The sequence below is a fragment of the Phodopus roborovskii genome, unplaced genomic scaffold (assembly GCF_943737965.1).
Source record: "Phodopus roborovskii unplaced genomic scaffold, PHOROB, whole genome shotgun sequence".
In the NCBI taxonomy this organism is placed as follows: Eukaryota; Metazoa; Chordata; class Mammalia; order Rodentia; family Cricetidae; genus Phodopus; species Phodopus roborovskii.
In genome coordinates this window covers 2,558,377-2,630,304 of record NW_026126511.1, presented here as the reverse complement: position 1 = coordinate 2,630,304, position 71,928 = coordinate 2,558,377, and the positions used below count along the sequence as shown (strand labels likewise).

Genomic DNA, 71,928 nt, shown 5'->3' with positions numbered 1-71,928 from the left:
TTTACCCTGGAGTCTCCCAGCAGTGCTAGCTGAGGAAGCCGCACCATAACCCTTAAAGATAATGGTACTGAGGTCACATAAGGAGGTTCAAATATGGAGACTGGGGAGATTGAGGACTGAGGCAGACCTTGCTCAAAAACAGAAAAGAAAGAGAGAAGAACAAAGCAAGACCAGAATCAATACTTCGGTGGATAAAAACTATGCCATTGTCTGTTGGAGGGATGGGGCAATGAGCCAAGGGCTTGCTGGGGTTGGTGACAGCTGCCTGGTTTTTATGTGTGGTTGCTGGGGTTCAAACTCCAGCCCTTATAGGCCAAGTGCTTTATCCCCTGAGTTACTGCAGAAGTTTTGGAGACAGGGTTTCTCTGTGTAGCTGTGTACACCAGGCTGGCCTCTAACTCACAGGGATCACCTGCCTCTGCCTCCCAGTGCTGGGATTAAAGGCGTGGGCCACCACCCAGCCACCGCAGAACTCTTGAATTAAACCTCTTTGGGAATTTGGGTCATTTTCAAATACTTATCACCTGAAAAGCAACATAGTAAGAGGAACGGACTGTGAGGGAGGCAGACGGAAGCTTAACCAACTACCTGCATATTTCTAGGCAAGGTAGGTTTCCTCTGCAGATGCCAATCCTTTCTATAAGCCCTGTGTTACCCATCTCTAATGACACAAACCAGCTAGGGTGCTCATGACAGCAGGCCCAGAAAACAGTGGCTGTAATCCAAGGGTGGGCACGAGATTTTCAAACACGGGGTTATTTTGATAAATGATGCTTCAAATGGCAAATTTCCAGGAGTGAGGGGCTGCTGGGTCAAAGGACGGAACACTCAGCACGTGCGTATTCTGAAGTTTGCATTGAGCCCCGGGCTTTGCTATGTTTTTCTCAAACGAAGAACCAAGGATCAAAGGAATTAGGCTGGCCGCAGGCTCGGAGCTCACAAACCGTAGAGAACAGATTAAACCCATTATGTCTAACTTTTGGCGGGGACGGTTTCCGTTACATTTGACACACTGAGACCTGAACCCCTTGCACTGCAGGAGAGAGGAGTAAAGCCCTTTGCAATAAACCAAGAGTGTGGACCACTTGTCTCCAATTCTGCTGCTATGACAGAATAACACATATTCAGTAACTCATAGTTTATTTTCGGTGTTCCTAGAGGCCAAGAAGCACAATGGCGAGGTGCCAGCGAGGTAGGAGGGCCTTCTTAACGCATCACGACCTGGCAGTGGCGAGGGTATACGGCGCTCGTCTCCCTTACGGACTTAGTTTCAATTTTATCTTGTGTGTGAGGGTTTTTTTTCTTTTTTTAACCCGTGTGTATGTCTGTGAGGCATGCTTGTGCCCGGTGACTGTGGGGGTCTGAAGAGACAGGGGAACCCCTGAAGCCGGAGTTACAGATGCTGAACTCAAACCTGGGTCCTCTGGAAGAGTAGCCACTGCAGTTAGGCTGAGCCATTTCTCCTTGTGTTCCTAGGACTCAGCGCTGCCATGGGCATCCACGCCCTCATCTAACCCCAAGTTCCTCCCAAAGGCCCCACCCGGAGTGTCATCCGTGTACTGACTTGAGACTCAAGGTTGCAACCTATGAACTTTGCGGACACAGCCGCCTGTGGCCCCTCCCTCATCGTCCTGCGGTCCTCGCCCTACTTCAGGGATCTTTATGGACATACAATAAGGAAAGGAGTATTCTGAAAAGCCATCAGTTCCGGGGACCTAGAAGGCTCGGGACTCTTCCCAGCCCTGTCCTCTCCGCTTTCCCGATATCTATTTATCTCGTATCTGTAAGGTGAGAACTCAGGGTGGTACCTGAGGCCGCTTCTAGTCTAAAGTCCCTCGTTAAGTAAGTGATGTGGTTGGGTGTCAAAAGTCAGGACTGAAGCCTGCTTCCCATCATCCCTCGGGGGAGTGAAGCCTTGCAAGCACCCCTGTATCCTTCACACTTCCTCTCAGAACACCCACACACGCCAAAGGAGCCGCTCGTGGAGGCTATCAGCTCCTAGATGCTGGTTAGAAGGTAGTGACGGAAAATTAAAGTTGGATCTACATAAAAGGGATTTACTTGTTAACTTGTTTATTTTTCAGACAGTCTCTAGCTGAGGCAGGCGTTTAACTCTCTAAGTAGCCGAGGATGACCTTGGACTCTGGTTTAGGACGTCGGGTTTCTTGCTCTAGCCCCTGGGTACTGGGATTATAGGTATGTACCACCACAGCAGCTTTAGGCAGGGCTGGGGTGGAGGCCAGGGCTCTGTGCAAGATAGGCAAGCACTCCACCAGCCAAGAACCCTACCAGTTCCAGGTCCTCAGGAGGGCTCCACACGTGTGCTGTGGCATGCACTCACAGTGTGGCCTTTGTGCTTATGCACACACATACATACACACTAGTAAATAACGTTAAAATAGCAATGAGTCACGTTGAGGCCTAAGCACGCGTGCCCCTTGAGCACAGCCTCCCTCTCTTCCCAGACATCTTCTGAGAATCTCACAAACGTGTCTTAAAAGGTATAACAACAACAACAACAATAATAATAATAGTCAGGAAGTAGCGTTATACACCTTTAGTCCCAGGACTCTGGAGGCAGAAGCAGGGGGAATCTCTGTGAGTTAGAGGCCAGCCTGTTCTACAGAGCGAGTTCCAGGACAGCCAGAGCTACATGGAGAAACCCTGCGTCCAAAACCAAACCAAAACAAAGCAGTAACGTGGGTTAGGAAGATGACTCAGCAGCTGCTTGTTGCTTTTCAAGAGAACCCAAGTTTGGTTCCCAGAACCCACATGAGGTAGCTATGGCTGCCTGTCAACTCCAACTCCAGGGGATCTAACAGTCTCTTCTGGCTTTAGTGGACACCCACGCAACACGTGGAGTTCATTTAAACATAATAGAGACATAATCAATAAAGTACCTCTTTTTAAGAGATTGTATTCTGTGTGTGTGTGTGTGTGATGGATATTTACATGCATGGGAGTAGAGGAGGGAGGGGGTCAGACACCCTGGAGATGTAGATGGTTATGAGCTGCCAGACATCTTTACTGGGAACAGAACTCAGGTCCTCTGCAAAAGCAACAACAGCTCTTAACTGTGGAACCGTCTCTCCAGCCCTATAGAAACAAATCTTAAAAACGTCTTAACTTCCCATGCAGCCCTTGTGACCTAGGGCTTTTACCTCGCCAGTTCTTATCCTGTGCAGCACCCAACTCAACCACCCTATGGTCTCAGCTCTCGTCTACTGAAGAGTTAGCTCCTTAGCAACCCTTTGAGAGTAACTTCAGAAGCCACCCACCTCACACACATGGCGACTGTCGGTGCTTAGGTGGCTGCTCTCTACCGACAGCTTCTAAGGGAGAGGCAAGTCACTGTCTTCAGCTGTGTACCTGCTGCTGAGCCCACAAGCCTCCAGTGGACGGTTACAAAGCCATGGTGATGCCATGGTGACACGGTTCAGCCCTGGCTAAACTCAGTGGGCACAAAATAAATCAGAAAGATGAATGTGACAAACGGATTTGTGGGGAGGAGGGGCAACCGACAGGGGTAGAAGGGAGACCAGAGAGTAATCAGAATGCAGTGTGTGTGTGTGTGTATATGTGTATATGTATTGTGTATATGTGTTCATGTATATATATATGTGTGTGTATGCATACATGTGCGTATGTGTATATATGTATGTGCATGTATATATGTGTGTATGTGTATATATGTATGTATATATGTGTACATATACATATGTATGTATGTGTATATATGCGTGTATGTGTATATATGTATGTGTGTATATATGTGTGTATATACGTGTATGTGTGTGTATATATATGTATGCATATATATGTGTATGTATATATGTGTGTATGTGTATATATGTATGTATATATGTGTGCATGTATATATGTGTGCATATGCATGTGTATGTATGTGTTTATATGTGTGCATATATGTGTATGCATATATGTGTGTGTATGTGTATATATATGGATGTACATACATATATGTGTGAAATTGTCAAACACAGAAGATAAGCTGAATTCTACACACGCATATAAAATAGTTTTCTACACAGATGGGTTTTTGAGGTTTCATATCAGGGCCTGTGTTTCCGGACAGCTGCTTACAATGACAGGCGTTTCCCTCCAACTTCACGCTGTGGACCAGTTACAACCCGATACCCCTGCTATTGCTGTCCCCTCCCCCCTCCTGATACCCTGGGAGCACAAAGCGGCTTTTACATTTGTGGTTCCCAGCCTTGGATCCCCTGTCCGTCAGAGTCTGCACACATACGAGTCATCATATATGACAAAGCCTTTGGCTAGTGGCAGCTGGTTGCAGAGGGGAGGCATTCTGTCAAATATGCAGGTCACAGAACACCCCTCCCCCAAAGAGAATTTTCCAGTCCCAAATGTCCCGAGTAGTCATGTTGAGGAACCATGCTTTCCAGATAAGGGAAGCAAAAACAGGGTGTAGGCCTCTCTCGCCAATCCTGAAAGCTGTTGTTGACAAAGGGCAGAGGAAGTCTAACAAAGGGACACAGGCCAGTCTTGCAACGGTGCCCATCCATATCAACAGCTCCTGGGAATGTAACGTGCTTGCACGGTGTGTGTGTACGCACGCGTGCGTGCACGGTGTGTGTGCACACAGAGAACAAACCAGTCTTGCCTCCAAAATGTTACCATGATGTACGTTCCCACCTCAGGACTGGCTTCATGTCAATCATCTTAAAGAAAGCCTGCTTCCCTGACAAAACTAGTTTCTCCAGCTCGCCCTCATCAGAGTTCTGTTTGCACAGCCTTAGCTTCCAGGCCTTATCCCTCATACCATCATGAACTCAGCAGCAAGAGGACAGCTTGCACAGAACCTGAGTGGTAGGCGAAGGGGAGAATGGCATTGGGGCCTAAGAGAAGTTACCAGAATTGCGCTGGAGGCAGGCCAGGCTGTAAGGAGGAAATGGAACTGAGAGGGACACCAACTCCACCCCAGAACCACCATGACGTAACGTTTCCACGGCTTTACCCTCAGCACTGGCTTGAAGCAAAGTGAAGAGAGAGGTCAAGGGATTGGTCAAAGCCCCAGGAATTACAGAGGAAAAGGGGTTCTGGGTAAAAAAAAAAAAATCCTTGTCACGCACGCGCACGGTCCATTCTCGGGGTGAGGTGTGCTTAGGACTCATCAGAGCCACAGACAAACAGGAGACTCCAGGTCCCTCTCCCCCTCCAGATGTGGGGTGGTACCCACTTGTGTAAGAGTTGGAAAATTATAAGCAGTTTGCTGCCCCAGGATGTTTATGGATAAGGCTTTGCATCCTGATCTCATGGGACAGGGAGTTGGGTTATGCTGGGAGGCTGGAAGAGTGTGATGATTTTAACTCTCTGGAGGACCAGCCATTGGGAAAGGGAGAGCAAGAATTTCGTGAGATTGGGGGCTTTAAAAGCCACTCTGGAGCCCTCTGCCCTTTCACCCAGCTGGAGTTCAGTGTGCACAATGTTATATTAAGAACTACTGGCCTTTGCTAGTCTCGCGAATGTGACATTACATGGCGAGGGTCTTGTTTCTCATACAAAATGAGAAAAACAACATCGGAGCCAGGTGCGTGTAGTGCTCAGCTGTAATCGGGCACTCGTGAGATGGAGTGTAGTATGTGACATGGAAGACCAGGAGTGAGCTTGGGGCCACACCAGGCTGCAATGAGATCCTGTCTCCAAACAAAAACAACATTTCTATTACTGGATCTTGAAAAAGCTGGCCATGGCCTGGCAAGAGCATTTCTTACAGCAGCTGGCTTCTTTGCTTTGACCTAAAATTACGTGTGCAGTCCCGGTCCAAGCCCATCCCTTTGAGGAAGCGCTCTCCTGTGGACATGCTAAGATGAAGACAGACTGCTTTCTGGTAGTGTTGAAACCTGCCCATGTTATGGGAACCTTAACATTAAGCACTCTGAGATCACAGCCTGGTGACCTCCGTGATCACAAGAGGAGAAGCAAGCTCTTAATCAGGTTTTCAGTGTGAAAGGGTGTGTGCTCCTCAAAGCCTTGTCCAGTCCAGTTGGAGGAAGCGGACCCTGGACAGAAGCTTTGAGAGTCTGAAGATGTTTCCACTTGCCCTTACTGCTCGTGGCTCAAGATGTGAGCTCCCAGCTTGCTCCTCCAGTTACTCTGCCGGCTGCTCTCCTCCCACGATGGACTTTATCCCTCAGGCACTTAAGCCCAAAGAAACTTTCTTCGTAAATGACCTTGGCCATGGTATTTTATTATGCTGGCCTGAGTTTGATTCCTAGATGGTAGGAGAGAACGGACTCCTACAAGTTGTCCTCTGGTCTCCATATGTGCGTGGAGGCTTGGGTACGCTCATATACACAAGATGAATAAATGTAAAAACATTAAAAAGTTATGGTTTTGTTTGTGTTGTTTTGTTTTGAGTCAGCTTGGCAGTAAAGATCTATAAGCAACTGACTGTCACGTGGTGAGCTCGCTCTCTTCATTTTTGAGACGGGGTCTCGTATAGCCTAGGCTGACCTCCACCTACATAGCTAAGGGTGAGCCTGAACGCCTGAGTCTCCTGCTTCTGCCTTCCACAGTGCTGGAGACCGAACCCTGAACCCTGGGCCGTGTGCGCGTGAGGCAGGCAACATTCTGCCAACTAAGCCACACCCCCAGCCTTGCGCTGTTCTTAAAATGTCACATAACGGAAATATGAACTCTCTTTGACTGAAGAGAGCACTATTCTTACTGTGAAAAGTATTTTCGCAGGGAGGGAAGGCCAGCACGCTCTCACAACACGTCTACCATGGGACTCGGGTGTCACCTGACCTTTGAACTCCATGAGCTAGCTCTGTGAACCAGAGATAGGGTTTGGCTATCAAGAAATCTGGTTCAGATCCCATCTCTGCTACCTGCTGGCTGGAGGACACTTGCAACTCATTGAACTCCCGGTCCCAGCGGGTGTGAAGAGTCCCCCAGGTCTTTTTAAAGCCGTCTGGGTGCTTCTGATATGCAACCAGTGTGGAGAAATGTCTGTGATGGATTTCTCCATGCTTTTTGCTCTGAGCCCACAAAGTGGGTTGGGTATTCTTAATTAAAATTTATGTTCCAGGCACTTGCTTGGCGTTTCCCTCATTTCACAATCAGAAAAAGCCTATGGATCAGCACCACTCAAACTCTAGGTCAGTGGGAGGACAGAGATGCCGAGCCTCCTGCTGGCCTCAGGCCGCTCTATCAATGGGTACTTCCCAGTGGAAGTTCCAAGAACCAACCAGGCAATGCCCTGCACTTGAGCCAATAGATATAAAACAATTAGAGGGGAAATGTATTCTGACAACTTCCCAGGTACTTTGGAGTTCTGTATGTGTGTACATATTACAGGATGCAAGAAATTCAAAATCAAAGCCTGACCCCCCAGCTCTGGATTCCCTGAATCAGCTTTGCACAGGGCCCCCATGTGGCGAGATGGGCATGGTCAGTGCAACCTCCTCCATACCCCCTGCAATGAGGCCTGTGGCTTTCCTGCTAGGGTGTGAGGCTCGGATACGGCAGGGTACTCTGGAGTTTGACTCTGATTGCTTCTGTACTCTTGGGCAGTCAGTCTGAATCACAGGAAGGTGTGTAAGCCTAGCAGATGTGAGCAAAGCCTCCTCGAAGGCCTGATCGATTCCCTGGGCAGTGCCGAAATCATCTGGGGACTTGCTGAGGCCCTGTTGGGATGGCCTCACAGGTGGGTCTCTTAGAGGCTATAGCCCAGGGACCATACTTTCTAAGCACTGGACCAGACAAGCAAATGCCATTGTCTCTGAGCCTTGTGAAGCTGACTTTTGGGTATCCTGTGAGGCTGCTTATGAAGGGACTAAACCCTTATCCAGCCCCCTGCTTTAGCAGCCATGACAGGCTGCAGAAAGGACCCAACAAGACATAGGCCTCTGATTCAGCACATGTCTGGTTTTACAGCATCCGTCCCAGTCACTAGGAGGGCAGACACTGGGCTCTGGATAGACTTTACAGTAATAGTGGAGTAACAGTGGCATGCAGAACATAGCAACCGCCCTGGGTGGGCCTACACACCATAACAACCAGTTGACCAATCAACTCAGAACAGGTCGTCCAAGCCCGGAAGTGCACCAATCCTGAGACCATGGTGGACTCCTAGACACTCCCCCTTGCTCCTCCCAATAATTTCCCTGCCTCAAGGTTTCTCTAGGTCCTTCTCACCACAATCACTGTGTTAGACGGAGGAAGACTGTTAACTCCTTAAACAATAAAAGGCTCTCTGCTCTTGCATCTGGACCGGTCTCTTGGTGATTTGGGGGTTCAGAATTTGGGCACGACACCGTTTTTTTGTCACGTTAAGGGACTGAGGTCCATGGGGAATGGTAGGAAGAAGTACGTTTCAGTAGACAAGGGCAACGTAGTACCCCAGACTGGTCAGGACTGACCTAGGAATGGCAGTCTCGCAGTGAATCCAAGTCCAGGGAGAAAGCTAAGGCTCTAACGATGAGGGTCACAGGGGTAGGGAGCCTGCCAACCATGCATGGGGCTGTGTGTCCAATCCCCACTGAAAGAAAGATCTGACGTCATCACATCTTACACAAAACAATGCTTACAAGAAGGGACACCAGCGCCTGAGACACCTTCAGGCAGAACGTGACGCACTGGTGTTCTTCAGTTCATAGCCTGAGCTTGAGGAGAGTTGCTAAAGCCAAATGCAGGGGCCCCGGGGCCTAGGGCACCCTGGGAAGATCTCACTGTGCCATGGAAAACTAAAAGTAAGCTTTCATGAGGCTTCCTGATGCGTGAGATTGTTCTTGAGAAACAGTGGAGGTGGGAGACACCCCCCGCCCGAAGCGTGCTCGCACTGTGGACAGTGCTCAAGTTTCTGGCTAGTGTACAGGCAGCCACCGCGTTGTATCTGCTGGTTCTATTTCTACCCTGGAAGTGATAGGGGAGGCACCCACACCCTTGAGTGTGTGCACGCGTGCGTGCATGCTCACACATGCAGACATCATTTTCCCAGGTGCTGTCTACCTTTTTTCCTAGTCTCTCACTGGCCTGGGGCTCACAGATTGGGTTTGGCTGCCATCAGAGAATGCCAGGGACCCCGGTCTCCTCACTTGAGGTGATTACAAACAGGCTTAAAAAAAAAAAAAATAGTTCTGGGCATTGACCACGTGTCTTTGTGCACTTCATCAACTCAGCTCTCTTCCCAGCACAGATTTGTGGTTTGCTTTTTGTTTGTTGTTTTTTGAGAGAGTCTCACAATGTGGCTCAGGCTGGCCTCAAACTTGCAATACGTTTCCTGCCTCAGCGTCCACCCCACACCCCAAGTTCTGGGATTAGAGGTGTGAACCAATTGGAAAGTGCACCTTATTCTTTTGCACTGTGCTGAAGAGCCTTCAAGAAGACAGAGCTGAGGTCAGGCACAGTTAGCCATTTCCCTGCAGGCCCAGCTCTGAGCCTCCCTCATTAGTCATGCAGATTCCCTTGACCAGCTCTGAGTCAACGAGGACACACAGCTTTAAATGAGAAGGGGCTATGACCTAGCCTGGGAAGCGTGTGTGTATTCATATAAATTATATATTTATATAAACATGCATTATATATGCACACATGTACATATGTATGTTACTACCCTGTCTCTTCTTAATAAAAGATCGTTCCAATGAGCTGCTCTTCAGCTGGTAAATCCATCACCCTTCCCAGAGCAGCTTCATTTCATTAGGCCACTGAGTGTGCTGAGAAATCTGGCACACAGGTCAAAGGGGGCTGTTTTTCCTCTCTCGCAGCCTCTAATGAAAAGAACGCCTCACTCTGCAGGTCTCGAAGCCTCCATTAGCAAGCGCGGCGGCAATGCAGCTCTGTCTTGCATGCGTTTCCTCCTTGATGCAGTTTTAATTAACCCGGAGCTTCTATGCGCTCAGCTAAGGTTCACGGTTAGGTGGGGAGCAGCGGAGTGACGAGCAGGCACAACGCAGAACAGGAACTGAAAAGGCATGGATGTGACAGCTGGCAGTTCAAGATGAAGGCCAGGAAAGCCGCCCAAGGCTGGTAACGGCCTCAGCATTATAACCCAACTAAGAGGGGCTGGGAGGTCATGGAAACGACAGGGGATTTTGGTAGTTCACAGCCTACCTCATTTTAGACTTCCTGAAAGCAAGCATTCTTGCTGGCTCAAACAACGTCCTAAGAAGAAACCCGGTTGCTCGGGTTGGATGTCATTTGCGTGAAAAGCCAACAGGAATGGGCTCACAGCTTCGCATCCACTGTTGGCAGATTTCTCTGTTGGGCTCTGTGTTGGGAGGGACAAGAAACCGAGGAGCTGATGGTTGACCATCCAGTTCTGGCCGCTAGCTGGGGAACCGCTCAGCTTTCTGGGCTGGTTCCTGAATTCCTCCAAGTAACAGTCTCCGGAGCTCTGTTCTCATAGGTATCCTGCTAGCTTCCAGACTCCTGGCTTCAATCTCATCGCTCCAGGTGTCTTCAAGAAAGGACCAGAGACTGGGGACTACCAACACCCAGGCGGAGACACAGGCAGGCAGACAGGCAGATCCTGGCCCGATTCTGCACAGCGTGGACTCTGTCCCTGTGTGTTGGTGGCCTTGCTGCAGAATGCAGGGCCATGAGACCTCTCTCCTGGGTTCCCACCACTTACTGCCCTTCCCTTCGTCCTTCTCCACCATTCTCCAGCCATCAGCTTCTCTTTCCAGAGGCCTGAGCTCAGACTCCACGAGAAGTCTTGGGGAGGGTTGCACAGAGCAAACGATGGAGGTTGATGTGGGCTTGTGGCACCTTTCCAGCGACTCCAGACTCTAAGGAAGGGGCCTGCAGAAGATGAGAGAGTTTCCATCCTGGGCAGGGTGGAAGGACAGGCCACAGGGCTATCTGAAATGCGATGGTGGCATCTCAAGGCCTTCAGTAAGACAGGACAATAGACCTCATGGGCCACCCAGAGTGGCGCAGTTCTCAGGAATGTTTCCATCTACCTGGCCCCACAGGTTGGAGACAAAAGCAAGCATGTGGGCTAGCAAGAGCTGTCCTTGTCACCTAGGAAGCGCTCTGTTCTTGTGAGTTTCCATGCTCATAGGTTGTGTTCTGTCCACAATGGAAAGTCCTTAGTGGAAACATCTGTGGCTGGGGACCTGGGAATTATAGGGTGGTGGATCTATGCGCTCAGCATCTTCTACCTCAGCCTTGACATGAGTCCGAGCACATACTGCCTATAAAGCATTGTGGGAAATAAGATTAACGCCAGGGAGGTGGACCCCGGGGGCTCGCTGGTCAGGCAGCCTGGTCTAATCAGTATCAGACCAGCCAGAGATGCTACCTAAAAGGGTAGTGTCTGGGAAGCAGTACCCAGTGTTGTTCATCACTGAAGGAAGTCAGGACAGGAACTCAAACAGGGCGGGAACCTGGGAGCGGGAACCGATGCAGAGGCTGTGAGGGGTGTTGTTTGCTGGCTTGCTCTTCATGGCCTGTTCAGCCTGCTTCCTTGTAGCACCCAGGACCACCAGCCCAGGGGTGGCACATCCCTGTCCTGGCACCTCCCCTGGCCTGATCTTAGGGGGGCGATTTCTCAATTGAGTTACCCTCCTTCCTCTCGGATGACCCTAACTTTCGATAAGTTGATATACAACCTAGCCATCACAAACCTCATGCATGCAAGTGTGTATGCATTCACCACACACACACACACACATGCATGCACGCACGCACGCACGCGCGCGCACACACACACACACACACACACAGAGAGAGAGAGAGAGAGAGAGAGAGAGAGAGAGAGAGAGAAGAGACTCTACTCCCAAGTCAGAAAAACCTGTCTACACTCAGGATAGAAAGATGCGATCAGTGGGCAGATAAGCCCCTCCTACACTGGAATGTGCTGAGCACAGGGACTGCCTGCCTGAGGAGGAGCCTGTCACACCAGGAGCCTTTCCCTGTGTGGAGCCAGGCCCATCTCTTCCCAGGAAACTGCAGACCACATTGACAGGGCTTCCGGATGATTCCTCTGTGCAGAGGTGGCTCATGAGGGTGTCATATTTAATCACCAGAAGGGCGCACGTGTTAGGGAGGAGTGGAGGAAACGTCTCTTCCTCTCGTCCTCTAACGTGCAGTGGTCCATGTGAGTGTTGGGAATAGGAAGCTTCCCCTCCTCTCAGTCAAAGGAATTACACGTCTTTGTCGTGACTTTATTGGTGTGTGTGTGTGTGTGTGTGTGTGTGTGTGAATGCACACGCACCATGGGGCACACATGGAAATCGGAGAACACTCAGTCAGGAGTCAGCTCTCTCCTTCCCCCGACGGAGTCCTGGGGATTGAACTCAGGTCCTTGGGCTTGGTGGCGGGTGCCTTTACCTACTGGGCCACCTTGTCAGCTCGTTTGCCTCTCTTGTTCCCTTCACTTGCCTGGAGCCTCGGGAGGACTCAGATGCTCAGATGGGAATCTGTTAGCGTAGCAAGCCTGGTGCTGATGCTGCTGCTGCTGCTGAGGAAAGAGAGCTAGCTTCCCCTTCAAATGACCTTGCTTCATTCCCCCTATAGCCCAGGGTCTCATCCTTGCCTTTGCCTCTTCCCTCGGAACCTCGGTGCAGCCCTCCACGCTGGTCCTGACTCACCACACAAAGTTGCTATAATGGAAAACAAGAGCCAGCCCAAATGTCAGATATGACTCAGAGCAGAGCGCTGGGCAGTCTGGGAGCAGCTGCTCGCTCTCCAGGGTGACAGCCAACAGAGGACAGGAAGGCCCTGCAGGAGGGGCGCAAGCATCACAAGCAGATGTTCTCTCCTGGAAACCCAGTCCAGTCCTCTCTGCTAAGGTGTTCCTTCAAGCCTGTGCCACCCCAAATCCCTTCAAAAGGTTCTTAAGCTGGGCATGTTGGCGCACGCCTTTAATCCCAGAACTCTGCTGGCGGAGGCAGGTGGGTCTCTGTGAGTTTGAAGCCATCCTGGTCCATATAGCAAGTTTTAGGGTAGCCAGGGTTACATAGTGAGACCCTGTCTCAGAAGGAGGGAGGGAGGAAGACTCTTAGATCAACCGATTGTAGATTATACCCCTCTCCGGGTGTGGAACCTGGCGGCTCATCCTGGGCTACATGAGTTCCTGTCTCTAAAAGGAGTGAGGGCTGGGGCTGGGGAAGACATCTTTACGTGAGAACCTGAACAAACTGAGCATGGTGGCTTGTACTTGTAACCCCAGGGTCTGGAAGACAGACACAGGCTGATCCCAGGGCTTTCCTCTCACTCAGCGCAGCCTGGCCACTCAGTCCCAGTGAGAGACTTGTGTCTGACAAAAAAGCCATGGGCCCCGATGGATGACAGTTACTCCTGTCTCTGCCTTCATGTGGGATCCAGGAGTGCACCATCTACGGACACACACACATACACACACACACACACACACACACACACACACGAGAGAGAGAGAGAGAGAGAGAGAGAGAGAGAGAGAGAACAGTCCATCAAACCCTGTCCCTTAGAGCTCACTCACTGCAGTTGTTTTTAAGACATACCCATGACTAAACACCAACAGGGCCCCAATGTACCGAACATTCGTTCAGACGTGCACTGTGCCGTGCCTTTAGTGGAAGCTTCCTGGTGGCCAGGTCTCTATGGGGCTGGTGTAGGACAGACTGTACCTGAGTGTCAGGTATGAATCTAGGAACACAAAGCACTCAGATGTCACCTGGAGGAGGTCTGAAGCCTGCTACTCCCTGTCTTCCGGCAAACATCCGGTAACAGACAAACACAGGGCAGTCCAGCGTGACCTTGGAGATTGGCCAGCGTCTGTGAGTCAGCTTTGAAGGCAGGTTTGCCTGTGGACTCAAGCAGTCGACTACCTTATCCCTGTGGACAGCCTGACTTTGTGCACGTAGGTCACCGTGAACTCTGAGTGCATGACAACAGTTATTCAAACAAGGAGCCCTGTGCAGACTTACTGTGTCTGATTGTGGTTCAAACATGAGCAGATATCCCAGACCAAGGTGTGATGAAAGTACTCAGGGATGCGTTCTGTAACCAAAATCAATGTGGTCTTGCTTTGCGAGTTTTCTCGATGACCTGGCATCCTCGCCGGTTATCAGTTCAGGAGGTAAAGAGTGTGTGTGTGTGTGTGTGTGTGTGTGTGTGTGTGTGTGTGAGAGAGAGAGAGAGAGAGACAGAGAGAGAGAGAGAGACTGTATGTGTGTGTGTCATGGTTAATCAGGCTGCCCTCTAGCCTACTTTATAGCCTTGGACTGGCCTTGAACTCACTATGTGGCCCAGGCCTGTCCTTCATTCATAATTCATTAATCCTGCCTTAGCTTTTTGAGTGCCAGGATTACAGATGTGCTCTATCCAGGAACATCTGTATCTGTATTTTTGTCTCTTGACACTGGAAAAGAGCTCTCTCTCTCTCCCCCTCCCTCCCTCCCTCCCTCCCTAAGAACAAGGACATTTTCTTAACTGTAGCAGAAGTTAGGGGATTTTATGATAGTGATGGTATGCTGATTTTCCACTGATTTACTTATAATTATTTTCCCTTGATTCAGAATCTGGCCTTGTATTTATTTAACAGTTTCCCTTTATTTTCCCTTCATTAGGACCAGTTCCTCAGTCTGATCATTCTTTTTCCTTCAGTGCTCCTGGCATTTTGGAGAATATAGGCCGTAGCTTTGTAGCTTTGTGTCTCCCGGTTTCCGCTCCGCCTCTCATGATTGCAATCTGCTTTCCTCTTGATCAGAAACTGGGTTGCTCACTTGTGGCATGATTTCCGACCAAATGATACCACTGCCTTGGGGGGGGCCTGACATCAGGAGGCAATAGGCCTGTCCCACTCTGCTGATTGCTCAGTTAATCGGGTACCCCCGGGTCTCCCCACTACAGAGTTGCCAGGAGGACTTTTAACAATCATCAGGGGAACGAGAGTCAAGCGAGGAAAGAAGGGGGGGGGGGGACAGGGCTGTCTGAAGGTAATCTACGTTGGGACGTAGCTCAGTGTCAGAGTGCTTCCTGAGCACGCAAAGGGCCCTGGGTTCAAGTCCACCATCAGAACACAGCTGATAAGTAATAAAAAGAACGCAACCAGCGATGCCTGTGCTTTTGTTTGTTTATCGAAACAGGATTCCCTGGGTAAAGGCTCTAGCTGTCCTAGAACTCACTCTGTAGACCAGGCTGGCCTTGAACTCACAGAGATCCACCTGCCTCTATAGACATGAGCCACCACCACCAGGAACCAGCAATTCTTAATCTAATATACTGATGCAATCTCAGGAGGCTGAGGCAGGAGGGTTGCCATGAGATAGACCATGTGTCCAGAAAAGGGGGGAGGGCGCTGGGTGTGTGTCTTAGTGACTCTTCTATTGCTATGTATGGGTTTGAATAACAATACCCTGTCCCCAGGCCTATAACTATTGAGGTGTGGCCTGGTTGGAGGAAGTGTGTCACTGGAATGGGCCTTGAGGTCTCAGTTGCTCAAACCATGCTGAGTGTGGCTTTCCCTTCCTGCTGCCTGTGGATCCAGATGTAGAACTCCCAGCTGCCTCTCCAGCACCGTGTCTGCCTGCACACCGCCATGCTTCCCGCCATGATGACAACGGACTAAACTTCTGAATTGCAAGCCGTCCCCAAGCCATCTCACTGGACCACTTTTGTCTGTCCGTCCGTCCGTCCGTCCGTCCGTCCATCCATCTATCTATCTATCTATCTATCTATCTATCTATCTATCTATCTATCTATCTATCTATCTATCTATGTATCTCTCCATCGGGATAAGGTCTTGCCATGTAGTCCAGGCTAGCCTGGGACTCCTACCTCAGCCTCTAGAATGCTGGGATTGCAGAAGTATGTCACCATCCACAGGGTTGTTTGTTTTCAAAGCCAGCATCCAAATCACAGGAAGATCTCTGGTGTTAAGAGGCCATATGGCAGGGTAACCAGAGACAAGAACACTGGCCATGCCTGATCCTCAGAGAGAAGCCATGGTCTCCCAAGCTAAACCCAACTCCTCTCTCAGGTCAAAACATCCAAAGAAAAGAGTTTCTATCGTGGCTCCTCAAGACTGTTCTAAGAAGACATGTTGACGGGCCATGCACTTTAATCTCAACACTTGGGAGGCAGAGGCAAGCAGATCTTTGTGAGTTTGAGACCAGCCTGGGTCTACATGATGAGTTTCAGGACAGCCAGAGCTACATAGTGAGACCCTGTCTCAAAACAACAGCAAAAACATTGTTCTAAGGGCACAGTGTAACACCTAACTGCATTCCACTTACTTTGTATTCATGCCTCTTACTTTCCTTTCATCAAAGTCGTCTCTATTTGCAGTGGAGACAATTACAGAAAAGCCACAACTGGTCACAATGTAGACAACAACTGATCCTGTACCCAGGATCATCCAATGGATACATCAACAGCAATGGGTACATCAGCGGCACTACTGCCATACCTAAGGCTCAGGGAACATAGAGGTGCAGGCATGGAAACACTTTAGGAACCAGACTCTGCCATGAGCGTGTGCCTTCTAGAAATAACTTCACTGGTGATATGTCATCAACACAGCAACACTAATGAGTGTGCTAATGTGGGAGGGGTCCCAAGCCTAGACAAAGAACTGCAGGAGACGAATGACTTCTGAAAGAGGGGGAATTAGTCTTCCCAGGGATGGGCACCCTAACTGGTTAACTAAAACCAAGCGGTCTGCTCCGAAATCACCCGTGTATAAGCAACAGTAAATGGATGCAGCACGTTATATTTACATATTTATGCATATGTAATAATAACAGATGGAAAAGAGGTCGTGGATTTTAGAGTAAGCCAAGGGGGCTGTCGTGGTTTCAGTAGGAATGGTCCCTATAGGGTCAAAGATCTGAATGATTGGCCATTAGGGAGTGGGGCCACTTAACAGGGGTTAGGAGGTGTGGCCTTGCTGGAGGAAGCTCGTCACAGGGATGGGGGGGGTAGGGGAGGGGGAGTGGACTTTTAAGCCAGGCAGGACCGTGTCTCTTTCTCTTCCTGATGCCTGCTGGTCTGATGTGGAACTCCCAGCTGCCTCTCCAGCACTGTGTCTGCCTGTGTGCAGCCATGCTTCCCGCCATGACGATAATGGACTAAACCTCCGGATGCAAGCCAGCCTCAGTTAAATGCTTTCCTTTATAAGGGTTGCTGTGGTCATACATAGTGTCTGTCTCTTTACGGCAAAGTAACCCAGACTAAGACAGAGGCACACAGGAGGGGCTGAAGGGAGGGGGTTGCGGGGAGGAAAGGGAAGGGGAGAAATGAAGTAATTATCTTCTAATTAAAACATTATCGTAAGGGAAACAAAGATAACTGTTCTAACCCAGGAAGCAAGGGCTAGCTGACGTCAGCAGGATAAGAAACCTGAACAGTGTTCTCTGGAAGGAAGTGGTCCTAGGACAGTGTGTGATCTGAGGCACCGGGTAAAAATCATGGGCTACCTGCTGTCCTATCCAGGATGACGTCATGGTCCTCACATCCCCTCATCATTGCCCTTGACACTTTTACTGTCATTATTTCTACACCCCTGCCTGTGGCTGTCTGGAGAGTCACCAACCGCGATGCTGAGGTGACCTCTGCTCCAGTAGACAAGCAGCTGCATCCCTCCAGCGCTGATTGGCTCACTCAGGCTCCTCCCCTCTCTGCAGCATCCTGGTTTCCCTGGTTGTTAGGCAGTTTGCAGCAAAGCCACATCCCCCGCTGGTGTCTGGCTCTCTACTTCCCATGGCCTACCCGCCCTGCTCCAGCTGGCTGGCTTCGGTCCGAGGAGACTGGTCTGCCTGACTGACCAAGAGACCCCTTGTTCTGTTGGCTTCCTGCTGACTTCAGCTAATGGGAGACAGGAGGAGAAGACCCTCAGAGGTGGAATCCCTTCCACGTTGCCTCAAGTCAGCCACTTGACTTCACTGAAGAATCACCTACAGCATCGGCTGTTCTCCGTCTGTGAACACACCTGACTCCATTATGTATCAGCCAGGGGTCTATAGAGAAACAACTGATAGGGATTTATTAGGACGGCTCACAGACAGACCGTGGTCCGGCTAGCCCAACAATGGCTGTCTCCCAACAGAAAGTCCGAGAATCCGATAGTTATTTGGTCCACAAGGATGGTTTCTTTCTTTTTTTTTTTTTTTATTTAATTTTATATAACAACACAAGGATGGTTTCTAAAAGACATTTCTGGAACTCTGAAATATTTTCCTAGGTTGGCATCTTGTGGAAGGTTTTGGAAAAAACTTTTAAGGTATTGAAACCAACAGAATATTTTTGGTAGGTAATGTATAATATAACAGTATATTATACATTATATAACACAATAGCGGTCACTCACTATTCTCTAACCTCTTCCTCGACTTACTTTTGTTAGCATTTATCAACAGCCACCATTGTTTCTGTATTTGCCAGTTCATCGGGCCCACGTCAATGCCTGGAAACACAGCGATATATGGTGAATGAAAAAATGGATGGACGAGATTATTAGTGAAATGACGCAGAACCCGACCTGGGAAACACATTACCATCGAGAGCCTCATCCCTCAGTATCCCCAACTCAGGAAATCCCATTGCTGTCCTGTGCCCCTTGAGGAACAATGCAACCCTTGCTGGAATCCCTGGACTAGCCAAGTACACTTCTACCCATCTCAAGATTGAGACTTCTAGAAATACAAATCCTTAGTGTCTAATAACGCCTTCTGATGTGCAAAAATTAAAAATTCCTGATGGGTCTGACATTTACAAAAAAAAAAAAAGCTGTTACCCACAAGTGTACTCGTCTGCCATCTAGTGGCCACAATGGGACACTCCCAGGTGAACATTTGAGGGTGACCTCAGGCAAAACTTAGGGGCAACTGGGGTTGCTCTGGTCATTCATTGTCCAGGCCCTGGGGCTGCCCAGTCTCTTAGACTCCATTTATACAGAAACGGGAAGCCACCAGAGTGACTATTTGTTTGGTGGCATCTGCAGGGGACAGATGAAAAATGCCTAAGGCCACTTCTCCACCACCCAGCCACGCAATCCCCACTACTCACTCAATCATGGTCGCATCCCAAGGAGTTGGCCCGAGGGCTCATCAAATGCCTTAAAATCTATCAAAGCAGGCAAGGGTGCATCCGTTTTTCACAGCCATGTACTAAACCACATTTGGTATAAAGTAGGTTCTTGCTAAGTATTTGTTGGTGAGGAAATAAAACAACGCAAAACCGCTGTACAGAGTACCTACTATGTGCAAAATCGATCTACTTTCTATATTCATTTCATTCCTTCAAGCAGCCAGGCCATCCCTGTCCAGGGAACCAGACCCTCTCAGTCCTGGACAGATGGGGGATGGATGGTCCTTGTAATTCAAAGTTTTGCAGCATCTCTGTGAGGGCAACACTAGCAAGTAACCCACATTTCTAATGAGGAAACTGAGCTTCAGAACAGTAACCACTTGCTCCCCATGTTAGTTACTGTCCTGACAAGACAAACTTCTGGGGGGGGGAGGGTTAGGGCTCACAGTTCTGGCAGAGGTCACAACGCACCAGAAGCAAATGGGCCTTAGTGGGTTCTGCAGTGTAAACTGTGGCCAAGCTTCCATACTGTCCCTGGAGCGTAGGCATGGCTCCTTCTGGCCGAAGGTCTTGTGGGTTCTTATCTGGCCTCACGACTGTGAAGGTACAAAGGGGAACCGGAAGTGTCTTCTAGTCCTTTCTGAAGAAATTTGTTAAGCAACTAACTGAATAACGATGGTGGAGAAAGAACATTCCTCTGTGGGAGCCGACACGGACCCTCACACTCATTGCTTAGCTGCCACACGCCTCAGCCTCCTCGGGGGCAGCTTTGAGGACTAAAGCACCCAGAGCCCTTAGGATGAGCCATCCTAAAAGTCCCACTATCTTTCTTTCGTCTCCCATATCCAGCCCATCAGAGACTCCTTCGGCCTTATCCACTTCCAGAGCGTCCCCAGCAGCCACCTTACTGGTCTGAATCGCCCTTCCGTATGTCACGAGGGATCCTGATTTGATGCTTGACCTCTGTCTGTCTGTCTGCTGGTTTTTCAGCTGGGGAGGGATCCCACCTCAGCACCGGCCAGTGTGTGGAACTTTTCGAAGAGAAGCTAGTGTCTTCACCATGACGTATAACGCTGTGGCCGAACATACCCCCTCTGTCCAACCCCTGCTCTATCTCCACTTCCCTTGCTCTCGGCCCTGGGTGGTGACCTCTTGCAACTTCTCAAAGACCCTACACATGTCCTCTTTAGGCATTCCAAGAGTTGTCCCCTCTGGCCCGCTTCTGCTGCTAACGGCTCCCCTTGGGGAGAAGTAAACACCCCCCACCTCCTCCTCCCTCCTCCTGGGACCAAGAGTGATTGCACTCAGGTTGATTTTGAGGAACCAAAGAGTTTAGTAGGTTCTCCCCCAGAGCAATGGGTTCAGGGTTGGCAGGAGCACACAGGAGGTTGGCATCTGGCACACCTCATGACTCTCCAGCGCCTGCCTAGATGGGGTCCTCTCCCCCAACCGGTCCCTACATCCTTAGCCTTTCCCCGAGACCCAGAGGCCTTGTGCAATTAGGACGGAATTGCATACAGCTGGTCGGGAGGGGCAGCTGGACAGTCAGGTGCGGGCCTCACGACCCTCCCACGCCCTCTTTCAGGAGGGACCATTAACAGTCAAGATGCTGAGCTGTTGTTGTGAACAGGCTCAGACAAACTCCCGAAGATGGCAGTGGCTTGGCTCAGAGCATAGTCCTGTACAACGGCTCCCGCCACCCCCTGAGGGTGGCTCACGTGGTTCCTGACCGTCCAAGCTGGTTTTAACTCCCCATGTAGCTGGTGATATCCTAAAATAATCTGGACTCTTGACCCCCCTCCCCCATGCCTCCACCTCCAAGCACTGGGATTACAGGCATGAGCTACCGTTTGTGGTTTTACTGTGAAGGGGATTCAACCTGTTAAGATCACGAAATGCCCACTCGCCACGCTCGATCTCCCCCACCCCTCCCCAAACCCTCTGCATTCGCTGCAGCCTCTCAAGACAATGATGAGCACCTGTGGTGGCCTGTGGCGGTGTCTCCCTCACGCAGCTGCAAGCCAAGCCTCTCCCAGCCCCGGGCCCAAGATGAGCTTGCTGCGTTACGACTTTGTGTTTATTTAGTGTCTTTGGGCCCGATGACCCCTGGTACAGGGCTAAGTCACATAGCATTGAACTTATACCACACTCCTTCTGGAAACAGAAGCAAGGAATTCCCTTTGCCTTTTGGAACTGCAGGCTGTGTCCCTTTAGGACACCCATGGACGGCTCCAACTATCCCAACAAAGCTTCCCTGAAGGGCGATTAATCTGAGCTCCTTCCTACCCACCGGTGACATCTTTATTGTCCATACAGAATCCAGGGCAGGCACACACCCTACCAGCTGAGCTACAGTCTCGAGGCCAGCTGGGAGGCTTTGAACCCTCATCACCTTCCCAGTACCGTGCCCGGCCCACGGCTTCCTTGCTGATCAGATTCTTGTCTTGATCTTTTAATCATTTGAGTGCCTACGCTGCGTTGGTTCGGGGTGGGTAATCTGTAAGCAATGTTTTAACAAACAGAACCAAGAGTGAACTCAACTGGCCACTCCCAGCAGCCCAGAGGGACCTCACTCAATTTTACACCCAATGGCATCGTCTCTGTAGTCTGCTAGGGCACAGAGCTAACGAGGCACCACATTGACAATTCTTATCCCCTGCCACAGCCCTCGGAGGGCAACTGCCCATCCTTGAGTACTTGTGTTTGTGAGTGTGTGTGTGTGTGTGTGAATGTGTGCATGTGTCTGTGTGTGTATGTGTATGTGTGAATGTGTCTGTGTGTGTGTGTGGTTTCCCACATTCCACAGCCTCTCCAGTCCTTCAAACACACAGACAAGATATCCTCAAGTTGGTTGCGTTTTGGTCAGGATACTCCACTTACTAGGGGAAGCCGCCTCTGTGCTCTACGTGTGTCCGATGGCCCCGCTTTGCTCTAGGGTGCATGGACTGTGCTGTATAGACTTTTCCTTTTCTGACCTGGAGCTTCCATTTACAGTATTCCATCTTTCTTGTGAGCTCTTTGGGGACGATGAACAATTGGACTCTCTTTCTCTCCCTTGCTCTCTCTCTCTTCCTCGCTCACCTCTCTTTTTAGTCTCTGGCTGGCTTTCACACCACTCTCTTCTAGAGCCTGTGTGTTTCTTAGTAACTAATTACTGAATACACAAGGGTTGTGTCTTTATTTGCCACAGGGCCTACCCTGAAATCTGCCATGGTTTATAAACTGAACCAAAACCCACGTAAAACTTTCCATGTCTTACTGATGGTCAGTTATGTTGGAGCTAAAATTGAGGCTGAACCTGGGGGCTGCTGAACTTAGGGCCCACTATCCTCAGGCATGGTAGCTCACACCTTTCATCGCAGATGGCAGAGAGGCTGTCTGTGAGTTCAAGGCCAGATTGGCCTATGAATTCCAGAACAGCCAAGGCTATATAGTGAGACCCTGAATAAGATAACAACAACAACAACCAACAAAAACCAAAAAACGCCCCCAAACGAAAACCAACCAACCGAACAAACAAACAAAACCAAACTGGGCCATGGCAGTGCAGGCCTTTAATCCCAGCACTTGGGAGAACGAGGCAGGAGAATCTACGAGTTCAAAGCCAGCCTCCTGGTCTACAGCACAATCCAGGACAGTCACGGGTACACAGAGATACCCTGTCACGAAAAACCCAAAGCCAAAACAAAGTAGAACAAAATAGCGGAAGTTACTCTGCTCACAGGCACAATGTGGGAGAGAGACTGTTGGCTCCCTCTGCTGGTCATCATGTAGATCCTCAGCCAGGTTCTGAACCGCCTGGCCTCTCAGCTTTGGTAACAGGGAGGAAGAATGCTCATGGCTTATCTGGCTCAGCGCTAAGCTGGGCTAGGTCCTCCCTACCCCTGGACCTCGCCCCAGCACACAGACCTGTCTTGGGTTCCAACCAAGCAGACAGCTTTTAGGGGACCCTTGTTCATCTCAGGACACCCAGCCCTAGGGATGTTCCAGGGCACCACACTGTTAATGTTCCGTTTGAGCCTTTAAACCATGGAGCCTAGACATCTCCTTAGAAAAGCCCGATGTTAAATCAAACATCTGAAATTGTCAGTCCCCTGCAGAACGCTAGAAGGGCCAGGTGTAAGCCTCTTGGTGCCGGCTTGCAGCAGTCCCTGGCAGCCCTTGAGGCCCGGCCGCATTGGTAGCCGCCTTTGGTCAGGGTTGAGACAGAAGCCTTGACACCCAGGACTCTCCAGAAAGCTGCCAGAGGGCAGGGCCACAGGGAGCAGGTGAGTGGGAGCAGACGCTGTAGGGGAATGGCCTTTGTGATTCTTCACTCTGGTGGCCTGCAGGAGGAGAGTAGGGGGTAGTGTGCAGTGAATGCGGGAAAGGTGTCTTCAGACTCGTGCAGGGGGAGGCTGTGCAGTAGTGTGGATGTGACTTACGCCCTGGTTCTGTACCCCCCACCCCATGACCCTTTGTACTTCCCGTTATTTCACCACGATTTAAACATTAAACAAATGAAGTGCCCTGCTGCTCTGCTGGTAGGCCGGGGATCTGAGCACACTGGTCCTACAGCACTGACTGTTGTCCACCTGCCGTCTCACTCACCCAGACTCGCCCCTCCCCGCGTCCCTGCCCCTACCCCACCCTCCTCCACCGCCTTCTTCCTGGTGAGTTCAGAGCTTACCTCCATGACTTCTCCTGGCAGTGCGGATGTCTCCAATCAGGCTTGTTGGGAGGAAGTAAAGGTGTCTGCAGGGCAGCTTCGCAAGAGCCCCAGCGTCCCTCGGAACAAGTCTGAGGCCAGCCTAGATTCACAAGGCCCTCTCTCAAAACAGACAGCTGGCTAGGGAACCGTCTGCTTGTCCACGGGACCAGCTCAGGTGTTGGCTATAACTGCTGGTAACTCCAGCTCCAGTACACCTGACGTGTCTTGGCCCCTAAGGTTACTCATACACACATGACAGACACACACACACACATACACACACACTTACACGCATGCGCACACACACAGAAAACAGAAAACACACACATATGTATATATGACAGACAGACACACACAGCAGACACACTGACACACAGCAGACACACACATTGCAGAGAAACACACAGACACACATAGCAGACACACAGTCACCAATAAAAAAAAGAGGTATCCATAAAAGAAAAGAGTCAAAGTGTATTTATTTATTTTGGTTTTTCGAGACAGGGCTTCTCTGTATTGCTTCGGAGCCTGGCCTGGAACTCGCTCTTAGATCAGGCTGGCCTAGAACTCACAGAGATCCTCCTGCCTCTGCCTCCCAAGTGAGTGTTGGGATTAAAGGTGTGCGCCACCAATGGGCCAGTTAAGAGTTCAGGGTTAAAACAAACAAGCCAGGCCGCGGTGGCGCACACCTTCAATCCCAGCCCTCACTTGGGAGGCAGAAGCAGGCGGATCTCTGTGAGTCCCTGGTCTACAAAGCGAGTTCCAATACAGCCATGGCTACACAGAGAAACCCTGTCTCAAAAAACAAAACAAATGCACCCAATATCTGTAGGATGAATTAATTAGGCAATAAGTGTTTATAATATTTTAGAAGGAACCTCCACTTTAAGTAGAGAACAGTTAACAATTCAAGAAAAACACAAGGAGATGTACACATATGTGCACATAGAAAGATGTTAGTAGTAAAAGATAGATTTTTTTTTTTTTTTAAATTTCCCTGGGAAAAAACCGGACCAGGAAGAAACAAACTGGTGTCTGGTGTTTCATGTCCCTGGGCTTTCCCCATGTGGATCTTAACGAGCATGTATTTAATAGTATGACCAGACAGCACAGTACGGTTTCCTACCCTACCCAAAGACACACAAGTACCTTCTTAAGAACAAGAATTTATTTCACAGCAGTGACATTTCACAAGTCATGCCTGGACTTCTCTTGGTGATCTTTTGAGTTATACATAATTTAAAAGAAGCGGGCAAAGAAAACTAAAACAAACAAACAAACAAACAAAAACACCCATGTAAAGTTATGGGCTTAAACTAGCTGACGTATAATATTAGAAAAAGAAAAACGCCCTCTGTAAATTCAACATTATTTTCATAAAAGTGTTAGAAAAAAACAGTGTAGTTACCTTTTCAAAATTAAGTTAGTCTGAACTAAGTTTACTTCTGTGGCAGAAATGCAAGACATGGCCCAGTGTTTGGAAAAGAAAGAAGCGTGTGCTTTGAACAAAGGTGGCCAGTGGCGGCAGGGCAGTGTACACCGTTAATCCCAGCACTCACTCGGGAGGCAGAGGCATGTGGGCCTGAGTTTGAGGTCAGCCTGGAGTGCAGAGTGAGTTACAGGACAGCCAGGGCTACACCAAGAAACCCTGTCTTGAATCACCGCCCCTCCCCCCAAAAAAAAAGATTAAAAGGCTCCCGCTAGAGTTCCAGATTCATAGCCGGCAGCTTGGAAAACAGCTTTGTTACTGTTTTGGTTCACAATTCTGAGGTCTCCTCCATCAAGGCTATGCAATAGAGTGTCCTGACCCTGGGGGCGAAGGTCGGGGTGCCTGCTGGATTCAGTGCATCTCCACTTGCCTCCTGACCTTCACATACTCGTCTGTGAGACAGGCTCCGAGGTGGCGTACGGGTTGTCCTTTCCTACGTTCTTTTTCTTTTCATCCTCATCGAACTGCGCTTCAATCTCGGCTGGGTTGACGTAGGTGTAGAATCGAGCCATGATGGCAAATATCACGCAGACCACGAGAAGCAGGGAGGCGAACAGAATGTACTCAGCCCACTTGGGAGGATGGCAAGTGGACAGAGAAAAGGAACAGAGAACCAAAGGGCACATTAACATAATATCGCACAGGCATGCCCTTGCTATTTCCAGGCAGACGACAGCTTGGAGTGAACTGCTAGGAAATGAGGGACACCCAACAGAGACACACTGGCTTTTCTCAAACACTCAAGGAACAGGTGACATTCTCTACTAACACAGGGTTTGTATGGAAACACAAGACTTGGGAAGATGAGAGAAATTTTCTGGGTTTTTTTTTTTTTTTTTGAGGCAGGGGGTTTCTTTGTATAGTTCTGGCTGTCCTGACTTTCACTCTGAAGACCAGGCTGGCCTCAAACTCACAGACAGATCCCTGCCTGCCTCTGCTTCTTGAGTGCTGGCATTAATGGCGTGCACCATCACCACCCAGAACATTTCTAATATTTAAGGTTCATGGCTGGTGCCAGAAGAATGAGAAACTGCAAAGACCAAGCAGTGCCCTACCCTTGCAGGACAAAGAGTGCAGAACACGGGCAGGAGAGATGGCCTCATGGTCCTGAGCATCTGCCAGAGGCCTCTGGCTGGGTTCTCAGAACACCCACAAACCTCAAAACTCCAGCCCAGGGGCCCAGTGCTCTCTGGCTGCATGGGCACCTGTAGGTACATGGTGCACATGTGTACACTCAGCTTCTCCCATATATGCATATACGCATGCACATACATGTATACACACATGTATGTAGTTATACAGTGCACATACATGTATATGCACACACATGTACATACTTATATATATGACATACATGTATACACATATACATGCTTATACACATATATGCAAATACATGTATACACACACACACATATACATACACACATATATCTCTTGACAGTATGTGAGCTCGGGAGCATGAGGCCCTAAGGCCATTCCTGATACAGGAAACACCCTACACCCTAACCACTGTAGTGACAGGAAGCCATCAATCAAATGGACCTTGTGTGCAGCAAAAGCCCAGCAAAACCTATGAGCATTGCACAAGTCCATGTTTTAGGTTACTTTACATGGGAAGGTACGGCTATTTAAAGAATGTCCTTTAAGTTGTTGTGACGTTTCTGCACAAGCAATCTAGTTTCCTTTTCTTTTTCTTCCTTCAGCACTGGCACTAGAACCCAGAGCCTTGAGCATGGTAGGCAAGAGCTCGTCCATGGAGAACTAGACCAGCCCACATGTCTACTTCAGGGCTCTTGAGCTGAATTTGCAGAACGGATGGCAGATGTTCCCTTTGACAATAGACCCCTTCGGGTGTAAGGGCTCTAACTCCATGTGCTTAATCTGGTGTCAGTCTCCAAACAGTAAGAGCCAGGAGAGAGGCTCTGTGACAGTCCCAGCTGATGGGCCTGACAATGTCACTAACCCATTGACTCAAATGGATACATACTCACAGGTAGCTAGGGAGGGTCACGGTGATTACCATTAATAACCAGGAAGGTTAGATTTCAAACTCCTTACCTACACAGCAAGTTTGAAGCTAATAAGATCCTGTCTCATCAAATACAGAAAAAAAAATAATAATAATAGGCATCTCCAACCTTCTGTCCGCTCGTACCTGTTTCTCGAAGTGGCCCACCCCTGCCACAATGAGCACGATGATGTTGCCAACGGCCACGGTTAAAAGCCAGCCTGCCTGAAGCACCGACTTCATGTTAGATGGAGCCTGGGGAAGCAAAGCGAAGTGGATGACAACCTGATTCCCACTCCAGCCCGGAGGGCCCCGTCCGCCGCTCAACGCTCCAAGCATCTTGGAAGTGCGGTTTAGAGGTCAGGGTTAATTAGTCAGGTGTGGTACCCCACCCCTAAAATCCCAGTGCGTGGGAGGCTGAGGCAAAAAGACCTCTAGTTTGAGGACACCCTAGGCTACTGCATGACCCTGCTCTGAGTATAGATATGCAGATAAGCAATTATAAAACAAAGGTCAGGCCATGTCAGTGTGAGGCCGCATCGCTTTTGTGAGGAGACACACACGCCCTCCCGATTCACACTTGCTCTCTTACCAATGCTGTCTTAGTGACAGGCGGATCTATGGGCAGGCAGGCTTTGCTCACAAGCTTCTAGGCAAAGCCATGTGTGTAGTATGTTCTTCCCCACGGGGGGGGGGGGTGACCTCTCTGGGCTGCAAATTGACCCTGCTGTAGCTCTCCTGCCCTGCCCTTCCTCAAGCTCTCACTGCCTATGTCACAGCCATGGCGTTTGTCACCTATGCTGGCCACCACAAACACTGAAGGAAAATAAAAATGCCAGTATGCACCGCTGGCTTAAAGTGCTTTAGACAAATACTTAGGCATCAAGCTCGAATTAGGGCACTGGTAAAATCTGTCTAATTAGCTGTGGTACTCTGAATGTAACTGGCCCCCATTGGCTCATAGGGAGTGACATTACTAGGAGGTGTGGCTCTGTTGGAGGAAGTGGGGGCGGGCTTTGAGGTCTCCTATGCTCAAGTTATGCCTAGCTCAGTTCACTTCCTGCTGCCTTTGGATCAAGATGTAGAGCTCTCAGCTCCTTCCCCAGCACTGAGCTGCCATATTCCCAGCTGCCATGCTCCCCGTCGTGAACCTCTGAACTGTAAGCTGCCACCTCAATTAAATGTCTTCTTTACAAGAGCTGCCATGGTCATGGTGTCTCTTTACTACAATAGAAACCCTGAGACATTAGCCAAATATACTTTAAAAAAAGGTATTTTTTCTGAGGTAAGGTGTTACATATCTCTGCTGACTTCAGACTTAGTATGTTGCCAAGGATAGTCTCGAACTTCTGATCTTCCTGCCTGCAGGGCAGGGATTAGAGGGGTGCACCACCATACCTGGTTTCAGACAGTGCTGGAGTTAGAACCCATGCCTGCATGCGTGCTAGACAAGCACCCTATCAATTGAGCTACACCTCTAGCCTTAAGAGTAAAGGTGTTATACTTGTTCCTAGCAGTAGATCTGATTTGACATGGTCACCGGGAATGACAGAGATGGCAACGGGACCTTGAAGGTAAGTGGGACACAGACAAGTACCTCTGTGCACACCTTGTACCTTTTGGGTATTACAAAATGCAGACGCTGCACCACGACCCTGATAGCTATTTTCCCCACCTTTAGGACTCCAGTTTGAGTGTGATCTGGGAGTATAGTATACATCTCTGCCCCTCGAAACTGACGGTACAGCATTCCCATGGAGTAAAGACCTTGTTGATCTCAGAGTCTTTGCTCTGTGCAAGACACCTGTGATTGTTTGAAGGAGAAACAGCCTGAGTAACATCAGGTACTTGGTTCCAGTGATTGCTGGGGGGCAGGGAGGGGAGCATGGCCTTGCTGGAGGTGGGCTTTGAGAGTTTGAAACCTTGTATGGAGAGGTGGGCTTTGAGAGTTTGAAACCTTGTATGGAGAGGTGGGCTTTGAGAGTTTGAAACCTTGTATGGAGAGGTGGGCTTTGAGAGTTTGAAACCTTGTATGGAGAGGTGGGCTTTGAGAGTTTGAAACCTTGTATGGAGAGGTGGGCTTTGAGAGTTTGAAACCTTGTATGGAGAGGTGGGCTTTGAGAGTTTGAAACCTTGTATCTTGAGGTGGGCTTTGAGAGTTTGAAACCTTGTATCTTGAGGTGGGCTTTGAGAGTTTGAAACCTTGTATCGCCTTCACTTCACTCTCTCTGCTTTGTGCTTGTCATTCAGGATGTGAGCTCTCAGCTACCGTGATTTACATTATTATAACCACAACCCTATAAAGCCCTCTTTCTGTAAGTTGCTTTTAGTCCTTGTGTCTCATCATCACAGCAAGAGAGAAAAACTAACATAGCGTAGCACTCTCACACAAAGAAGCGATCTGAGAGAGCACCATAATGGTTTCAAGAATTAAAAACAGAACCAAAAAACCATAAACCAAGCCATACATGGTAGTGTGTGCCTAACACTCCAGTACTTGAAAGCCTGAGGCAGGAGGATAGCCTGGGCTTTATACTAAGTCTTACACAACCAACGAGACAAAGGATGCTCTAAGCTTACGGACATCCCTGACTCAACCCGAATTCTCTCGGCACTTTTCTGAGGGCTGCAGGGAGCAGAAGGGAGAAAGAAACAAGAGACCTGAGAATATGAGAACTCCAGCCCCGTGACAGAGAAGACCACTTCGCCACAGGTGAGGAGGAAGTACTGTGGGATTTGCAGCGCCATGTTCACCGTGTTGGGTGGGATGTCTTCAAATTCCTTCACTTCCAGGCAGCTGTCGCTCTAGACCATCAAAGCAACAAGCAGGTGGTTGAGAAGGGGGCAGGGGTACCTACCTTTTGGAATAACAACTGTTCACACAGACAAACTGAGTTGACCCCCTAAGGTTAAATCGGGGAAACTTACAAAGTCAGTGTAACAATGTAACTGTTGCAATGTTGGAAGCCGGTCAGCTAAAACCCTGCCCCCTTTAAACATTAAGTCCTAAAGTCAACAGTCCATGAGGAAGCATCAAATACTGCTCCCTAGGAATGTTTAATTAGTGTGTAACTAAGTCTGCTGGGTTTTATTCTACAGTCAACTTAAGCCAACACTAAGTTAGAGAATCAGGGATGGACGGTGAAATGACTCAGTGGAGAAAGGGGGTTTGCCATCAAACCTAACAACCCGGGCTTGAACGCTGTGACCCACACAGTGGAAAGACAGAACAGACTCCTATAGGTTTTACACACACACACACACACACACACACACACACACACTCCTGCTCTTGCACAATTTAAAAAAAAGGAATTAGTGGTGAGTTGAATCAGCTCTAAGCCCAATTGGAGACTCCGGGTCTAGCTAATGGTGAGCATGTCCTGAGTGTCTGTGAGGATTCATGCCAGCCGAGGCAGAAGGGGACAGGCTGTCTGCTGGGGTGGAATGGGCCACTGACCATCTTTCTGATCACATAGGTGTATGCGCTGCCAAAGTCCAGGTTGGAAGATTTAAAGTCACGTGGACAGGTTGGTTCAATCTCTGTGCTGTTTATTGTGTAGTCTTTTCTATTAAAAGAAACAACAACAGAGGTTATGGCTCTTGGTATCCAAATCTCCATTAAAACAAAAAACAAAACAAAACAAAACAAACAAACAAACAAAAAGAACCACTAGACAACCTTAAATGTGGGAGGAAGTTGCCCAGTAAAGGTACTTACATGCCAGAAGAGAAAAACTGGTAACTGCTGACATTGTTACTGGGGATGTTTTCAAACACTTTCCCATCCATCGTGATGTTGAGCATCTCATTAAGGGTGTTGACAAATCTGGAACAGAAAAAACATCTGTCTTGTAGCCAAACCATGGAATAATGTATCCTCCCTCACAGGTCTGGGACCAATGTTAGGTCATGTTCCTTTGTGAAGGAATTTAAGATGCATACATAAAATTCCTGGGCAGAAAGTTAGCTTTCTTAAGGTTGTTCCTGTCTACCCATTCAAGAGAACAGTCTTGAAAGAACTTACCTAACAGTATGTGTGCATGCCAGGAATTGTTTGGTTTACTGACATTTAGGGGCATTAGTTAACTAGGCATGGGAACTCCTTTTCATTGTAGATGACAGCTAGGATGTGTTTGGGCTGCCTGCATGGAGATTTTCAGAGTTTAACAGGCGAAGATATATATATCTCCTTCTCAAGTGGACATCAAAAGCCTCAGCTCTAAGTCTCAAGGCTTCTAGCCTTGACAAATCCCCTTGTTTAACCCTCAGGAGGAAGCAGGTGAGATGCTTGCTTGCCTTCCTAGGACCATACAGAATGTTACAGCGAGAACAGATGGTTACAGATGTTTCCTTGGAGGCTCTATGCTATAGAAGACTCTGAGATTCTTATACTGCCCCAGGGAAGAGCATCTTGCTGTCCCAAGGGAGATTAGGTGTTTTGTCCTCCATCAAACAGGTAGGTGACAGATAATAGGGGATTGTTCAATACACAGAATAAGAAACATAATGATGGGGTTGTCAAAATCAAAGACCGTAGCAGAAGCTTGGTGAGAAACTGATTATCATAAGCGGATGCCTTGAAGTCTCCAGAACCCTGGGAATGAACCAAGCGAAGGAGGACCTGCCGCTCACCCAGTAGCTTCTTTTGCTCAGTAAGGTGTGCGGGTAGAGGCTACAGCAAAACAAAAATGGCCAGTGAGAAACACAGCCTGGAGTCCAGGAAAGAGAGCATTCACCTGGGCCCAGTGCAGAAGTTTCTGAGGGCCGTGCCTGGGGGAGGATGGAGCACACTCTTCAGGTCACAGAGAACATAGAGGAAAACTGGCTTCCAGAGAGGGGAGCTGACACCCTGAACACTAACTCTGAGAGATGGAGGCTTGGTGACCAGGGTGTGTGTGTCATGGATGAACCCTGATTTCTATCGGCCTGCTTTTTTACGACAGTTGTCAGATAAGTGAACTCTCTAGTTTATTAAGACGGTGAACTATACTCACTGAACCAGCCTGGCATTCCTGTGTAAACGTGACCCTTTCATCCCTCGTTACAGACAGACTTGATTAAGGGAATGTGTCAATCTCTATTAGAAGCTGAAAGAACAGTTTAAAAAGAAATCTCAAAAAACAAACAAGCAAAAAATTGAGCAGTGGTAGTGTGCGCCTTTAATCCCAGCACTCGGGAGGCAGAAACAGGTGGATCTCTGTGAGTTCAAGGCCAGCCTGGTTTACAGCGTGAGTTCCAGGACAGCCAAGGTTATTTCACAGAGAAATCCTTTCTCGAAAAATATTTAAAAACTAACAAATAAAAGACATCTCCATACCTGATTCCATTTTCTCCTTTTTCTGGCTTCTGGTTAAGCCCATCTTTTACCTGACAGAGAGAAAAGGATAAAGACATTCCTGAGTCAGTGAGATAGCTCAGTGTGTAAAGGCCTTCCTGTGCAAGCCCGTCTTTCTCTGGGTTCAATCCCTGGAACCCACGTAAAGGGGGAAGGAGAGCACCCAAAGTTGTCTTCTCACCTTTATACATGCACCATGGCATGCATGCTCTGCTCTCTATGTGCTCATTATGTACATACACACATACACACACATAACACACAGACATACAGAGGTATACACACGCATACAACACACAGACATACAGATGTATACACACACATACAACACACAGACATACAGATACATACATACACATAACACACAGACATACAGATACATACACACATATACACACATAACACACAGACATACAGATACATACACACATAACACACAGACATACAGATACATACACACATAACACACAGACATACAGATATATACACACATATACATACATAACACACAGACATACAGATACATACACACATACACATACATAACACACAGACATACAAATACATGCACACATATACATACATAACACACAGGCATACAGATATATACACACACATAACACATAGACATACAGATACATACACACATAACACACAGACATACAGATACATGCACACATATACATACATAACACACAGACATACAGATACATACACACATATAACACACAGACATACAGATACATACACACATATACATACATAACACACAGACATACAGATACATGCACACATATACATACATAACACACAGGCATACAGATATATACACACACATAACACACAGACATACAGATACATACACACATATATATACATAACACACAGATATACACATGCACACATACATAACCTTTTTGTACACTGTGAAGATGTGTCACTCTGATTGCTGTAATAAAAGGCTGAGTGGCCAATAGCAAGGCAGCGTTTTGGGGCAGAGAGGATGGAGGGAAGGAGGACAGTGAGTTATGAGATGCCCAGTACAAGCAGGATGAAAGAGAGGTACTGCCCATGGCAGAACGCAGATTAATAAACGAATTAATTTAAGTTATAAGAGCTAGTTGAGACAAGCCTAAGCTAAAGGCTGAGCTTTTGCCAGGTCATGGTGGTGCAAACCTTTAATCCCCGCGCTCAGGAGGCAGAGGCAGGCGGATCTCTGTGAGTTCAAGGTCAGCCTGGTCTACAGAGTTAGTTCCAGGACATCCAGCCCAATATTGAGAAATCTTTCTCCAAAAACAAGCAAGCAAACAAACAATCAAATAAATAAATAAAGTTCTGAAAGAGCTTTCAGAACTAATAATAAGCCTCTGTGTCATTTGGGAGCTGGCTGGTAGGACAGAGAAAGACTCGGTACATATGGCATCCAACATGGAGGCTCAGATATCCAAACATAGGACCCAAGGAAGCTAAGAAACGTCCTGGACAAGGAGCCAGGTGTGGATTCCTCATCCTGTAGCCTTTCAGGTGAGCTGGGGTATCATACGGAGATGCAGCCTCCAGCCATTGCCTGTGGGCTGCATCCATGCCCTAAGCTGAGCCATGCACAGCTGACATGGCAATTGTCTTACGCAGCCAGAGAACGCCACAAGGGCGAGACACAGAAAACCTCTAAAAAGGTGCAGGGTGTTTAGAAATGTGCTTAGGTGCTGAAGAAAGCCAAGAAAAAATGTATATAGTCACAGAAAGATAGTTTAAATAAATTCTTTATTAAAGAGAGAGTAAATTAACATAAAAAGAATAAGCCACACAAAGACGGGAAATACACAGGGTGTCTGGATCCTATATGGTGCTTTGTTGACTTTGGATTTCTTAAATGCTATGTACAATAGCTACTGAGAGACATTGGATTGCAGAAACTGCTAAATTAAACCAACCCACATATTTTAAGAATGTCTTAACTTCACGACACTGGGAGAGAGGTTATGCATTTGTTTCTATAGGAAACAAAAAGTTATGGTTCTCTTCAAAGTGAAGATGGGATTTGATTGGGGGAGACCTCCTTGGCTACAGACACGAGGGAAAAGGTCAAGAAAGACTACAGGACAGGTGATGCTGTCCTGATCACTGATACTGAGGGAACACGATAAGTCTTGTTGGCTACAGAATCCTCATGACTTATTACATGCCATTCTTTCATACTGCGTGGATGGAGGTTTGGTCATGCAGTCCAAACGGACTTATAAAGTTGACAGATGCCTTTTACCTGCTCAAACATACAACAACAACAACAGCAACAAAATCATCTTTAACTGACTTGTGCAGCTCATTTAAAAATGCAATGTAAAGTTCTAGTCCTTGAACGCTATCTAGGTGAGTAGTTACTCATCTATAACAATCAAGCTTATAGTCATGTTAGGTATGTTTTTAAGGTCAAACAGATATATTTTAAATAGACAGGTGGCCTTCAAACACTTCAAAGACCTATAGAATATGGTATTAAATTTTCTTTTTAGTAACATAAGGCTTTTCATGACAGTGAGATACATCTGCTCCTGGAAGTATCAATTTACTTCAACATGCAGTTTGACTTTAACGTAATCAAGCTGGCTATTTGGGCAAGAAGCTGCCCTTGCCTTGACTGCTGACAGGACACTGCCCAAACTGAACAACCAGGACACTTTAGAAAGAACTGTCAAACTTTGCCAAGGCAAGGTAGGCTAGTCCTTTAAAATTCCCACTTCACAAAAAAGTCTTTAGATACTGTAGGCCTGTAGCCTGAAGACAGATGCTCCAACATTACAGAGGAACCTCGGGTGACTGTCTGGGCAGCCCACCATCTCTAGAGTGTTGGAAGTTGCTTGCTCTGCATTTCCTGTTTACTCAGGTAATGTTTTGTGCTTCTTGGGTCTTTGGTGGAGGTTGAAGACTAGTTAGCTATAGTTTTACAGTTTTCCTTGTTACCAAATTCAGAAAAAGAAATGTACATAGGAGATGTAAAGTTAGTAAATTTGAGAGTCACAGAAGCTTAGGTTGTTTATCTAAATATACATTTCGAAGTCTACAAAGATAGTTTTAAGATGGCAATACAAGTTGTAATGAAATGGTTTAGGTATAAAACTTTAAATTCATCAAGATAAGATAGATGACAGAGTATTTTTTTTTCTGAATGTGCCAAATACAAATGGGCTGGACGTTGTGAATATAGTTCTTATTTGATAACTGTTATTATTGCATACAGCTTCATTTGTTAAAGTTAATGCCTTTCCTTTCTATTAAGACAATACCTGATAATTGTTCTTACTGTATACAGTTTTACTCTGTTAGAGTTAAAAACCCTTTCATTTTTATTTAGACAAAAAGGGGGAAACGTTGTGGAACAATCTTTTTGAGCACTGTGAGGATGTGTCGCTCTGACTGGTTTAATAAAGAGCTGAACGGCCAATAGCAAGGCAGATTTTCAGGGTGGAGAGGAGACACCGAACAAGCAGGAGGTGCAAGATGATAGGGAAGTAATGCCACACGGCAGACCGTAGATTAATATAAATTTAAGTTACAAGAGCTAGCTGAACCGAGCCAAAGCTAAAGAGTGAGCTTTCATAATTGATATACACTTCCATGTCATTATTTGGAAGCTGCCTGGCAGGACAGAGGAAGACTCATCACACACACAACACACACCAAGATGAAACAATAATTTCCTGACATGTATCTCTCTAGAATCAGTTCTCACTAGCACTTCAGACTTTTGAGTGCATGGGTTCAGTTCCTTCATCCCCGCCTTCCCTCCGGGCTAACACACACTTTTGCTGCTATTGATCCCCGAATGTCAGTGGTTTGTTCCAAAGAGTATGACTCTCCAACGATTCAGACTGCCCGACCTTCGGACATTGCAACACAATTGTCAACACAAAGTTCATGTATGAGAACCATGCAGATGAGGTGGGAAAAACCATTGCAGACTAAGCTCGTATCACTCTTTAAGGCTTCAAGCAAGCTCATTTGTGCTGGCCCACACTCAGAGCTGCTCTGGGGTGTGTGCTTCCTGACGGGGTCACAGGCTGGACTCCCCTGATAGAACAAGCCACTCAGCAGCTCCCCAATTACACACTGGCCAATAGCGTTAATTGCACTTTGATTTTTTTTTTTTTTTTTTTGTATGTTCCTACTCAAATTCCCCGGACTGACTGACTGAGGTTCCTTTATTCAGTTCAACTGTATCTTCACTCCTCATGTACCAAATGACATGTTTGCATTTTGTCAACAAATGTTTCTTATGCATTTTACGCCTTGTATTTGATATATGTACCATATTTTTGTTAGGTTGCTCTAATTAAAGGTACATTAAAAGACTAATACAAATAAAGTTATGTTACACAATTTATCTCAAAAGGCCTCTGTGAATGTACGTATGTGTCCATGTGGTTACACACATACATGAAAAAGTGCATGTGCACACACTCGTCACAACACAATACAGTTTTAATTTTAGTTATTTACCTTTACATTTTTATTATTTTTCTTTTTTCTTTTCCTTTTTTTTTTTTTTTTTTTTTTTGAGTCAAGGTCCTGCTCTGTTTGCTCTGGTTGGCCCGGAACTCAAAGAGATCCTCCTGTGTCTGCTTCCTGAATGCTGGGATTAGAGGTGTGTAATGCTAGGCCCAGCTAAGAAGGGCCTTAGGAACAGTCCAGGCTAGCATCTGCCTCCTAAGAGCTGGTGAGAAAGATATGGGCCACCACACCCGCCTCCTAGTCTTCTTTTAAAATCATAATTAACAGGAATCGTCCTTATCCACCAGCCAAACCTTTACTGGAGGTCAAATGGCCTGCGTTCTTGAAGAAAGAATTTGAAGCTTGCCTAACATAGTACTCTATACAGATAAAGCAATGTCATTCCAATAAAGACCTATGTCCTGAGGCAGGGGAGGCGGCCCAGTGATTAAGAGCACTGCACTGCTTTTGCAGGACCTGGGCTTGCTTCCCAGCACCTACATGGTGGTTCATAATTACCTGTAACTCCAGTTCCAGAGGATCTGATGCCTCCTCTTCAGACATCAGTTACCCATGGGGTACACATACGTGTACACACGTGCATAAGGATAAAACACTCAAACACAAAATAAAACCTGAAGATTTTAAAAGCTGTGTCTCTAACATGGCACGTAGCCTAGAGAAAGCTGTATCAACTACTTACCACAAGGGAATTACTGGGGCCCCATACTAGAAGGGTGTAGCGGTGGCCTGGCTCAAAGTTATGAGTTACCGCAGTGACTGAAGATCCAGGAGAAGATACGTTTATGCTTGTCAGCTTGTCTGCATCAAAAGTCATGAAATTGTTTGTCTGGATGGAGGGAGAGGGAGGAGGCAGAGTCAGCACTGTGCATTTGAACACTGTAATGCCACGTTACATGGCATTCTATGTCTATACACATCCAAAATACCTTGTAGGGCCTTCCATGCCCACAGACACCTCCACACAGTCCCTCCCATGTCCACGGACACCTCCACACAGCCCCTCCCATGCCCACAGACACCTCCACACAGCCCCTCCCATGTCCACGGACACCTCCACACAGCTCTTCCCATGTCCACGGACACCTCCACACAGCCCCTCCCATGCCCACAGACACCTCCACACAGCCCCTCCCATGTCCACGGACACCTCCACACAGCCCCTCCCATGTCCACGGACACCTCCACACAGCCCCTCCCATGTCCACGGACACCTCCACACAGTCCCTCCCATGTCCACGGACACCTCCACACAGCCCCTCCCATGTCCACGGACACCTCCACACAGTCCCTCCCATGTCCACAGACACCTCCACACAGCCCCTCCCATGTCCACGGACACCTCCACGCAGTCCCATGCCCACAGAAACCTCCACACAGTCCCTCCCATGTCCACGGACACCTCCACACAGCCCCTCCCATGCCCACAGGCATTTCCACACAGTCCCTCCCATGTCCACAGACACCTCCACACAGCCCCTCCCATGTCCACAGACATTTCCACACAGTCCCTCCCATGTCCATGGACACATCTACACAGCTCCTCCCATGCCCATGGACATTTCCACACAGCTCCTCCCATGTCCACGGACACATCCACACAGTTCTTTCTGTATTGTCACAGGGATCGTATTGTTCAGCAGACACTTTAGTTTTGTTTGGTCTAAGAAAGCACATTCTGTGAGATCATTTATAGTACTTTGTAAAGAGAGGTACAGGGCTGGGACTGGAGAGATGGCTCCACAGTTAAGTGGCTGCTCTTACACAGGATCTAGATTTGATTCCCAACATCCGTACGGGGGATCACAACCACCTATAATTCCATTTCCGAGGGATTTGACACCCTCTTCTGGCCTGTGAGGCCCCCAGGCACACACATGGTAAACAGGCACATAATGTAGGCAGAGCACCCATACGCGTTAAAAATCAACCCCACCATTAAAAAAACAAACACCAGAGAAAAAGCAATGGTTCTGGTGAAAATCAACATGGGGCGCCCTGGCAAGCAGGAGTCAAACTTCTAGCACCTTCTTCAGGGTCTAAGTTCACTGCTCCAACTGTGGTGAACTCATATCACTGGGGTCAGGACCTCCAGGTTCTCCAAGGCTGGGAACCGGTATTCAAAGGCAATGACCTCAAGAGTAGAGTTTCCGACACCAGCACTGTGTTTTCCAGGGCAGATAATGCTTCCCTGTGGAGACTGAGTGCCCGCACTCTGGCTTCCACAGATGAAATGCCAGTGGCAGCACACTCTTCGTTTGTTACAACAAACAACTGTCTGTAGAGACTGTTGGACCTCTCCTCAGGGACACCACAACCCTCTGTTGGAAGTGTAGCTTCCTATAGCGGCAGCATGCGGGGCACTGTAGAGAGGCAGTGCAGATCAAGTCTGCGTTCTCCAGGGTACTAGAGTGATGGGTAACCCATAAGAACAGCTCCTCCGAGTTGTGGTATAAGTCAGGCGAGACGGTGAAACAGGAGGTCCTATTCCCTCTCACTCACCTGAGACATCGGCTCAAGAGTCGCATTCACTCCAGGAAGATACACAATCATATTATTGTTTCCTATATTCAAGGCCTTAATTTGGACTTGGCTTCCTCCAGGGAAGACTGGAAGAGTTTTCTGGAAAAAAGCAAAGGAAATCAACAGCGAGGACTTGTACGCATGGTCACGGTCAGCCTGGCTCTGGAGTCACTTCATGCTGCATCCAGGGAGACATGACAAACACATAAGCCTATGGTTTTACTGGTTACGGTTGGCATGGCAACGGGGCATTATTTAGGTGATCTTTTCATGTCCTCTAAAAAGGGTGAACCTTGGGGGCATTATAAAAGAAGCCAGCCACAAAAGGAGAAATGTGCCACGATTATGATCACATGATGCCCGGAGCAGAATCTAGAGACAGGCTGGGGGCCTTGGAGAGACAAATCAGGAAGTTAGCTCTGAGTGTCACAGAGATTTCATTTGGAAAGACGGATACTATTCGGAAGTATGTGTGGCGCGGGTTCAACAGTAAAGGGGACTGCGCTGAGCGACATGCTTAGAAATGGTTAAGACGGGAAAATTCATTTACGTATGTCCACTGCCATGAATTTTGTGCATATGTATGTGTGTGTGTGTGTGTGTGTGTGTGAGAGAGAGAGAGAGAGAGAGAGTCTCTTTAGTTTTATGGATCATGTAGTCCTTGCCTCAAGAACTAAAGTCTTATCTCCAGTAGGGAGCATTGGGCTGGTTTAGAAAAAGAGCATCCAACAGATATTAGGATCTGTTTAGGAGTTAGCCCTTAGCGGATATGTTAAAACCCAGAATGTGCTTTTCCATGAAGAGGACGGTATGTGTGTGTGTGTGTGTTTCTGAAGTGTCTGTCTGTGAATGAGTCCAGAACAATTCCATGAACTCGCCCCATTACAGAAACTGTACTACAGGGGGGAAGCTACTCACGCCACCTTTCCAACTAGTGAAGCCCGCCTGTCGGTTCCAGGACCTCCTGTGCCCCAACAGAACCCACGGTGTCCTGCTCAGCCTCCTGCTGCCCTTTACTCCAGCAATTCCAGCTGTGTGTGTACGGGGAGAGCCACCTGGTCTCCTCTAACCCTCCCAGCCCCACGGAAGGCAAACTCACATCAATTTCCACCTGCACAATGGCAGCTGCCACGAAGGCCATGGAAGCCAGGAACATCCCAACGGTCATCTTCTTCAGGGAGCTGGCAAGGACAAGAGGAAAGTGAACGCCAGCCGGTGTCACCCATCACACACACACACACACACACACACAGAGAGAGAGAGAGAGAGAGAGAGAGAGAGAGCCCCAAAAGAAAGCCCTGGCATCTCCCATACCAGCTGCTTCCCTGCAAAGACGCTGCACTGGAAGCCACTTCCGGGGTTGTCTATGTGAGTGTATGTACACACGCGTGTGAGGGCCGGAAGACGATGTCAGATCATCTGGGACTGCCTCGTGTGGGTACCCTGGCCTGTGTGCCTGAGGAGCAAGTGTTCTTAGATGCTGAGTCATCTCCGCCCCTTCCCTTCTCTTGTGATTCGTGGCCAGAACTAGTGGGGGCAAGCACATCCTTATTTGAATTATCACATTTAGTCTCTACAAATCCTGTGGTGACAATACTTCTGCCATGTATAGACATATAAGAGCCCTGATTGTCGGCTTTCTTCAGGCTCCCATTAAGAGCATTTTTTATTCATATTTAAGAGGATTTTTTAAAAAAAATATTGCAAATGAACATCTCCTTTCAAAGCTGTGTGTCTGTGTGTGTGTGTGTGTGTGTGTGTGTGGTATGCAAAGGAGCATGGGTGTGTACAAGCCCATGTGTGCACAAGAGGATGTCAGGTGTCTCCCAACCCTGCCCACCTTATTTTCACGAGGCAGGATATCTCAGTGGAATCTGTAGCTCACCATGTTTGGCTAAGCTGGCTAGCCAGCGAGCTCCAGGGATCTGCCTGTCTCTGCCTGGAGTTACGGGTGCACATTGACACGTCTGGCTTTTCACACAGTTCCTAGGGGCCTGAACCAAGATCTCCATGCTTGCACGGTAAGCACTCTTATCCAGTGAGAGATCCCCCAAACATCACTTAAACTGATTTCTTTAAAGCCTTCCCCATGCGCCTGGCCCGTGAGTGGCTTGCAGTGTTAGAGCCTACACGGGCTACAGAGTGAGTTTAAGGCTAGCCTTGTCTCAAAGCAGAAAGGAAAAAGAAGCTCGGGGTTCTATGTCAGTTTAAGAACACTTGTTTAGCATGTGTGAAATCGCCTTCGCTCAATCCCCAGTACTGCAAACATGGAATAAATAAACGCCTCATCCCCTCAGTCAATGTTCTCAACCTTCTAAACTCTGCCTCCTTTCATATGGCGGTGACCCCCAGCGAGAAAACTGTTCTTGTTGCTACCTCGTAACTGTAATATTGCTACTGTTATGCATCCTAATAAGAATAGCGGTGTTTTCTGACGGCCTTAGGTGACCCCTTGAAAGGGGTGTTTGACGCCCCTGCCCCGCAAAGATGTCATGACCACCTAGACTGAGAAAGGCTGGCCTGGGTGGACGCTTCTGGAAGCAGAGCATTTGCGAAACGCTGAACCCAATCAAGCAGCTACCTACGTGAAGTTGAGACCGCATTTTGCAATGAGAGGGTACACCACAGCGTCCATAATGGGGACCATGATGACAATCAGGATGGCGTTCACAGTCTGCAGAGGAAGCAAGTGGAGAGGGGCTGTCTGTCAGTGCTATGGAACCGGGCCTCGGAAAACGACCCTGGCATTTCCTCTCACCTGCATCTGGTCTGGCTGAATTTCGATAGCTCCCTAAAAAAAGAGGAGGCCAAACATGAGCAGGGGATAAAAAACGCCAGTAAAGGAAAGGAGCAAAGGATCAAGGGACTAAAGGGGGGAAGGCGTGGCCAGGGCAGGAGAGCCGCCAGCAAACTTACGATCTTCCCACTCATGGTTGTTGCTTGCAGGGTCCACCTGGAGCCCTGAGAAATGAGCACATTGATTGCGTCACGGGGGGGGGGGTGCGGCCTTTTAGAACGCGACGGTCCACCACCGAACCTTCTAAAGCAGGGATGAAAAACTATGGGACCTGAGGTTCTCATAACTATCCAGCTGGCCTCTCGGCTCCGTCACAACACTAGGCACACAGAGACGGGTTGTACGCTGAGCTCATCAAGGCACTGTGTGCTAGGAATGCTGCTGTCGATATGGAGAACGCTACAATTGTAAAGAACCATCTTTTGCAAGCTGGGGAGGGGATTTAAAAGCTTCCCAACAAAGACAGCGGTGGCCATACACCCGGGCAGCCTAACTGCAGTTCATCTGTTTCTTACAGGATGTGATGATTCTTATGGCTGATGAAACACTCAATGGACCAACACAAACCCATCAACTCCATGGCAGACTTTCACCGGTTGAGTTCTTAGTATGTACCAGTCACCGAGGATCCTGTACACAGGTCTAATTTGGGCCTCACGGCATAGGTGGGTGGTCAGGACAAAGTGTGCTCAGAAGGGTTCTGAGTTCTGAGCCCAAGACAGCCAGCTGTCAGGGATGTCTGTATTTCCCGTGCAAGTCTGAACCTAGTTAGACTCCCGCCCAACATGCAAGGTGGTTTCTTTGCCTTGCCAGGGTGCTCCGTATGTCTCCCTGTAGACAGGGAGACATGTGCATGCTCAAATGTTCCCCAGGGATCACCTTCCCTTCTGTTAGCCCTGTCCGTACACTGACACATAGTTGCTCACAGTCTCTCCAAGAAACAGCATCTCCTTGTTTGACCGGTGAGAACTGTGCCCTGGTTTTCTGACACGATCGCGTAGACCCCAGCGTGTGTCCTACATGAGGTCTCATGTCCTATCTATGTGCACATAGGAAGCATTAACTGGGCCCCCGGTTGTCCTCACAACAATAAAGGAGAACATGGAGGTGGGCGGGATGTGGGGCAGGGGCAGTTGGAAGGAGGTTACAGTGTATGGCTGTGATTGAAATACACTGTAGAAGTGTGTGACTATTTCAACGATTAAGTAGGAAGAACAAAGCCCCAAGTCTGGTCTGGCCAGGCACCTGCTGCAAGCAGGAGGACCTGGGTCCAGGCATTTACAACCCCATCTGCTACTTCTGGCTCACTGTTCCGTTTTTAAGTAGGAGATTCACATCACGCCCCTTTATGTGGAACATTCCACACATCTCTTCAGAGGCAATACCTTCCTGCTATACTGGGTCAGTAGAACAAACTGTGCCCTCAGTCCCGACTGGCTGCTTTGAGGAAATCTCCCCAGGGTTATTCTGTGTAAACGAACCTCATTTTCTTTGTTGGCTCACATCAGACACGTGGATGAACCCTTTTAGGATACGTCTTAACCAGTAAATGCAATATTACGCAATACTTAAGTCAGCAAAATACAAAAAAGAAACTGGAAGAGAACGTTTTTTGGGGGAGCCGCACATCGAGGATGACTAGCAGTACTTACTACCTACTAAAGTAAACAGGAGACATTACCTGCTGGTCAAACAAGGCCCAGAACATGGGCAGTGGAATATACAGGAACATGACCTTCACGACCATCTTAATTTGTGAGATAAGGCGCTCCTGCAGGGGGACAAACCAGACAGGGCTGGAGTCAACAGAGGCTGCCGCTCTGTTGCAAAGTCGGGATATTTGCAGCTGGGGGGGTGGTGCTATACAGTCCAAAGAACAGGGCTACTTTAGGAAGCCAGGGCATTCTGAACAAGTGAAGATGCAACTGTTGAGGAGGCCAGCCTCCAGGGCTGCCCACCTCAAGGTTACAACGACCCCAGCTCCTCTATTCAATGGAAGACTCCCTGAGTGAACTACTATGACACCACAGTTTTAAAGTCTTTTCAAAGAAGCCCTGTGTAGGCCGCTGTCTGTGAACCTGTGATGGTGGCCACACCCTTTTGGGGACTGAAGGGGAAAGAGGGAAGCTTGAGGCCTGGCTTCCCTTAGTGCGCTCTTTCTGGAGGGTCAGCGGGGCCGGTAGGAAGGGCAGGGAAATGCTCCCGTGGTTCTTTGTATTTTTCTGTGTCAGTGTTCCCCAATAAACACCCATTTATCATTTATCTTGGGTCTAGTGGAGTCATTACGTCCTCCTCGCCTCCAGCCGTTGCATGTCCTACTCGCCATTAAGTGTTAGGCAGACGTGGCTGAGGGCGTTGTCCATGTACCTAACACTCTGCATTCTGCCTGCTTCCCGGAGCCGCCAGGGACAGAAACGGTAACTTACGTCGTATTTCTCCTTAGCCCAGTCCAGCCAGTGTTCCCTCTTGGGAAATGCCTTACTTCGGTGCTTAAATCTGTTTTTGATGGCAAACTGAAGGAAGGAAGAAAAGCTAAATTTTAAGAGAGAATCAGCTATACCAGGAAAATGCATTTCAATGAATTCCTTCTAATGGACAAACATGAGCGAAAAGGCACGTTTTAACTAGCAGATACTAGCACAGCACATTTTCTGAAATGGGCAACAGGTTCCTTTCGTCTACAGTTTTCTAACCCAGATGCCTGTGTCGGGGTCTGTAGCCAGCCAGTGTTTTACCCCTCATCCTGCCTGGAAAAGCATGTTCAATAGAAACGTAACAACACGCTTGTGTTTAAGTTTTCTAACAGCAAATTAACAAGTAAAAACAAAATACATAAAAGTGACCCCCCCAGGAGGGAGGGGCGGTTTCTCTGTGAAGCCCTGGCTGTCCTGGAACTCGCTTTGTAGATCAGGCTGGCCTTGAACTCAGACATATGCCTGCCTCTGCCTCCTTCATGATCCTTCATGTCTCTGCTGGGATTAAAGGTGTGTGCTACCACCTCCTGGCTCTATTTGGTAGGCTCTTTAGAGGAAAAACAAACAAAAAATAAAAAATAAAAACCAATCCAAGTATCCTAAAAAAAAATCACCTTACAGGGGGAAAAAAAAAAAATCAAAACTCTGATGAATTTTTCTTCCTTTTAAAAGTTGAACTTTGACTTGAAGGAGCCGGGAGGCAGAGCAAAGTTCTGGAGTGATTTAATGGGGGCGGGGAGAGGAGAGAACACTTACACCGATGCACTTGGCCACTTTGCTCATGACGTTGCCTTGGGGCTGGAACTTCTTGTACATTGTACTGCCGAGGACAAACACAACTGCACGGTGCAGAAGAAGGGGGGGGGTGTCACTGTGGCGTTCGCCGGAGCTCCCTGTGGTCTGAGAGATGCTCATCTACCTGCATCGTCCCTTGACTGAAGCCATGGGATTGCACATAGAGTCATTTCCCTGTCACGCAGGTGAAGGACCTGCTTCTGATTACCACGACCACCCTGGACGTAGGAGCAGGATGCTTGTGCTGCGATATACAGACGCAGCAGCCTAACACCTTCTATCAATGCCCCCCCAAAGGAGACCAAGAAGCTTTTGCATGCCACAGGAATACATCATTCTACATAGGCAATAAATACAGTGCTAATATTCTTGGCTGCCATAGTGAAGGGGAATTTTCTTCCTACCCTTAGTATTCAGGAGAGAGGGATTAATCTGTTGAAAGGGTTACTTAATCATCAGTGGTGAAATCCCCACCCCGCCCCGCCCCCAGTAATCGTAAAGGAGTGGGGTTATAAATTAATTGCCCTCTGCAGCTGCTTCGATAAAAATGAGAGACACCCTTTCAGTGAGGCTATTATTCTTTTTGGAGCTTGTTAACTGTAGGCATCTTGTGAAAATGGCCCATAAAGACAGCATTCCTGCAGGAGAGCCTACATTAGGTTTCCCGATCACCCAATGCCACAATTTGGTAACTTCAGAGCATCAGAGGGTCACTCGCTTCCCCGTGTTAAGGCCGAGGCCTTGACAGCCATTTGCTCTCAGGGTCCCACTAGGTTCATAACTGTTGTATAGCTGCCCTTCACGGCCAACTGATTTGACGCTGATTCATGCTGATGCCCAATGCCCTGACAAACACGGGTGTTGAAGGTTCCCAGTAAGCTGAGCCAGCATTTCCCTTTGCCAGCTACTACTGTAACCTTTCTGCTTTTTCCCAACAAACTGAAGCCTAACTCAAGCACAGAAATTTCTGAAATAGCTGTGGAAGCCTGTGGTCTCAATTCCTTCATAGGAAGAGATGGAATCTTTTTCTTAAGAATGACTTATCCAGGCTAAATGAGAATTTAACTGAAGTGTCCTTTTCAATTCAGAACTGGGAGAAGCGTGCATGAGCCATGTAGAAGACTATGGCCATCTTTGAAGAATTATGGGATGGAAGAGATGTTAACTAAGGGTGCTCAGTTTTGACTGGGTTTGCCCTCCTGACCGCATCCTGTCTTTCTCTTAACGTCTTTGACCAGCCTTTTCCCAATCCATACTCCGCCTCCCAGGCTCGAAGCGAGCAAGCGGGCTGGTTCCAACTGCAGCCCTAAAAGCTTCCCACAAATGTGAGAAAAGGAGGTGAAAAGGGCGGTCCCGTTAGATACGGTGAGACCGGAAAACAAGACCCGGAGAAGGCGTGAAGAAGTCAGGGCTTGGGGGGACCACTGGCCAGGTCCTTCCTTCTCGCCATAACTTTGTACTCAGAACATCCCAGGTTGCCTCTTTATATTTCTTAAGGGGAAAAAAATGCTTTAAACTAGCACACATGTGTGGAATCTATATTCTATCTGTCTACCAACCCATCTTTCTATCATCTGCTTGTCTGTCTGTCTGCCTGCCTGTCCATTTGTACATCTGTCCATCCATCCATCTATCCATCCATCATCTATCTATCTGTCCGTCCATCCATCCATCTATCATCTGTCTATCTATCTACCTATCATGCATCCATTCATCCATCCATCCATCCATCTGTCCATCCATCCATCCGTCCATCTGTCCATCCACCCATCCGTCTGTCCGTCCGTCCGTCCGTCTGTCCATCCATCTATCATCTGTTTATCTATCTACCTATCATCCATCCATCCATCCACCCATCCGTCCATCCATCCATCCACCCATCCGTCCGTCCGTCCGTCCATCCATCCATCCACCCATCCGTCCGTCCGTCCGTCCATCTGTCCATTCACCCATCCGTCCGTCCGTCCATCTGTCCATCCATCTATCATCTGTTTATCTATCTACCTATCATCCATCCACCCATCCGTCCATCCATCCATCCATCCATCCATCCATCTGTCCATCCATCCATCCATCCATCTGTCCATCCACCCATCCGTCTGTCCGTCCATCTGTCCATCCATCTATCATCTGTTTATCTATCTACCTATCATCCATCCATCCATCCGTCCATCCATCCATCCACCCATCTGTCCGTCTGTCCGTCCATCTGTCCATCCGTCCACCCATCACCTACTTCCTGAAGTAGAGGGGGCTGCTTCTGGAGAGGAAGGGGAGCAGCGAGAACGGGGAAGGACTGGCATAGGTGAGGGGAAGTGAGCGTGAAAAAGACGCAATGCTGAGTTTACATGAGCATGTCACAAAGAAACGTCTGCGTGCTAGCTAAAAGTAATCTAAAGGGAAGCAACAGCCACTGATACATAAGAAACACTTGCGCAAATAAACATAACTGCCATGTGCGCACACATAGTCCTTGTAGCAGGAGAGGGCTCTGTAGAAACCCGTGGGGTGGTGCATAATGGGAACTTAGATCCTAGCAGAAGTAGTCAGTGGCCACGGAACCAGATCTCTCCACTCAAGCTGCAGTTTACACGCACTGGTGACAGTAGACGCTCTCAGACCTGGGCGAGCTCGGCTAGCAGACTCCATCACCTCCGCTTAAACACTTAGGTAGACCCAGATCTAGTGTTCAAGTCATCTGGTACCTCTTCTCCTAAGCCCTTTTAGATCTCATTTCCCTCGTGTGATACAGCCACCCCACTTTCTCCTCTCCTAAAAATGCAGGTCTTCACAATACTTTTTGTTACAACTTGGCACATGGACTTAAAAAGCTTAGATGTGATAATATGGAGCCTCCCCTGGGCCTGAGCTTGTGTCAAGTCAACAGATTTCTACTTACTTAGGGCGATAGCCATGAGAGCCGCCGGAACCCCAAAGGCCAGTGGGTAACAAGCCTGTTGACTGTGGATTCCACATTGTTGAACTGAGGAGAAATAATGATTAAAATGCATTGGGTTTTTTTCCTAATGTATATATCGTTCCCATTTCTAAAAAGACCTTCCCTGATTACATATCATTTTTGTTTAATATCCTGGACTTTCCTGTTTGCCTTAATGAACAAAATATCTCCACAGCTTGTTCGATGAACTTTCTTTTCAGAACTTTATAGTCATTTATTCTCTGTCTGTCTGTCTCTCTGTATGTGTATAAATACGCATCCAGAGGTCAAAGGACAGCTTGCAGGATTTTATTCTCTCCTTCAACCATGTGGGTCAAGGACTCACACTCAGGGTGTCAGGACTCACAGCCAGCACCTTAACCTGCTTAGTTACCTCTATGTCCCCTTGTCTTCTGTAAACGTGACCTGGGTCCTCTAACTGGGATATGTGGGACTCGGTGAATTAAGGTAAATGTACTACCATTCAATATTATGGCCTGTCAGTATGGCAGCTTGTGCCAGGTGAGCGAGGAAGAGCCAGAAAGTAACTATTTTTGGCTTTAGGGTCCATTTGGCTTTGGCCGTAACTCAACTCTGCCTTCATAGGGGAAGCAGTCAGACCTACATGATGGCTATACCCAGGTTCCTGGATGCGACTCATAGTCTGCCACCTCCGACTGATGGCAGACATGGGGCACCCTCAGTTGGGTAAGCAAAGGCATTAAGGCTTTGTAAAGGCAGCAGAGGACCCATGCAAACACTCTCAGAGCGATGCTGGCTCCTCCTGGAGGCCTGGGTCCCCCAGGAGTTAACTAGTGGGAAGTGATGGTTAGGGAAACGTTCCTGCTCAGGGTGTACACGCGGTTCCCATTCATGGCAAGCCGAAGGCCCCGCTCCTCAAGAACTGCCAATCAACTCCTTGTTTGAGGGGTTGTGGCTCCCCAGTTCTCCACTAACAAAGTGATAGGCACCTTCGACACATACTCAGTTGATTATGTGTGTGCAGTCACGATTTCACTCTGAGAAATCACTCTCGACACATTCTATAGTTACAACGTACATTGTACATTTTCCCAAAGAACCTGGAAGAGGAGGTAAGGGAGCATAATAAAGGTATAAAAGCAAATTAGGGCCGGGCTTAAGTTTCTTTCTGGTCCTCTTCAAACTATGACCCTAATTTCATAATTTAATCAGATTCAACCAAGAACACCGTGGCTTTGTTAGTCTGTCCATTCTGCTGGAAAACTTCACAAGCTCCCAGCGGAGCGTGAACAAATAAACACAAAGATCGGATCGCAGAGAGTTATTGATACTCACCTCGGGTGTTCTGGGGGTCTTTCTTTGTATATGCCCTTGGTTCTGTGAGGCAGGGCTTCACTGCAGAGCCTAGGGTAGCCTTGAACACACAGCTTCCTACTCTCACCTGCCAACTGCTTGGATTATAAGTGAATGCCTTTCCTCTCGCGCTTCTGAGTCTTTCTTTTGGAAGCCAGAGGACAACCCTTGTCCACTAAGTTCTTCCCAACTCACTGAAACTCCACAGGGGCGCAAAGGACAAAGGGCCGAAAGTCAACCACAGCCCTCTACGTGTCTTCGCACACATCGTGGTGGGCGCCATCTTTCCCCATGCAAAAGTAGGGAATCGATGGTGTGAGAAGGACGGCTTGAGCCTCCAGTGGTCCTAGAGAGGCTGGAGGCAGGTAAAGTGTGCAAGGAAGTTTACAGCTTGGATTTTGACAAACTTCCCAGCAAGGGTGGCAGCTTAGCCATTAGAGGAAAAGGGACAAGATAAACCCAACAAGACAAGGACTTAGCCTTTGCTTTGAGACAGGGTCTAACTCCCTGTGAGGACGGGGTTGGCCTCCAGCTCACAGGTCCCACCTGCTTCTGCCTCTCCAGTGTTGTGACTAAAGGTGTGCGCCACCATGCCTGGAAGACCTAGCCCCTTTACCTGACTTTCTCATCATTAAAAAGAGAAAACCCAAGTTCCTTCTAGACGGTTCTTACCCCTAAGTATGGGAGTGATGATCGTGGAGAGCAGGCTTCCAGCATTGATGGCCAAATAAAAGATGGAGAAGAACTGGTTTCTCTGTTTTTCCTGTCATGCAATGGACAGAGTTAGAGTCTGACAGTTTGGCTGGGAACCCTGGGAGGTGATGGGGCTCACAGGTGAGCTCAGTTCTGACTTGGTTCGGTTAGTTTTCTACTGGAGAAGAATGGATCAGAGATGGGACTCTGCCCAGGGATGCGATCACCAGGGGGCTGTCAGTCATTAACGGGGCTCCCGTACAGTTTGTGTTTCTTACCTGACCCTCTTCAAACTGATCGCCACCAAACGCAGACACACAGGGCTTTATTCCCCCTGTCCCAAAGGCTATCAGGACCAGGCCGATCATGGACAGCGCTCTGGGGAAAGGGGTGGTTTAAGGGCAAGGTGGCAGGCCCTCAGAGGAAGGAGCCTCCCCAGAAAGTCTCCCTACAAGGGGCAGGGGCAGCGGCAGTTGCAGAGGGATGCAGGAGCAGTCGCAGAGAGATGCAGCGGCAGTCGCAGAGGGATGCAGCAACAGTCACAGAGAGATGCAGCGGCAGTCGCAGAGGGATGCAGCGGCAGTCACCAGAGAGATGCAGGGGTAGTCGCAGAGGGATGCAGCAGCAGTCGCAGAGGGATGCAGCAGCAGTCACAGAGGGATGCAGCGGCAGTCACCAGAGAGATGCAGCGGCAGTCACCAGAGAGATGCAGCGGCAGTCACCAGAGAGATGCAGCGGCAGTCGCAGAGGGATGCAGCGGCAGTCGCAATCGCAAAGAAGGCGATGCACAGGAACGCGGGCTGAGCGTTGAGTGAAAACAACACCATGGACATCCCAGTCATCATCCCCGTCTACTCATTTATCACCCACGACACTGAAAATAGCTTGAAGTCTGAACAAAGATTTATATGTGGACTTCTGGCTAGCCTTATCATTTATAATAAAAGAAGGAGATGTTAGTTAAGGGGCCGAGGGCATAGCTCAGTGGAGGAGTGAATGTTTGGCATGCACAGTTTAGTGTTCAGCACACATTCAGGCACACACATCCCAGCTGAGCAAACCTAAGCCGTGTCTCAACCGAAATGGACTCATAATAGACATTTAATGGCATTGGAAACATGATCTAATTGCAAAGCAGAATATCTGGCTGGGCACTATGATCTTCTCCATCTGCCTGTGGTAGGAAAGGACGGGCAGAAACAAAACAAATGATGTATTATAATGACTAGGTCGTAAGACAAAGTGTAATGGCATGTGTATGAAAATGCCACCGCGAAGCTCATTACTTCATATGCTGACCTAAAAAATTATCTGAAAAGAGGAAACATACAGCATTTGTGACTTTAGAGCTTTGCTAGGAGTTAGGCACCATACATCTGGAGTTTTGTAAGAAATATCTTCTTGGCTGTTAATGTTGCTTAAACATTTAAAAATGAGATGGATTAGGCCTCTCTTTGATCTGGGGTTCTTCCTGTTAGCAACACTGGTTGGCCAGTGAGCAGCCCCCAGGGTCTGTCTGTCTCTGCTCCCCAAGAGTTGTTGTTACAGATGCATGCTGCCACACCCACTTTGGGGGGAAATGGGGATCTGAACTCAGGCTCTCAAGCTTGCATGGTAAGTACTTTACCTGCTGACCCATCTCTCCAGCCCCAGACCCCTCCATGCTTTGGAGAAGATCGTTTACCCTAGGTGACCCTGCTGTTGTGTGGGGAAGCTGGCGGAGACCTGGTAGTCTATGCTGCCCACGGTTTACACCGCCCCTTACCAACACCCATTTTTCTGGGCATCAGGACTGTCCTCTGGGTGCAGAGACTTTCCGTGGACATTATATCTAATAATTTAAATGTAAGCCATATTTACAACCCCTTTAAAAAGGTTTTGGAGTTCTACAAAGACTTTGGATTTGGAAAGAAAGTGTGGATATTTTAAAGAGGCTTTGAACTTTTATTATTATTATTATTATTATTTTTGAGACAAGATCTTACTATGTAGCAGTGGCTGTCTTGGAACTCGTTATGTAGGTCAGCTGGCTTTGAACTCAACAGAGCTCTCGCCTGCCTCTGCTGCTGAGATTAGAGGTGTGCACCACCAAGCCCGGGTAGAGACCGAACTCCTGAAGAGTTTTCATTTTTAAGGACTGCAGGAGTACTAAAATTGGGAATAGTTTCTATTGTATGTTCTTACTAATGTGTGATCTTGGGGATGAACAAAGAAGGGAACTTTGTGACTTAGCAGTGATGTGTTCGTTCACATGTGAAGTTCACGGGCTGCCGGCCGTGCTGGACGGTTTATGACAACTGGACACAAGCTGGGGGCATCAGAGAGGAGGGGGCCTCAACCGCGGCGAAGCCGCCACGAGACCGGGGCATAGGCAAGCACGTAGGGCCGTTTCCTAATCAGTGATCGATGTGTGTGACCCTAAGCAAGAGAATATCGACGCACACGTGTGATCCAGCCCTTGGGAGGCTGATGCTGGGTTACAAAACAGAAAGCAAGCAAGCAGGCCTTGTCAGTGTTGCCCTGAGCCAGACCGTGGGAAAAGAGAACAACCCCAGCGATCATAAACCTTGCCGTCAGGGGTTCGGAACAGATGGTCAGGACAATGTCTGTTCAGTTGAACTGCTCAGAAATGATCTATTACGATTGCAGGGAGAAAAGCGGATGGTGTCGAGGGCCAGGGCCTATGGGAGCCGCGTCCTTCTAGGGAAGACAAGGTGAGCATGAATGCCCTCCGTGTTCATACACACTCAAGTCAAAGTGAGCAGGCGTGAGGGGGTGGCGTCCTAAGGGCACAACTCTAAGCCCATTGAAACCGCCTTCTCTGTATTGCTGACAAGGGAGGCAAAAACCTGTCTGCTCTCTCTTGGGGACACTCAAGGAACAAGGCAGATCATCAGAGCATCTAATAAGCAAGAAGGGAGGGGGTAGGCAACAGCGGCTGCCGACTCACACATGCACAGGGAGGCTGTCGGGAGTGCCATCGTGGTCGTGGTCTGTGAGGTCATGAATTGAGCTCACCGCAATGACTGCTTGTCCAATAGTGTAGACGATGGATAACGAAATAATTGTCCTGTGTTCAGAAAGGCGAGAGAGTCCTGGGTAATTGCCCAGTAGCTGCCCCAACCCCCCCCCCCCACCCAACACCGCAAAACTTCATGGGATCCAGTCATGGATCCACCCGCTCTCAAAAGTGGGTAAAAAAAAAAACGCGGACTCTCAGGACGGATGGCACAGGAGCATCGGAGGGGGAAGCCCCACCTTGATTTCCCTCCACCCCCACCTCTGCTACCACAGAAATTAATATTTATAGCTTTGGACAATAAGACTCACTAATGCTGGCTGCGCTGGGTGGCCTTAGGGGTTAAAACAAGCAAGGAAACATGGTATCGGGAAAGGAATACAGGGTGGGGTAAGGGAGGGATTGGATGGGGTGAATTCAGGGTGAGCTTGATCAAAACAACACACTATATACATCTATGAAAATTTCAAACAATAAAAGAGAGAGTTCCTAGTCTTGTGCCTGATAGCAGTGGCTGGCCAGGAGCGGGCATGACTAAGTTGTTTCCCGTCCACAGAGCCGCATGAGCCTGCAAGCAAGACTTGAGCAGTCTCTGTTTTCCCAGCTCTGGAAGCTGAGTCTCACCTGCCACTGTTTCAGAATGATACTGTCGGGGTTGGGCATAAAGAAACAAAACAATGACAAACGTCACAACCTTCTTGAGTTCACAGCGCTAAGAGTTAGGAATATGATATTAAGCAGAAACAAGGACACTGACGTCCTACACGTTTCTTTTCCTTGAGTCTTCCCTCCCCTAGCCTATCGCTCCAAGTCACAAAGCTGACAACGAACGAACGTCTCTGCTTGTGCGGTGAAAAAGTCCCAACCACTCACTTGAACTTCCCCAGCCAGGAGTCTGCGATCAGGGCTCCGAGAATTGGAGTCAGGTAGCACAGGGCAGCAAAAGTATGGTAGATGGCGGTAGACAGGTCGTCGTCCCAGCCAATGAAGTTTCTGAAGTACAGGACCAGGAGTGCTTTTCCACAGGGGCAGACGGGAGAGAGGGAGCCAAGTTAGGGCTGGCTGAGGGGACACACGCTCTCACAGAATGGCAAGGTGAGCCCAAAACTTACCTCGCATCCCATAGTAGGAGAATCTTTCACAGAATTCATTGATCACGATGAAGAAGATGCTCAAGGGATACCCAAAGCAACTCTGGCGAAAAGGAAAATAGTATCCAGACATGCTCATCACCGGTCCACACTCACACACCAGCACTGGACAAAGATTCCCACACACTTAATAAGTTCTCAGCTCCATTCGGGCCCAGAATCTTGAATTTTGTGATTTTTTATAGCCCGTGTTAGTCATTCCCACATAGACACTGCCTTGAAATAAATCAGCTAGCATTTCGTAAGGCGGGGACACCATACAGACCTCGGGACCATCCCTCCTACCCTAACCACACTGTATATCAAGAGAATAAAGCACATTCGAGTAACAAAATATTGGATAATTTTCAGGATTAAGATACAGGTGATGACAAAGGATACTCACCCGTGACTTGGACATCCCTAAAAGAAAAAACAAAACACCAATGTTAAAATTGTGTCAGACACAGCTCCCCTGGCTTCTCTTAGCAACTAGCTTTGGCGTCCTCTGGGATCCCAGGCCAGGGCTCTCACGTCTGAGGAGGGTAGTGAACACTGACCTCCCCCGGGCGATGCGTGCGGCCACTCGGAGTGAGTACAAAGCTGCGCCCTAACCATTTCCTCCTCAGACACTTCAAAGGCTACCTCTGCCTAAAACCCACGCACTCTGAGGGTTAAACCCTTGGGGTGCAGCATGCCTTGGGGTGCCTAATTCAGAGTGAGGACTCAGCCACTCTTTCCTAACCATGCCTTCCTCCCAGCCCTTCTCCACGCAACAACCCCGTGATATCCAACTGTTGTTTGTTCACTGGGCGCGCTGCGTGTTCTCTCAAAGATCGTTAACACGGGAGACGGCCACCTGTTGCTGGGAGCCCTACCCCCTTTCCACTCACGTTTAGTACTGGTGTTGACATTCCCTTCACACATTCATGCTCTTGCCTCCCCTCTACACCGAGTCTCTATTGGAGGGCGCGCGTCACGCGTCATAACATCCCTACCTCTTTTACAGGACGTACTGTGGACACAGCTATTGTTAGAAGAACAAACTAGAAGACGGCGAACACAAAACAAAAGATGAGAATCCAAACCTAGCGTAGCTTTCCACCACCTAGATCTGAGGAGCGCCCTTTGGTCCCATGCCCTTTGAAACAGAGATCTCGGCTCCTCTGAATTCTGGAGTATCCTGCATCCTTGCCTCTGGCCCTCACAAAATCTTCTCTGCTCTCCATTCCTACATATTGCTCCTTACTTATCACTACCTGAAACCACCGTGTTCTTTTTTTGGGGGGGGAGGCACCCTCTTCCTGTTTCCCAGCCCCCACTGGTCTTGTCTTAGAGCCCAATGTCTCAGCAGTCTTGGTTGCCAGCTGGGCTGTTCCCCAGACTCTCCAGGGAGCTTGTGAGGACTGCTGGGCGGGGACTCAGAGCTGCTGACTCAGTAGGTCTGGCACACACATGCGACTGCATTTTCTATCCAGTCCCGGGCTGCACGCTTTGAAAACCACTGCGCCGAAGAATCCTAAGTAATCCGTCAGCCCCAGATGTGGCCCCCCGCGCCCGCCCGGCTGTGCAGCAAAGCGAACTCTCTGGAGACGGCTCTGCTGGAGTCCACACTTGTCATCGTGCCTTGTATTAAGACTCAGGGAGGATCTGGCTATCAAGAAAGGGCCAAGTTGCTGTGGATGCTTCAGCCCAGAGACCTCACGCTCTGAGAAGCACTCGTAAACTGTGGTAATCCTGTTGCCTGACAGATCTCCATATGTGAATGAAGATATCACTTCTCTGGCCCTGAGAACCAGGGGGACCAGCCCAGGTAGCAACCCAGAGCAGGTACCAAAGGCAGAAGCCGGGCTGGTCCTGATCGGCTACTGCCCTGTGCCTCAGTCTCTTGTTCCCGTTCACAACCGTTTCCCTCAGAACTGCCACCACCGTGTATTGTCGGTCTGAGTAACCTCCAGATCCACCCCGAAATAAGCAAAACCCCAGTTCTGCAAGAGGAACTTTCTTTTTTAAGTCTAGATCATGTGGAGCCCCCAAACCAGCCCCTGCCCCCACCCCCACCCTGGCAGGGCAGGCACAGCTCCCCTCATTCCTGACAGCTGAGCTGAGGCTCCTTCCACTTGGTGGGCTCAGCCGTGACTCCAGGCATCTCGCCAGACGGTCTTGTGTTTTTGCCCACTTCAGAGTATGATTGATGTTATTTTTGTCCTTGCTCCAAGGAAGGAAATGCCACTTCCCTGATCTCTTAGGACTCCAGTTCCCAACTCTTCTTGTTGTCCAAGCTGGAGCCAAAGATTCCACATCATAGCCAAATGGGTGTTCTCCCCGGTTAAGAGTTCTTTGATGGAAGGAAGGGGCTGCTTCAAGGTGCCACACACAAAAGAGAGCGAGCCAAGGAGTCAGACCTGAGGATGAACCTCAGTTCTGCCTGCTGGGGTCCTGGGCACGGCTAGATAACGGGGTAGTGAAATGGAGATAAACAATGGCCCCTGCTTTCTAAGGCTACTAAAAGAGGTCCCGAGGGGCCAACACGACAGATGGCTCAGAGGGAAAGCGCTCAATTCTCAGAACTACAAGTTTTCCTCTGACCCATACAAACATGCTTGTACACACGAGCATGCTCACACACAGTGTAAAAACAAATAGAGTTTACATGAAAGTTCCTCTCCCCAGCTTCATGCATAAGTAAATTGGAGACGCCCCGGTCCTAGTGTCTTCAACCTTGAATGACACGCTCCTGGGACGTTGACTGAGTCAATCTCCAAAGAGTCCACTGCCTCAATCTTCAAGCAGGGTTCAGATCCTGACCCTGATCTATGTGGTGGTTAATGCTGACTTCTGTCTTGGTTGGATTGACGGTTACTATGGAAACACATCCCTGGGCATGCCAAGAGGGTGTTTCTGGAGAGGTTTGACTCCTGAGTGTGGATGGGTGAGCATTCTTCATCTGTTTGCCTCTAGGACCTGGCAGTCCCTGCTGGGCTTGGCCTCTGAGGAGCCCTGGGTAGTTTTCCTCAAGCCATCCCTATGGGGGTCACTCCAGTTTAGCTGTAACCTTGGTGATACTCACTGCTTGCCTGAGGTCAGCCCTTTCTGCCGCTCCATCGCTCTCTGAGTTTTGATACCTTCCTCCCCCTCACATTTGGTGTACGAAGGTTCTCCCAAGAATACCTGCTCTGTGGTTTCTCATCCTGCATCCTCGCCTAGTCTTTGGGGTACGCCACCCCTTATGCCACCCTATTCCTGACAGACCCATAAAAACACAGTACACTAGCCACGGACACTGTCTACTGTCACCCTTCATTCACACACAAGGAAGAGACTTAGTGCTCAGGGATAAGGACAGGGGAGGCAAGCCAGGCTGTGGGAGTTTTCCAGTGCCCTGGTTTATTGCAGGGCAGCTTGCATTCTTGAAGAAACAGCAGTGCCCTGCCATGTTCTATCTATTTAAACCTCAGAGAGAGTGTGTGGAATAGGGTGGACAGACACAGAGGCCTGGGATGTTCTCACAAGGCAGGGCTGCCAGCCCAGACTCCACACAGCCAGGGTGAGTTTCATCACGAGGTGCCTTTCTCGTGTCCCTAGGTGCACCGGTCCATGGGGGCGGGGGAGGGAGCTGCATCTCTACAGCAGCAACTATGTATTTCTGTTAAATATTGCCTGGCACCGATTTCCATAAAACGTATATGTGGTTATGGAGAATGCTTAGCAGGCTGAGACCTTAGTTGACCAATCATCACACCTAGAATTTCGTCATGGAGAAAGGAGCATCCCACTTCCCTGAAGGAACAGCCTGAGATCCTGGGGCCCAGCCATCCTGCGGGAAGCATTCTGTGATTTGAAAGGTGTGCATTCCCAAGAATTGCCTTTAGTTATTCCCGGGCAGAGGTCGCTCAGCTCTTTTTATAGACTCCAGAGCTGTCTGCCGGCCATGTGCCAATGTCAGCGTTTCTTATCTGAATGTACCTGTGTCAACAGGACTTCTACCACAGAAAGGCCAAGTGCAGAAACAGGGGCCCCAGGTTCCGACTGGGTGTGGACTCAGACCTCAGCTCCAGCAGGGCTTGCTTACTTTCGTCCACCGTGTGGCTGTTCCTCTGTTATTACACTCAGTCAGCAAGCTGCAGGGACTCTGTGTTTCCGGAGCAGCTCCTAGATCTCTTGGAGATGTAAGCATGATCAGGGCTACATCTAGAGTCCAGATTCCCTTATCAAGAAAGCTCAGTGGTGCCAGTGTGTCTGATCACTGATCAAACATCGGCTTTGGCTGTTATTATGTCTAATAGATTTTGGCTTTCTACTGTCTAAAAAGAATTGGACAAAATTTAGTAACAGTCATTATATACTCCCCATTTGTCATTACTAGCTTTGGGATGCAGGAGAGGGACAGACAAGGAGAAAGCGAGGCTCTGGTGAGACCCGTCGCTTGGAAACATTTCTCCGTAAACAAGAACATTTCCTGTGGTTTATGCAGAGCGTATCTTAAACCACGTAGGGTTAGAATCTCTAAGTGATGTTTTGTTACCTAAAAATCAATGAAGTGAGGACTACCTAATGGGGTTATGTTCTGAGAAATGCATTTCGTCATTGATGGCAAAGATCATGACGATATTTTCATCCTCGTCCAAACATCACAGAGTGTCTTTACACAAACCTGGAGGGTGCAGCCAGTCACAGGCCTACAGTATAGTGTATGCTCCATCCACAGTCAGAAAATAAATCACACGGCTCTCACACGGCTGAGATCCCTCAGCAACACTAGAGCCACAAAGTGCATTTCCAGAAGTTGGATTTGGGACCTTGGAAGAACAAAGCATTTGCTGAGGTCTGAGAAAGGAACTCCTACTTTCAGATGGAGAGAGAACTATTTCCTACCACTTCTAAAAATATCTGAATCGTACCCTCTGGGCTCTTTTCTTCCATGGAAAAAGGGGCTTTGCTGATATCATTACAGATCTTGAATATGGACTTTATCTTGAATTATTCAGTGGGTGAATATCATACAAAGAAGAGGCGGCCTGAAGATGGATCAGGGATTGCCCTTTCTACACCACCGACTGCCAAAGCAAGTGAAGTCAGGCACGGTGGGTGGTCCCAGCACTGGGGAGGCAGAGGCAGGCAGATCTGTGAGTTCAAGGCCAGCTTGGTCTACAAAGTGAGTTCTAGGACAGCCAGTGGTTTATAGAGAGACCCTGTCTTAAACAAAAACAAATGCCCCAAGAATAATGAAAGCTATCTAAATACTAAAAGGATCAGCCCAGTGCTAGGGACCTTACCAAAGTCTTGTTTGGTCATGGCTGATCTGAGTCCTGGCAAAAGTCTGTGGTCCTCTTGGGACACAGGAGGAGGAAAGGGCTGTGATGAGTCTATACCCCATGCACCTCCCGAGCCTTAACAGGTGTGACGGCCATCCTCACAGGTCCTCAGGAGACAGACATGGCGCATACACCCACTTAGCTGCTGTCTAGCTTTAGCGACTCAGCGCTGGGTGCCATCAGCAGCACCTGTCTGTGTTGCAAGGCCAGATGCCAGGGCACTCTTCCTGTGTGACCCACTTGAGCGATAATGTGCCCTTGCCCCGTTCTCATCTGTCACCAGACCATGCTGGGTCTTGTGTGTGCCCACAGCTGGGTCTTTGCCTTCCTCACTTGGCATCACTCACTGCTCAGGCTCAGGGCACAGCTCCCGCCTGGACAGCATATGCATTTTGTGGAGTTATAATCCAAGGTATGGCATGATGCTGGTGACTCAAAAGCAGCCCAGGTTCATTTCTTCATAGCCCTGGAAGCTAGGGGTCTCAGATGAAAGTGCTGTCAGAGCTTTTGTCTTCTGTGCCTGAGAGGGAGAATGTTCTGGGCCTCTCTGGGGGTTTCTAGCATTCTCTGGTATTCCTCAGTATATAGAAACATTGCCTGCTATGGTCTCCATGCCCACACAGCATCCTTCTCGTGGGTGTATCTGTGCCCACATTTGCCCCTCTAATAAAGAGATTAGTTATTCTAAACTTGCAGCTCACCCCACTTTGGTCTCATTTTAGTCACATTTGCAACCTCCCTGGCCTTTAGAGATATCGCATTCTGGGTACTGGGGACCTGGACTTCTCTACTTATGAGCTTTGGGGATACATATCCTAACCCATGATGGTCCAAGGCTCTTTGCTGCGTACCACTTGCTACTTTATGCTCAACATCTTTCTACCCTTTAAAACGGTTTCTAAAGGACCAGGGAGATGGGCTTAGTAGGTAGTGTCTGCTATGCAAACATGGAGATCTGAGTTCAGTATTCTCAGGAAACAGTGCCTAAATCCCAGCCCTGTGGAGGCAGAGATAGGAAGACCTCTGCATTCTCCAGCCAGCCAGCTGGTAAGCTGGTAAGACAGAGAGACTGTCTGAAAAAAAAAGTAAGGTGGAGAGAGATTAGGGAAGACACTTGACATTGTAAGGCATTGTGGGTCTTTGTGAGTTTGAGGCCAGCCTGGTCTACAGAGTGAGTTCCAGAATAGGCAAGGCTGCATAATAATACCGTGTCTCAAACAAACAAACAAACAAACCTAAAAAACTACAAGCAAAAAATGTACTTGACATCAACTTTGGGCCTCTCCACACGTGTGCCTGCATGCACAAAGTCTTGTCTCATAACCAGGCATGACTCTCTGAGCACACCTTTTGTTGTGAATCCGCACACAGGGGCTTGGAGGGCCACAGGACCCAACTGTCTTTGGACAAGATCAGAAACCATTCAATCCCAAAGTGCTTCATAGCAGGGGAAGGTTAGCAGAGTTAGTATGTAACAAAACAAAAGACCTGTGAAGTAGTCCTAAATTCTGCCCAGGTATAGACAGGGACCACACGCTCAGCTAAGACGTTTTCCCTGGGCACCACAATGGCAAACTATGGTGGTCTGAGTGAGAATGGCCAGACAGGCTCATAGGTTTGAATGCTTGGTCCCGTTAGTGGAACTGTTTGGGAAGGATTAGGAGCTGTGGCCTTGATGGAGAAGGTGTATCACTAGGGGTGGGCTTTGAGGTTTTAAAAGCTCAAACCACCCAGTTAGTTTCTCTGTCTCTCCTTTCTTCCTTCCCTCTCCCTCCCTCTCCTCCTCCCTCTCTCCTCCCTTCTCCCATCTGTCACTCCTGTGGATCCAGATGTAAGTTGTCACCTACCACCCCAGACCCACGCTGACCTGCCTAAGGCCAATCTCCCTTCCCGGATGGTCATGGACTCTAACCCTCTGGGACTGTGAGTCCCGGCTAAATGCCGTCCTTTGTAAGTTGGCTTGGTCATGGTGTTTTGTCAGGGCAATAGAAAGTAACTGACATAACCCTTGCTCTCCAAGCTGGTTTCTTTATCTGCCCTTGGATATTTTACTGCAGAACACCCTTGGGTCAGGACTTAGACTGAGGCTTATTTTAAATGCCCATAGCTGACACAGATACAGAAGAGATATGTGGACATGCTGTATTGATACACAACATGATCTTGTATATTCTCACAGGGGATAACAAGACCCATACTACCTATATATCACTAAATTAACAGGAACTAGCCTTTGGTCTTTTTGGGAGTTTGTTTTGAAGACAACGAGACTACAACTTTCACACACAACGTTTTCTTTTCTTAAGATGACAATTCAGGACTAGGAAACAAAAACCTGCTGTACTATGGCAAAGTCAATCTGAAGGGCTCGAGACAGAACAAAAATTCATTCCTTATTGACATTTAGATTGTGCATGCCTCATTGCTAATACGAAAAGATAAGCACATTCTGGAAGTAAATGCTGGTAAAATGTGTGCATTTGAAATCTTGTTACATAGTATCTAGTAACGGTCCATGCAAGTGTTAAGTAACTTTTGCCCCCAGTTTTATAATCCGGGGTGAACAAGCATGGAAGAAACTGCTACTTTGAAGATAAAAAAAAGTGTGTAAGTGACTGCACATAATGCAAAGACTGCCTGGGGACTTTAGCACCCCGGGCCCTCAGCCTCCCCTAACACAGTATTAGCAGAGTAAGGCCCCAGCTTTCCTATAACGAGATAAAGTGCCCAATCTTCCTTTGTCTTTTTCAGTGATTCACCTGGTGCATTTCTGCCTGAGTTTTGACATAGGCTACTCTGTAGCCCTGACAGTCCTGGAACTCACTATGTAGATTAGGCTGGTCTCGAACCCACAGATCTGTGCGCCTTTACTTCCCCAGTTTTGGGATTAAAGGCGTGCACCACCACACCCCACGTAGATGCTGCCTATACCGTGGGGTACTCAGTCCCATATGTTTTCGTTACTAGATAGGTTGTTTAGGATTGATTGGAGACTGTGATGCAAAAGTCCATTTGTGTTGCTGGGGAAGCCACTGGCCATCCAAGGTGGCACTTGGGGTGCTGCTGCTGACTCCAATACCTATTACAACTTGATTCTGTATGCGTGCGACGTAACGCATTATAACTTAATTCCATACGTGTGCGATACAACACATTCTCTTGGTATCATGGGGGTTACACAGTTCTTTCCAGAACCTCACAATACGGACCTTTTGCAAACAGGCTTGCTGCAAGGATAATTCACCTAGGTGAGGTCCAGCGGGAGAAGGGTGGGCGGTTAATCCAACGTGGGCGATGGTCTTACAAGAGATGGGGGAAGACACACAGAAGGAAGATGGCCATGTGACCATGAAAACAGAAATGGAAACGATGTCCCTGAGCCAAGGGCTTCAATGCCACCAGAAGCCAAGAGAAAAGCCTGGATCAGAACGCTCCCCCCACCCCCATATCGGGAGGAAACGCCCTCAAGTCGTTTTAGTTATGGGAGCCCCCTGGGGAAGGAGCTCACTGCGTGAGTGCATGTGTTTGGGTTGGATAGAGAGGATTCTTTCTCTCAAGAAAGTCTCAGCTTTACAAGCCAACCTCTGCTGGGTTCCAACAGAGCTTGTTACAGGAGCTTGTCCCTGTGGGCAGCCTGCAGGCATTTTAAATGGTTTGCTTTGAGAACGTGGGCTGTGTCTCCCCACCTAAGAGTACTCTGTATCCTTTCCAAGCCTGACTATGATTCTTGAACCAAAACCTCCTAGCGCAGTGAGGCTCATGCTCATTATCACCCCCGCCCACATAACATCCAGGGGATTGGATAGAAACCTTCCCTGCCCTGAGGACTATGGCAAGCTGCAAGAGCATATGTATGCCACCTGTGAGCAGATGCCCGTAGATTCCAGCAGATGGTGGTAGAGCCCCTGGACCTGGAATTACAGGTGGTGTTTTATGTGGGTGCTGGGAACCAAACTGGGGTCCTTCGGGAGAGCGGAAAGAGCTCATCACTACCGCGCCAACTTTCCAGTCCCTGCAATAGCGTTTTCCAAATGCTGAGAAGCGCTTTACCTCTGTCCTGCCAGCCAGTAGCAGCTGTGCTTATGAAAAAGTGACAGGGTTATAAAGCAGGGATTTACTGGCTCCTTGTGTTGCAGCCTCAGCATTACGCGCAGGGCTCTGAGTCAATCATTGTCACTGGCTCCTGATAACATTGCTCCTTCCTCGCTTCTGTCATCAGGGAGGAATGCGCAGATGTCCCTTGGGACGCACCCTTGTTTTTATGCCTTTATCAGCTCACCTGAGAAACCTACCCACTTTCCCTCCTGCCCGGGATAGAATCCACTGGCCACTGTGCTATGGACTCTGGCCCCAGAGAGGGACCACAGCAGGGCTGAGGAGTCCCAGCCTCTGAGCACGGTCCCATGGTATGTGGCCAGTGTGTTCCAAGTGGCTCTCCCTGGAGATCAGAATGGCAGCATGCCCTTCTCTGGGGAAGTTCCCTGGAAGCTGGACCAGTCAAAGGCCCTAAATCTACTCTCTGCTCCTCCTTCACAGGATGCCTGCCGTAGTCATCTGTAGTGGTCCATCATCTGTGGCAGCCGCGCCTTGTGGGGTCAGTCTGTGTTAACCCATGTTCCTGCCTGAGAGGGAGAGGGCGGACTGAGAAACAGCAGGCAAAGATACTAAGAGAGAGATTAGAGCAGGTCTCTTGTTATTTGGACACGACTATGACCAAACATCCTACAGTAGCCATGCCTCAGACCTTTAGGTCTTAGGACTCTAACCTTGGAAGAGTAAGGATGGGTTGAACTCTGACTTTAAGCCAAGATGAAGCAGAGCCATCTCTGCGGGCTCTGGCAGATGCCTTGGGAATTTCAAGGGCAGATAGAAAGTGAGAAATCAGAAAACCCGAGAGAGAAGGGAGATTTCCACACCGAGGAGGCGCTGTGGACGGAGCGTGTGGACGGCGGAGCCGAGGATTAGCAGCTTCTACCCATCTTTATTGCTGCTTCCTCTCTCAGCAGCAATCCAGAAGACGGAAAGGTTTCTAAGAATTTTGGTTCCTGCCCTGAGGATATGGTTTGCTTCCAAGGGAAGTAAACATCTGTATATGTCAGGGGCCTCGGGCCCCCTCTGCCCGCCCTGTGATCCATCAACTCATTTAGATTCTCCCTGCCTCTACAGTCATTTTTTTAAAACTGCCACAAATCTGCCCATCACAACGGACACACACTCACAGGTACCCAGGGGGCAGGCCAGACTAATTATCACCACAATCTAATTTCTAGGACACAATAGCAACATTTAAACACTGGTAAGAGTCAAGAAGAAGAGGTTGCAGTCAGTTCTGATCACTTAGAGTCACTGTAAACCATCATTCTTAGAGATGGTCCCGGGACTAGCAGTATGGGCACCTGAGAACTTGTGTACAGGCCCATCCTTGCCTCCCATCCCAGTCCACGGAGCCAGGGACCTAGGGGTGGTGCCCATGCATGTGAGTTCATGTGTGCTAAAGCTGGGAAACCACCTAGGGATGGAGCATGGTAGGCAGAGGGCCTGCCCATCATGCACACGGTCTTGGATTTCATCTTGCACACCACATAAAATGGGCTGTGCACACCTGTCAACCCAACACTTAGGAAGGGGGTCAGGAGGATTAGAAGTGCAGGATCATTTTCTGATATAAAACATTTGAATTGAGACCCCATCTCAAAAAAAAAAAAATTAGCAAAGTTAGCACCAGCCCTGCTCAGCACCTCTCATTTCTTGCTGCTAGCCAGGTTGCCATCCATGTGTACAACTGTCAGCTTCCAGCTGCTCACTCCTAGCTTGGAGCAGCGTGCCAGCTTCTCTGGCACTTTGACCCTTCATGCTAGACAGAACGAGGAAGGACTTTTACATGGACATGTGGGAGGGAGGCAAGCCTGGCTCATCCCTTCATGCCCAGGCAAGAGGCTGACTTGGAGAAACTCCTAGGACATGTAAACAAGGCTGAGATCTGAGGGAGGCGTGAGATGTGGAGCATGCTTCACGAAGGAAGCAGACCTCTCAAGTAACCCGAGCTTCCTTCTTAGAGCTTGACTCTTGTACCTAACTGTCAGAGTCCAATTTAAGTACACGAGGGAACTGAAGTATGAAGTGTATTTCATAGCCGCATCAAATCCAGCATAGGCGTCTGCAGTTTTATGTAAGAGTGACGACAGGGAAGAAGCCACGTCTTAGAAATAGTGACCCATAGGCGACGTGGCTGCGTGAGAGTTTCTGCTGTTCAGAAACCTCCCTCCGCCAGACAGCCAGGAAAAAACAGCCAACTGTCAGCAAACAGGCTCAGAGCTGCATCTAGCTAAGACTGATGTGTTATTTTTAAATAATTGGAAAAAAAATTGAAGGCTATTTTGTGAGTATGTGGAAAATTATATAAGTGTAAGGTGTGCTGGATCACACTTGTGATCCCAGCACTTGGGAGGCTCAAGGAGGAGGATTGTTATGAGTAGGAGGCCAGTCTGGGCTGCATACTTGAGGTCCGGGCCAGTGTGAGCCACAGAATGAGACTCTGTCTCAAAAGCAAAGCAAACCGCAAGATGCACACATACACAATAAATAAATAAAATTCACTAAAAACTTGGAGCATTTTAAAAAGACAACTGAAAGTGGAAAGGAAACCACACAAAATTACACTGTCAGTGCTTATAACTGATTTATTGGGACAGCTCCACCCACGTGTTTACAGTGTCTGGGCTGTTTCTACACTCCCCGGACAGAGCCCAGGTGTCACTACCACGGCCCTGCTTAGAAAAGACTGCTGATCTCTGCTTAGAAACAAGCCTGAGGCTTAAGATTTCAGTGGACAGCGGTCAGGTTTGGCCATGGATGCCCACATCCCAGGCAGCTGCACACCCTGTGAGTGTCCTGGTCAGGTCATCCATCACTTCTACCTCTGGATTCCCAGGGGGAGGGAGGGTCCCTGCTGTGAACACTGCTTTGACTCAATCACATAGGGAAGAAGTCTCAGAGCAGCCTTTTCTCTTCAGACTACTTTCTGCTATTTGCTTTTGCTCACCGAGTGTTTCTAGTGTTAATGGCCCATCTCACAGCACCGGAAACAATCTGACACAATCTAACTGCCAACAATTATTTTTAATAGGGCAAGTTACTAGAATTAATTTTTTAATTTTTTGCCTCGAATCACTTTTTAACTATCTCTTCCATGTCCTTGTTCTTGACACCTCCGAGAGGCCGCGATGTCCACAAGTCAAAGTCAAACCCTGGTTTGAATATAAACGGCTGGTTGCTATTTCTTGCCATGCCAACCTCTGCTGCAAAACTCCAGCTGAGGAGTTTGTAACCGAGGAAATACCCATTCCTTTTGGAGCTCTGTGCTGTTAAAGTCAGTTCTAAATTCTTTTCTCCCGGGTCTCTGAGAACTGTCCTCACCGGAGCTGTCTGTTAGGAGGCTAAAACACATCACACACGATGCGAATCCTATGACAACCCCGGCACCCGGCATCAGAGTCTAACATAAGCATCACAAAGCTGCTCCCAGCAGCGTTACAAAAGTGGTAAAAAAGCTGGGCCCCGAGCTCCTCGTAGAAGCTGGGGTCACACAGTCTTATGCCCCCTAAAACGACACGAGAAATCTTTCCCTCATAGTCAGTTGCTACAGCGAGGTTCGATGTGAGACCCCTTGCTGCTATTTCTAAAACTCCTGGTGCGGCAGGAGAAAAACGAACTCAATGCCACGAGCAGGCCATGCGGGCTCTCAGCTGCCTGTGCCCTGCAGCCTGAAAAGCCGAGGCTGTCCATCAGAGATGGGCTTTGGAGGAGTCAGCTTGTTACCCCAGCTTTAAGGGGACAGGTGGCCTCAGGGTCTGCCTAGACTGCTCAAGCAAGGATAGGCTACTGGATTTGTGTGCCTTTTAAATCTGAGGACCACGAAGAACCTAGAGAAGGCCACAGAGAGGCGGCTTGACTCACCCTGGGGTCAGGGATTTACTTGAGAATTCCAGGGCCACCCTGTCAGCTAGAGGCAGGGCAAAGGTCCCCACGGGGCCCCCCAGTACCGCCCCTTCCTGCCATCACGAGCAGAATTCAGCCCAAGTCCAAGGCCACAGCCACTTGGCACCGACAGAATGAAAACCGGAGTCTCTAAGAGGCAGGCCAGTATTGCATTTACTCCCCAGCCTTGGCGTCTGGCCGCCTAGGAGGGAACTTCAAACTTTATGCCTAGGTTTCCAGCTTCGCGGGGCCATCCATCCCCTGCCCAGTGCCTCCTGCTCAGCAGTCTTGCCCGGGGCGCCCTGCAACAGAAGTGTTTCTGCCACAGAAGAGACCCCGCCCCAGCTGCCCAAGCATACATACCCATGGTGGCGGCTCTGAGGCTCTGAGGCTCCCAGCTGGCGACTGGCGAGCAGGAGTCCAGCCTCCCTGACTTTGTTTCCAGGCCCTGCCCAGCTGGCTACCTGTGGGGCTGTAGGAGTGTGAGGCGGGGCCGGCCGGGACTCCACCCTTGGAGGAACCAGGTTAACACCTCTTAATCCACCCCCTGGCCCCCCCCACCCCGCGCTGCAGGGTACCTGTCCCTGGAGCGGAGCCCCGACCCTGTGTGGAAGGGCAGGTGTGGCTGGAGAGAGACATCTGCAGCCCAGGACTCCTTTCGTGAGAGGCCACCTGGAGGCCCTGTTAAAATCTGTGTTGCCAGGCACCACCCCCAGATTTGCTGAGTCAAGATGCCAAATTGGGACAGAGAACCTGCGCGTTTGACCGTCCCAAGTGCTTGTGCTGGTCCCGGGACCCCGCTTTGCACACAACGCCTGGGAAAGTTAAACGGACTGGAACGGTCTCTGTGTGTGTCTGTGTCCTCAAACTTGCTCTCTGCGGCTGAAGACACCTGGAGTCCGGCTCCATGTCGTCCCCCCTCCCCCCATCCCACACCACCTCCCTAGCTCTAGGATTACAAGAGTGGAACAGTTTGCCTGGCCCCATCTTTTTTGCTTTCTGGTCAGCCTTGAGGAGGAGGCTCGGGCTTTGGAAGCCTACAGAGGCGTTAAGATGAAAATGAAAGCGAGTTTCAAGTATTTGTTGATTGTTTATCCATTTATTTGCCCAGCCCCAGCTCGTCTATACCTTGATTAGCCTGCTCCCCATCCGCAGTGCAGAGGTTACTCTGCTCACTGCACACAGGTGTCCTAACATAATGTAGGATCATCGGTCCTAACCGTTAAGAGGAAGCTAAGCGCATTCACCAACACTATCACCGTCCGACTACAGAACTTCCATCTTCCAAGCTGCAGCTCTAGACTATTAAACTCCTCTGCATTTGCTCCCCTAATCCCTGGCAGTCACTGCTTTCCTTCTAAGAGTCAGACCCCTCCGGGTGTCCTGTGGACTGCCCAGTGGCAAAGTGTTTGCAAGGCTCCCTTTCTTTAAGGGCCAGAACTCCCTTTCTTTAAGGGCGATGAGTCTTCTATTGTACTCTTATGCCTCACTTTGTTTATGTGATCCCTGTCCTCATCATCTGCCCTTAGGAACTCCCAGCCACCCTGCTGGGAGGAGGTGGGTGTGGGCGAAGCAGAGGAAGGTTCCGTCTGTCCTTACCCTCCCTTCAGAGGGCACAGAAGGAAGAAGCTCCTTCCACCCTTGGGTGGTTGATACTCACTGACTAACAGCTGGTGTTGCTCAAAGGCAAGTGACTGCAGCTGGAAGGACCCCAAATGGCCGATGGGAAGGCTGTCAGACACCTGCTGTTAGCCAGCCAAAGGGACAGAGAGGTGAAGTTGGCGGCTCCTCCTTTGGTTGGTCTCCTCAGAAGGCTGAACTTTGCGTTGTTGAGTTCACAAGCTTTGGCATCATGGGCCTCCAGGGAAGCCTCTAAGCAGGGTTTCAATGTGGTCCGGTCTGCGGCCACGGTCTCCACATCCACGGAGTCAGAAACGTGGGTTCCTGGACAGGAGCTGGTGCTTTGACTACTCTAAGGAGGCTGTCTCTACTCTGCTTATTTAACCCTTCGCTGCTCAAGCACTCCACATTCAAGGGTTAGTGCCTGGCATCAGACAGACTGTGAAACAACCCAGTCCTTTGTCCACAGAGCACACATTCTGTTTCCCAGTGGCTGGACTACTTCTCGGTGTGTGGTGGGGGCAGCAGCTCTGGGAGCGCCCATGTCTTCTACACTGACTTGGAGAGTCACATTGTGTGGTCTCTCTTCAGCTCGCTCTCTGCCCTCACCCCCCTCCAGTTCTCATCGTGGGCTTCTCTAACAGATTAGAAAGCCCTGCAACTTAAAACATGGCACCATCTCCTGGCTCTGGAGGCAGCCATGCTAACCAGAGCAGAGCGGTGTGCTTCCGCTGAAGGCTGTAGGGACAATGCTCCCTTCACTCTCCCAGCTTCTGATGGCTCCTGTGGTCCCTGCTGAGGCCACACTCCAGCCACCACCTCGGTCTTCAGACACCCTCTGCCTCTCTCCTCTAAGGCTGCTTGCTTGCCTAGGGACTTCAGCTCAGGGGAGGCCAATGGTTAAGGGACTTTGGGGATAAGAAACAAAAGCCGTCCACTTGAGTTGTAGGAGTAGTTCTGAGTAATGAGGAAGGGGAGCTTTGAAGCATAAGGAAATGAAAATCATTTGGTCTGAGAAAAACACATCTGGGGGTGGGGTTGGGGGGTGGGAGGGGTGTTGCTGAGGATAAGGCCCAGGCTGTCACACACACAATAGGCAAAGAGTTACCAGAAAACAAGATGGAGGAGCAGCAGATAAGCTCAGGTCCCCTCAGTGAGACTCTGGGACCAAGAGATGGCAGAGGAAATGTGTTTGTCTTAGTCTAATAGCCTCCCCCCCCCCAGTCCTCAGAATATTGAAACAATGAAACCCAGGCACGTGGAAATGGTTCCCAGATGACTCAGTTCTACCCTTGCACTGTACCAAGTGTGTGTGGTGTCCTGTCTACTGAATCAAATCTGGGGCTGGAGAGATGGCTCAGAGGTTAAGAGCACTGGCTGCTCTTCCAGAGGACCCAGGTTCAATTCCCAACAACCACGTGGTGGCTCACAATGAACTCGAGTTCTAGGGCATCTGATGCCCTCTTCTGGCCTCCACAGACACCAGGCACACACAAGGCGCACAGTCACACGTGCGTGCAAAACACCCATGCATATAAGATGAAATAATCATTAAGAAGGTGCATGGAGGTAACTGGGCATTCCATATGGATGTTAACTGACATTTTTTAAACCTAACCAAAGGAACTGAAATCGCAACTTTTTTTTTTGGTAGATTTTGCTTTTAAATACAGATCTCAGTGATACTTACCCCGGTGATGGCGGCATTGCATATTTATCAGGCAGTATATGCAAATCCTATGCTTAAACTCTGTGTGCATTGCCATCTTGTGTAGTTCTTCCCTCGGAGCCCTGTTTTGCTTTCCAACGGTTTGGTTTGGGAAGCTTCTAGAATATGAGAAAAGAGAAAAAAAAATATGACGAGCATCAGCTGACTCAGTTCCTCATCACCATTCACCACGTCCAGGGGACGTTGTTCCTGTTTAACGGAGGTGAAGCTCGAGTTCGTGGAGATTTCTCGGTTGGTGGGAGGGCAGACTTTCTCCCCAGACGCTGCTTTCTGTTGAGGTCGTCTCCCTGTCTGCCATGGTCTGTGCTCAGTCAGAAAGCCGTCCCTGACCGGCTCCCACCAAGCTTTGCTGTGTTTAACGACCTCCGACCGGAGCGTACGGTGGGAACTGAACCCCACCGTAACAGGGACCCTGAGAAATGATTTACATCGTGATGTCACCAGGGGACACAAGCTCCCTTTCGTAGGCTTCTGGTTCCGTGGATTAAAAGAATCTAAAAGTGAGGTCAGAGTGGGGTCAAGGCAACCTTTACTGCCATTTGAG

General features: G+C 48.8%; 1 protein-coding gene across 1 annotated transcript; it reads right to left on the bottom strand.

Moving 5' to 3' along the window:
- Positions 1–25,561: 25,561 nt before the first annotated feature.
- On the bottom strand, positions 25,562–68,418 carry Slc15a1 (solute carrier family 15 member 1). Its single transcript, XM_051195204.1, has 23 exons — positions 68,399–68,418; positions 55,150–55,166; positions 54,726–54,807; positions 54,487–54,628; positions 53,545–53,664; positions 50,873–50,972; positions 50,574–50,664; positions 48,528–48,611; positions 45,590–45,672; positions 44,786–44,872; positions 44,041–44,130; positions 42,479–42,523; positions 42,321–42,353; positions 42,148–42,236; positions 40,662–40,743; positions 39,542–39,661; positions 37,722–37,868; positions 32,513–32,562; positions 30,914–31,021; positions 30,653–30,761; positions 29,854–29,997; positions 27,340–27,447; positions 25,562–25,753 (listed from the first exon to the last, which is right to left on the bottom strand). Exons 1-23 carry the CDS (start codon positions 68,400–68,402, stop codon positions 25,562–25,564), a joined length of 2,127 nt encoding a protein of 708 aa, XP_051051161.1. The 5' UTR covers positions 68,403–68,418.
- Between the last annotated feature and the right edge of the window lie 3,510 nt (positions 68,419–71,928).

Bases quoted from the DNA above. Each gene is read 5' to 3' on its own strand.
- Slc15a1 (XM_051195204.1), bottom strand. The intron at 53,665-54,486 runs GTGAGTGGTTGG...TTCTGAACACAG, and splicing joins TCCTGGCTGGGGAAGTTCAA to GACAATTATTTCGTTATCCA. The intron at 39,662-40,661 runs GTGAGTTTGCCT...GCTTTTTTCCAG, and splicing joins TTGTGCAGGTGGAAATTGAT to AAAACTCTTCCAGTCTTCCC.